We start from the raw sequence: 72089 nt of genomic DNA on the forward strand, positions 1-72089 counted from the left end.
GTTGTGCCATATTTTCTTTACTTGATGATGACTGTCTTCACTGCGTTCCATGGTATATCTAATGCTTTGGAAATGATTTTGTACCGTTCTCTTGACTGATCTCTTTCAACAGTGAGATCCCTCTGAGGTTTTGGAAGCTCTCTGCAGACCATGGCTTTTGCTCTGAGAGTTCTGACATTATTTATCTTTGTCTCATTCTTATATAATCACAAAAAACTGGCATTTTCACAGAGGTGTGTAAACTTCTTATATCCACTGGATCTTCAACATTTATGTATTCATTTTATATGTATTTGGTAATACATTTGTATTGGCCAATTTGTGTTATTTTTAAAGGTATCCCAAATATGTTTTTGGAATATGGGATTGGAATATGGGATTTCTTTCACTGGGGGGCCACATTACTCAACCGAAATGGTGCAACACATATTTGCCTTATAATTTAACTTTCAACTTAACAGTGTAGGCTATATTACATAAGGTATTTTGTTAACAACAGTTAGTAGGGCAGCCATAAGTCTATGAAATCCCTTTTGAATATTTTCACTAAAGGCAAATGTTGGTATAATTGCCGTTATCTAAGTTCATACAGTATATTTTTGGTACTACATGCTTTTAACGACAGCTATTCTGGCAGCCCAGACCCAAGAAATCAACTTTTTGGGCCACTCACTCGATATGAACAGGAGAGCCTCATGGGCGTTGACAAGTGAGGTGAAGTCAGGAGTCAGTGAGACTGCAAGATGTTCGTCGTCAGTGAAGATGTGTGCTTGGACTTGATGAAATTTAGTATGGGGTGAGTTTTTTGTATTTGTCCGCAGGCTTGCTCTGGAAGTGACTCTGCAATTTGTACTCTTTAACAACTGCGACATTAGCTTTACATATTAAGCAAGTTGCTTTACCTGCGACATCTGCAAATTAATATTTATTCTATCCATTCTTTTTTAAATACCCTGCTTTCGTTATCAACTTTTCTTAGACAGGCTCATTTTCAGACATCGCTTGCCAAAAATGATATCTTATATGCGTGGATTGTTTCTGGTCCATAGATCATAGCTACGCAAATAGACTGTTTCAACTTAAATATATTTTAAACAGACATGATGATTCTACTGTACTTATTCCTGGGAGTGCCATGGGACTTTTAATTTGAAATAAAGTAAATATGCAGCAGTAAATAAAGTAACGTAAACTGCAAGTATTTTCATTTTGTATTATTTTGTAAGTTTTGGATGTATTGCGGGCCGGATAGAATGATTCAACGGGCCGGATCCAGCCCGGGGGCCTTATCTTGCCCAGGTCTGGGGTATGGAGGAAAAGTTGGTGCTCATGCTGCTCTAATTGCTATGTACAAGGTTTTTCTTTTCACTTTTCCTCTTATTGGAATTAACAGTTTTTTTTCTTCACACTACCTATGAAGTTAATTCAATGATCCCTGTCTATTGTATACAAGTAATATTATGTTTCAGTTCTGAAAAGATAATTACACACCAGATTGGTGTAGAACTGTATTCAGAACAGGACAGAGTTAAACACTACGACTTCACCATAATAAACTCTTATCAATGATATCAACAATATATCAAATCAGCATCACAGTTACTGATGACGGAATACAAGCCTGCAAAAGAGGTCACTACAACATAATCAATGTGTGGATCTGGAAATCTCCTCTTCTTAGTAGACAGACTCCTGGATTTCTGATGTCCACACCTCCTGTTGTCTATGACAGTACATGTAGGTGGAGCTGCGGCATTTATCCAATCAGGAAGACTCAAATATTGCTGCCGAAAGATAATCAGCCAAGCTTGTTTAGTGTCAGTGTTTTTAATGTATGCATTAATTATTTATTTTCACCTTTACGGGGAGTTCTGTAGTTCATTTCCTAATCAAATCCAATCACCATCATCAATGACATTGACATCCAAAATGGATCCTCAATGTTCTTTAGACTTGAGTAGCTGTAAATTGAGTGATTATTATGCGAAGGGGAACATGCATTAATCTGTTGTTTTTCTATTTGGACATTTGAGAAGATGACATGATTAATCTATACATACTGTATACCCTTTGTTGGCAATGACAGAGGTCAAACGTTTTCTGTAAGTCTTCACAAGGTTTTCACACACTGTTGCTGGTATTTTGGCCCATTCCTCCATGCAGATCTCCTCTAGAGCAGTAATGTTGTAACACCTGTCACTGGGCAACACGGACTTCCAACTCCCTCCAAAGATTTTCTATGGGGTTGAGATCTGGTGACTGGCTAGGCCACTCCAGGACCTTCAAATGCTTCTTACGAAGCCACTCCTTCGTTGCCCGGGCGGTGTGTTTGGGGTCATTGTCATGCTGAAAGACCCAGCCACATTTCATCTTCAATGCCCTTGCTGATGGAAGGAGGTTTTCACTCAAAATATCACGATACATGGCCCCATTCATTCTTTCCTTTACACGGATCAGTCGTCCTGGTCCCTTTGCAGAAAAACAGCCCCAAAGCATGATGTTTCCACCCCCATGCTTCACAGTAGGTATGGTGTTCTTTGGATGCAACTCAGCATTCTTTCTCCTCCAAACAAGACAAGTTGAGTTTTTACCAAAAAGTTATATTTTGGTTTCATCTGACAATATGACATTCTCCCAATCCTCTTCTGGATCATCCAAATGCTCTCTAGCAAACCTCAGACGGGCCTGGACATGTACTGGCTTAAGCAGGGGGACACGTCTGGCACTGCAGGATTTGAGTCCCTGGCGGCGTAGTGGGTTACTGATGGTAGCCTTTGTTACTTTGGTCCCAGCTCTCTGTAGGTCATTCACTAGGTCCCCCCGTGTGGTTCTGGGATTTTTGCTCACCGTTCTTGAGGTTGAGGTTCTTGAGGTTCTTGATAGAGGTTGATTAGAGGCAATTGAAGAAGTTAACACCAAGTAATCACTTCTAACGGGTTAACATATCTTTGCAAACATGAAATCTGAATTTTTTTGCAAACAAGAAAATGCTTTTTGATATTAAAACACTTCACGAAACAAGAAACAAGGAATAGCAACTGTTGTTGCAGACTGCTACAGTTCTTTCTAGACCATTTAACTTTTAAACAAGATATACCTTATAACTAAGTCCATATATTCTCTACAAAGATTAACCACAGTATTATATAAAACTCTCATCCACTACAGATGATGAGCAGGTGTCTCTTCCTCAAAAAGGAGGCGGTAATTTCATTAAGGGAGCTGCCAAACAAAACATGTCCCACATTGTAGATACACAGCCTGAATATCACATATCAAAACCCACTGCATATCAGACCAATAAAACCTCTTTCCAGGCTGTATCTTGTCACATACATCATGATATTGATAACTTCACTCATACTGTTTTCAGCACTTGGTAAGAGAGGTTTATATACTGTATATTATATGTTCACATTTTCAGAACACCATGTAGTTCGAAAGGTTTGTCATTTTTACTGTTCTTTCTTTACAGGACTGACTTCTGGGGATAGTATTACACCTGTAAATAATGAAGTGATCAGTACAGAAGGAGAATCTGTAACTCTGAACTGCACATATGAAACAACAGACACACATATTTGGCTTTACTGGTTCCGTCATTATCCTAACCAGGCACCTCAGTATATATTGTTTAAAAGTGCCAGACAATCTAAAACTGAACACATTCCTGATGACAGATATCAATGTACAACATCTGATACATCAACTGAACTGGTCATCCAACGACTAACCCTGTCAGACACAGCTCTCTACTACTGTGCAATTGAATTGACACAGTGAAACAAAATGTATGAGAGGCTGTACAAAAACCTACAAGACAAAATGCTTTGCTGTGGTGTGGTTAAACTTTTTACATCAAACCATGATTTGAAATCATATGTCAGAGGTTTAGATCAGAGAATTGTGGTCACACCTGTACTGTGTTCACATCACATACCAGGAATTTTGGTATTTTTCCATCTTCCTTTATGTACTGTGAGAAAGATTCTCCAGTTCATGAAAAATGTCTCACAGTATGCTAGACTCATAGATGGGCATAGAAATATTGGTCTGCCTTTAAGTAAAGGGGTTATTAACATGCCAGAACAGCCACAACGTAGTTCAACAAGAACCCCTTGTTTCATGCAGATGTTTCTCCATTCATGGGTGACATCATTGACAAGGTTTGGTACATATCATATTTTGGTGTGTATCATCCAACAAAGAAGATCCAATTGGTATTCAATTGTGAGGCGTTATTCTAGTTTTTACCAATATGCTGATCAATGTGATCACTAGGTTCAGACAAGATTTAGCAGCTTCTGTGGTTAATGTGGAAACCATGTTGCACCAAGCCAAAGTGCTTTTTTCAAAGATTCTGACCTTCTCAGATTTCTCTGGTGGCCAGTTGGTGACATAAATTGACAGAAGTTACTGGTACACTTATATGGGTACTAAGAAGAGTGGCTGCAGTACCCGGATCACTCAGGAGATCTAGTCCCAGATTACCTTGAAGTCAAAAGGAAAGTTGTGGTAAATGTTGTTACAGCTGAAGAGTAGTGGATCCAGTCCAGGGGGTTATGGAACATTATTCTTCATGATTTAGTCTCAAGAAGGTAGTGGCATGGATCCTCACGTTGATAATTATTTTGCCATCTTGCTGCCAAAAGAGGAAGAGCTGGATGTTCCCACCAGTTGATCAAAAGTTCATAAGGGTTGACAAAAGCTGACTTTGGACAAAGAGATGCAAAACATTAAGTCAAAAACCTGCAATAATCCAATCACTGTGGTAGACCTCAGGGAAAGTGAGCCCAAGATCATTCACTACATCCAGATGAAGATGTTTCCAGAGAACCCTGTTCAACAAAGAAAATGTAAGGAATAGCAGTCACGTTTGAAAGATTAACCATGCGCCAAGATGGAATTATTAGAATCAGCAGAAGAGTAGAACAGCATATGCTTAGGGATGTTAGAAATCTAAACATTACAAGCATACACTCTGCAGGGAAATCCATCAGGAAATGGGTCACAGCAGTCAAATCCACATCAAAGCTGCAGAGGAAGGGTTGTATCGCTGGTGTTAGAAAGGCAATTAGAAGAGTCCTATCCAAGTGTTGTGCTGCAGGGTAGCAACAGATGTCTCCAGTCCTGCTTGATCACAAACACTGGCATTTCTAGCAGTGCTGTACTAAGATGTTAGGACTCCATTATTGTACCAGATGTCATCCATTAAAATCTAGACAGATTTAGAACAAAAGGCCCAGTAGAACTTATGAAACAGATTCTGCATACATTAAAAAAGGACCTCTGGCCAAATGACATATGTTTTCATGTGTATGGGGCTTGAGCCTTCATCTGTGTTTGGGGGGTTGACAGGGCACGTTACATGGCATGTTCCATATCTGTCTGGGACCACATGACCATGTATGTTGGAGCCAGGTACTGCCTAGCTGTGTCTACTGTTCAGTAGTCAACTAAACTCTTCAGGTCACCATACATGCGTGTCCAATACTGGTTTTCTGACAGAATTTTGTGATATAAGGGTATTTTGACTTGGTGTTTGTATGTTTGTATCCCTCTTGGACAACTATGTATCGGTCTGGTCCCTTGTGTGCAGTATGTTGTTGCTTATATTAGTAGATAGTTGTTGAGTCTATGTGCTGAGAATCTCCTGCTTTCACTGTGTTTCTTTTGGGCTATAGTACTTTCCCTACTGTGTGTTGTGTCATTTTATAGAATGTGTTTGCTCCTAGTTTGTGTTTTTTATTTAAGTAATGGATTAAATGCAGACAGTGTATATCTGGAAGGTAATATTATTTTATTTTGGAACAGGTGTAATTGACAATATTTACCAGAAGATGAGCCAGAAGTCATGAGCTGAAACTACCTACTTTCAGAATTAGAGCAAAATGTACAGTAGGTGTGGAAAGATCCTGATAATGACATGAAGTAACAAACCAGCTGAAAAAAATACAGCTGAAAAAGCCAACCAGATTTACTGTAGAGAGGTGGAGCTACAGTCAATGAGTGATCTGACATTACAGTCTAGAAGATGCATGAGGAAATGGCAGTGATATACTCTTACTTAACAACAGATTGATCCTAGTCAGTAAGGCCCCTTAAACATGTTTTATACAATTCTATTTGTCTCAATGTTCATTGGTAAGTAAAAGGGTTTGGCTTTGCAGTGCAGAAATATACAGTACCTCAATAAAGTATTACAGTACATTACTTTCTATAAATAAATCATATTGCATGTTTAATATCATTTCAGAAATTGTGACATTTTGGCATTGATTTTGAAAATATGACAGATCATGCAAAATTAATGTATTTTATTTAAGGCTCCTTTTTAAATCATAATGATAACAGAAATCCCAAATGGCACTGATCAAACAGCAGGCATGGAATGACTTTGCAAGATTGTAAACACAGGTAATATTTGTACTTGTTGCATTTGGCCAACTGCAGGCATGGACTTTGCAGGACAAGCATCGTTAGTATTAGTGTAGATGCACTTCTACAGTAGAACCTCGAAAGAAATGCAAGGTAAAACAGACAAGTCAAGTTTAAAGAGGCAATGAACATCGAGGCCGTCAGAACATGTTTCCGCGTAGACTGGGCTGTCCTGTGACTACTGGCTGAAGATTGTAAACACTGGTAATAAATTACTTATCTTGTTGCATTTGGCCAATAGCAGGCACGGACTTTGCAGGACAAGCATCATTAGTATTAGTGTAGCTGCACTTCCAATGTAGAGTATCGAAAGAAATGTAAGTCATGGTCAAATAGGTAATGAACATTGAGGCCGTCAGAACATGTTTCCGCGTAGAATGGGCTGTACTATGAATACTGGCTAAAGTTTGTAAACACAGGTATTTTTAGTACTTAACTTGTTGCATTTGGCCAACAGCAGACATGGACTTTGCAGGACAAGTATCGTCAGTTTAAACATAGCTGCACTCCCAATGTAGGACCTCCAAAGAAATGTGTGAGCAAAACATAGACAAGTCAAGCTCAAAAAGGCAATGAATATTCAGGCCGTCAGAACATGTTTCCACGTAGACTGGGCTGTACTATGACTACTGGCTAACGTTTATAAACACAGGTAATTTTAGTACTTAACTTGTTGCTTTGGGCCAACAGCAGGCATGGACTTTGCAGGATAAGTATCTTCAGTTTAAGCGTAGCTACACTTCCAATTTAGAACCTTGAAATAAATGTAAGGCAAAACAGACAAGTCAAGCTCAAAGATGCAATGAACATCAAGGTTGTCAGAAAAGTTTTCTGCGTAGACTAGTGCTGTACAATGACAACTGGCTCAAGATTGTAAACACAAGGAAAATGTTAAGAGCAAGCTAAATGTATTTTCCTTTCAATAGCTATCGTGTCAGAATGTATGGTTTTGACACCTGCTTGCAGTGAGGGTAGAGATGTCAGATCTGAAAGGAACCCAAACGCAGACCGGATGAGTGCGGTGAAAATCAATTTAATATGAGAGGGTAGTCGTGGGCAAGCAGAGGTTTGGTACACGGGCGGTCGGCAGAGGTACAGACAGGGAGTAAGCAGAGCTGTCTTGGACAGGCAGGAGGTCAATACACGGGCTGGTGAAGGTTGTCAGGAAGATTCGGATGTGGATCAAAGATCCGGCAAGGACGGGTCGTCAGGGCTCCTCAGATATACAGCCGGTGATGAGCCAAGCGGGAACAGGTGTGTGATTGGGGATAGGGAACAGCTGGTACCGGCTCTATTCAAAAGAGTGACGCCACGCCCCTTAATGCGTTGCCCTGACAACCTGGAGTAACCAAAACAGAGCACCTCAGGGGAGGGAGGACGTGACAAGAGATGAATGTTGGATTCCTCCCTACTATTAGTTTTCTTTTTCATGTCCGTCCTGTACTGGTTCTGCTTTCACGCATGGAGTCGTTTTCCGTTGACTCTGCCGTGAAAGCAGAGGGGGAATGTATGGAATGATTATCTATAATGAAAAAATACTTGAACTTAGAGTTCAAAGAGAATTAAATAGGTACTTAAAGAGTTACATAAAATAATTGGATTTTCCTGTTTGCATAGTTATAACAGGAAAATGTACATATGTTAAAATTGGCATCCCTTAGTGTCCATTCAAAGTGTTTGTCTACAAACCCGATTCCAAAAAAGTTGGGACACTGTACAAATTGAGTAAAAAAGGAATGGAATAATTTACATATCTCATAAATGTATATTTAATTAACAATAGAATATAGATATCGAAAGAGACATTTTGTAAAGTCATACCAAATATTGGCTCATTTTGGATTTCATGAGAGCTACACATTCCAAAAAAGTTGGGACAGGTAGCAATAAGAGGCCGGAAAAGTTAAATGTACAGATAAGGAACAGCTGGAGGACCAATTTGCAACTTATTATGTCAATTGGCAACATGATTGGGTATAAAAAGAGCCTCTCAGAGTGGCAGTGTCTCTCAGAAGTCAAGATGGGCAGAGGATCACCAATTCCCCCAATGCTGCGACGAAAAATAGGCACTGCATCACATACAGGAATGATACTGTAAAATCACAACATGGGCTCAGGAATACTTCCAGAAAACATTGTCGGTGAACACAATCCACTGTGCCATTCGCCATTGCCGGCTAAAACTCCATAGGTCAAAAAAGAAGCCATATCTAAATAGGATCCAGAAGCGCTGGCGTTTTCTCTGGGCCAAGGATCATTTAAAATGGACTGTGGCAAAGTGGAAAAGTGTTCTGTGGTCAGACTAATCAAAATTTGAAGTTCATTTTGGAAACCTGGTACGCCATGTCATTCGGACTAAAGAGGACAAGGACAACCCAAGTTGTTATCAGCACTCAGTTCAGAAGCCTGCATCTCTGGTGGTATGGGGTTGCATGAGTGCGTGTGGCATGGGCAGCCTACACATCTGGAAAGGCACCATCAATGCTGACAGTTATATCCAAGTTCTAGAACAACATATGCTCCCATCCAGATGTCGTCTCTGTCAGGGAAGACCTTGCATTTTCCAACATGACAATGCCAGACCACATACTGCATCAATTACAATGTTATGGCTGCATAGAAGAAGGATCCGGGTACTGAAATGTCCAGGCTGCAGTCCAGATCTTTCACCCATAGAAAACATTTGGCGCATCATAAAGAGGAAGGTGCGACAAAGAAGACCTAAGACAGTTGAGCAACTAGAAGCCTGTATTAGACAAGAATGGGACAACATCCCTATTCATAAACTTGAGCAACTTGTCTCCTCAGTCCCCAGACATTTGCAGTCTGTTATAAAAAGAAGAGGGGATGCCACACAGTGGTAAACATGGCCTTGTGTGTGGCATGTGTTGATGCCATGAAATTTTAAATCAACTTATTTTTCCCTTAAAGTGATACATTTTCTCAGTTTAAACATTTGATATTGCATATATGTTGTATTCTGAATAAAATATTGAAATTTGTTTGGACTCTTTAGAAGAGAAACAGACTTACTGGTGACATTATCAAAATTGGGTATTCTAATTCGGCCACATTGAATACTTGGTGTTCATTATTCAGGTTTTGACTCGAAGGAACCGGAAGTGTCAATTCCATGTTTTTTCAATGACTCTTCATTTTTCTTTATGGACATGTATACCTGTGTACTTAATTTCTGTCTTAGTAGGCAATCATTGGAATGTTAATGGGTAACAAATGTTTTTTTAAGGTGTGAATGATGACACAAAACGTTTTGCTTGCTATTGCCTAGCTGGTTTGTTTGTCAAGATAACACCAATTGTCCCTAATTGATAAGGGAACCATTTTTCAAGACTAGGGTCCGTTATCCTTAGGTTAGTAAACCATCCCCCACTCCAGGGTCATGATTTATGACAGGATAACAATGTCTTATGTGTCAGTGATTAGAAGAAACTGACACTATACAACATTTGGTGGAGTAATTAAAGGTTAAATAACAGTTACGTCATTTGAGCGTCCAGATGGTGTGACATGTTTTGATTTGCAATAAGGTATTTGATCATTTATGTGAAACAATGGTGAATTTGATGGTAATTCCGATACAACACAATCAGATGTAAATTATATAGCCACATGAACTACTCTTTGAGAGTGATACTTCAATGTAAGCAAACTGTCTTAACTGATGAGTAATTGGAACAGTAATGGGAAATTGTGTTCTTCTGTTCTTTGTGTTGGTTGTTAAACCACACTGTAAGAAATAAAAAGCTACAGCTGCCTAACATTGACCGTAAAATTTAAGTAAAATACCCTAATTCAAACAATGTGTAAAAACATTACATTTACAGAAAATGTCATTAAAATGTTTACAGAAAAATACAGGTATTTTACAGATTTTTCCGAAATAATTATGATCAATCACCTTCAATAAAGGGACAATCCTAAAAATTCTACAGAAAAATACCATTATTTTACAGATTTTTGCTAAATTATTACAATCAGACACCAAAATATGATCTTCAAAATTACTGTGAAATATCCATCCATCATCTTCCGCTTATCCGGGGCCGGGTCGTGGTGGCAGCAGTCTAAGCAAGGATGCCCAGACTTCCCTCTCCCCAGACACTTCCTCCAGCTCTTCCGGGGGGACACAGAGGTGTTCCCATGCCAGCCGGGAGACATAGTCCCTCCAGCGTGTCCTAGGTCTTCCCCGGGGTCTCCTCCCGGTGGGACGGGACCGGAACACCTTCCCAGGTAGGCGTCCTTTCGGTCATGACCCAAAGCTCAGTAGGAACGTAGATTGACCGGTAAATAGAGAGCTCAGTAGGAACGTAGATTGACCGGTAAATAGAGAGCTTCGCCTTGCGGCTCAGCTCTTTCTTCACCACGACAGACAGATACATCGACCGCATTACTGCAGAAGCTGCACCGATCCGTCTGTCAATCTCCCGTTCCATCCTTCTCTCATTCGTGAACAGGACCCCTAGATACTTAAACTCCTCCAAATGAGGCAGGCACTCTCCACCAACCTGAAGTGGGCAAGCCACCCTTTTCCGACTGAGGACCATGGCCTCGGATTTGGAGGTACTGATTTTCATCCCCACCGCTTCACACTCGGCTGCAAACCGTCCAAGTGCATGCTGAAGGTCCTGGCTTGAAGGGGCCAACACGTTTTACAGATGATGTGGTATGCTTCTGTATTTGCTCTTGTTAAGTCTTCTCTTCATGATAGACTTGGATAATGATATTCCTAACACTTTTGGAGAGTGTTCTTCAATTAGCTGGATGTTATGAAGGGGTTTCTTTACCATGGAAAGGATCCTAAGATCATCCACCACTGTTGTCTTCCGTGGACTTCCAAGCCTCCAAATGGAAATGCCACACCTGTAATCAATTCCAGACCTTTACCTGCTTAAGTGATGAAGAAAAAACAAAGGAATAGCCCACACCTGTCCATGAAACAGCTTTTAAGTGAACTGTCCAATTACCTTTGGTTCCTTAAAAAAGAGGGGGTTACATATTAAAGAGTTATAATTCCAAAAACCTTCCTGTCACGGGTGAGGATTAACACAGGCGCAGAGTTGAAATAAAGGGTGTAATCCAAGTTTTAATCAAAAAAGGGGAGACGCGACCAGCGACCAGCGACCAGCGACCAGCGACCAGCGACCAGCGACCAGCGACCAGCGACCAGCGACCAGCGACCAGCGGTATCCAAAACAGGGACAAAACCATAATGAACCACACCGGGTGTGGCCACACAGGGAACATAATTAGGGTCCCCAATTGGAGGCAACAATCTACACCTGCCTCCAATTGGGGAGACCAAAAGGAACAGAGGTGGCTAGAGGAGCCACCTTCCGTCCTGTCCTGACAATGGCCCTAGCCCAGTGCAGAGATGGCTAGGGACATAGCCAGGACGTGACACTTCCTCCAATTTTGATTTGAATACCTCAAATAAAACTGAGAGACTGCACTTTAAGTCCATATTCATTATTTAACTGTAACTTGAATATATTTTGGGAAACAACCAAAACAACAAAACATGTGTTAGTATCCAACTATTTCCTGTAATATGCACAAGTTCTGGAAAGAGGTAGTTTCAGCTCATAACTTCCATCTACTGGTTAATTCTGCCAATTACACCTGTTACAAAATACAACAATTTACTTTCCAAAAATATACTGTATGACTGTAAAACTATGAACTAGACTGAAAACCAACATTGAATTTAAAATGCCAAGATGGCAGTGCATAACTTTGGGGAAAAAACGAATTTGTTACTGTACTGTTCTGTACTCCTGAAGTCCTGATCTTTCTTGACAATATCCCTAGGATTTATATAAGAGAATTTTGTAACTACAGTGTTTAGGAACTCTGCAATTGTTGCACTGTAAAGGGTTAGCGATTAGCAAGGTCTTGTTATCCGTTAGCTGTCTTCGGTTGGTATTTTGCTGGCTTCATTTAGCTGTATGCTGGCTCCAGTCAAGTGTTTGTTAGTTTCGGTAAGCACATTACTAGCTCGCTCATCCATGTCCTACTCATGTAAACATTGAGGTAATTTGCAATTGTCTCATCCTTTTACTAGATTTTACTACATTAGTTGATCATGAATGTATTTTACACATAGGTAAAAATAACTGCTGTTTAAGCACTTAGTGAAAATCTCTGATGTATGAATGTCTTGACAAAAATGTATTTGATTGATGTGACTGTTCATTTCTTGCGTATTACTTTTTCCACTTCCTTTTCCAGCAAGATGTCCATGTGTCCAGAATGGTTTTCATACAAACAGTATGAAAACGTAATCAAATCAATGTCAAGAGGAGGTACTGTGCAATCTTAAATGCACATGAAACCTTGGAGAGGTGAATCATTCAGGAGGAAACTGGTCTGTCAGGTTTCAGTGCTTGAAGTCTGCCTGAAAACCTACAGGATGGTAGCTCTCCAGGAACAGGATTGAGCAGCCCTGTACTACACTGTTTGATAAACTGAGTAAGACCACAATCAGAGTGGATCTGGAGATGCTCTGCTTAAATGGCAGATCCTCAAGGTTACTTTAAATATAATTTTTACCTTTTACAGACCCACAAATATGGAAAATCAGATTCAATGAATAATATACTACAGTGTTTTGATGCGATAAAATTAAATACTGAAAGAAACTTATTAAGATCTGATGATGTAGTTTGAAATAAGATAACAATCATTATTCACAGATATAAACTGAAAGAATGGTTACACAATATTGAATAAATTAAAATCTCACAAAGGTTTATTTCATTTAATTTTGCTTCGCTGTTCATAGCTCTGTCCCTCTGGTGCTGTGATTTCAAATCCAGTAAATGTTCAATAACACACTTTTATCACATGTACAGTAGATGGGGACACATACAATCACAACTGATTGGAGGATGTGACATGGTTGTATTCAGCAGCAGGGAGAAGTCTGTGTCTGCTCATATGTCAACTCTTCTGTACATTTGGGGTGGGGCTTTAAAGGCTGGTGAGAAATTAGATTCTCTAAACTATTGGGTTGATGTTTAATTTTTGGTTGAAACAAATCTTGCTGCGAGCTCTCATTTCAGCTTCCAGTTTAGCCACAATGTCAGTCCCCAAATGTATTTTGCTTTTTATAATTGCAAGTAAGTAACCATTTCATTTGTAATTGTAGTATTTCAAATAAAAACTTTGAGTTTTGATGAGTAAAAAATAAGTCATGAAATAAATGTGATTTTGTTTCTTTTACAGGTGGCTGTAATGGTCAGACTATTGAACCAACAAGACATGAGGTTTATTCTCTGTCAGGTAGTAATGTTACACTTTCATGTACCTACTCATCTGCATTTTCTCTTCTATGGTATCGCCAGGACCCTGGATCAGCTCCTCAGTTCCTCTCACTTGTCATGAACAATGCTGGTACTGAGACACCGGACAAAAGTCTTGATCCTCGACTTTCTGCCAAACGGAATAATGAGAAGACCCGTGTGGATCTGGAGATCTCCTCTGTTGAAGTAGCAGACTCTGCTCTGTACTACTGTGCTCTGACGCCCACTGTGACAGGAAACCTACATACGCTGCACAAAAACCTAACCAGACATGACAGGACATGGTGCATCTGAAGGTTGTTCGTTTTGACAGGAAACGAGTTGGGTGGGAACATAAAGCCTTTGTACAGAGGCTGAGTGACATTATAGATGCTTACTTAATCAATTCAAAGTCAAGTCACCGATTTGGCATTGCTGTTTTCAATAACATGTTCGTGTTGATTTTTTACCATTATGTTGCTATGTTTAAATTTACTTGATTTCAGATCTTGTAACATATCAGAACAAAACCCTAACCATGAAGTCCAAGGAATTATTGTGCCTGGGCTGGTCCTACAGGTGGACCCTGGAAGGTTCTGGAACTTACCTTGTTTAGGGACATTGGTGCAATGCTGATCTAGCAGGCATGTACACATTTGCACCACAATACAGTAATACATCATTTGACATCATTGCTCCCAACATGAAGCCTATAGACTGACTGTGGGTGAGGTTTGGGGTCAATTCTATTCGACTTCCAATCCATTCACTAAACCAAACTCCAGTTTCAAATATTATATTGTGAAAACTAGTGTTTTTTTTTTTAATGGTATGACTGCATGTACTTCCTTAATTGACTGAAATTAATCCCAACCTTGGTATCAAAAAATGAACAGTAAATGTTTCACAAATTCAGTATTTCTTCTAAAATAATTTAGCAATTAATTTCATTTATTCACTTTTTGTCATTCACTACCTTTTATCTGAAACACATACCTCCAAGGTAGGCCATTTTGTGGCTTTGCCATGTATTGTACAAGTGTACTGTCTGCATAGCAGTTTTAAACGAGGAATGCTGTATATGGCCTAAAGGGGCTATACAATTTGAAATGACAAATTACCAAATAAAATAGAAATCAAACACATTTGTTAAATGACGCAAGGAGAAAAAAGGTACATTTTGGTAACTAAACCATTTAAAATTAATGAATTAAACTTTAGGAAAAAAGAAACACCAGAGGCCAAAGTTAGGATTAAGATGCTGGCTGATCATAAAAACTATAATAAAGGCCTATGTCAGGGTCTCAGGAGAAGTAAGATTACCCTTGAGGGAAGCATAGTGGGTTAAGTTCAGGCATGAAAGCCAAAGAGGTTACACTAAGTTTAGAACTAGGATATGGGTCAGAAATGCAAGTTCCATAAAGATTTAATGGTGACCAAACACAGCATATCTGGAGAATCAAATCAAACCAAAACATTTTAATTTTTAAGCAAAAAATCCAAAGAGGTTAAGTTCAGAAACATTATCTGGGTCAGACACAAGTTCCATTAAGATCAAAATTGGACTCTAAATATCATAGTCCCAATGGCAAGTTGACATATGCACTTCACCAGCAGTAAATGAATGAAACGCAACATAGGGGCAATTTAACACACTACTTGTTAAAAAATATATAAACCTAAAAGGTTATTTGTAAAAGAGTATTAGTGTGAATCAAAATACATCTCAACGATAAGTGCTTAAATCCCTAAAAAGTGGGAAACGAAAGAAATCATTAAATAAATCCAAAACAGAAAGAAGAGAAAGTAAAAATTAACAAAACAGAGGTGCTCTTCGCCGGAGCATTGTTGTTACTATGGTAACCAACGCCAACTCAGCCACTATAGCCGTCATGTGTACACCCCCGCATAGGGCTACACACCGTAGGAAGGTTTTTCTCGCGGTTCAGTTGTCGTTACCACGGCCCGTGTGCAGGCACCTTTGTGCTCCCTGAAATAAGTGTATAAAGCTGTCCTGAAATCAATTGTGTGTTTCTTCTACGTAACGTTTATGATAAATAAGACATTCAATTGAAAATAAATCACTTAAAAAAATGTTGGGGAGAAGTGCTGACTTTTTATTTGATTCCTTTTGATCCGACTGGCGTGAACTAGAATATCCTTCAAATTATTATTCTGCCTGTAGGCTGAAAAAACTTGGAAGTAATTAAGTTCCCCCATCCTACTCTGGTCCTGTTGAAAAAGGGATTGGATTTAAGAGCTGAACCCCATCACTGCCTGTGAATATGTTCCAAAAGATGGAATGCGATGGAACCTTTCCCTCTCCAATTCATACACACCAACATATTCCAGGCAGTGGATCTACATTAGTGTGGTGGACAAGTGTGGTAACTCTTCATTAAATTGGAGTGATGGTGTGGGTTAAACACCAGCAGCACAGGAAGCCTCAGCGCACCCAAATGGTTTAATCAGGGAGGGCTGTTTTGAGTAGTGATATACTGTACAGATGCTGATCATATGATATTAGAATATCATCAAAAAGTTGATTTATTTCAGTAATTCCATTCAAAAAGTGAAACTTGTATAATGTATACATTCATTCCACACAGATATTTCAAGTTTTTATGTCTTTTAATTTTGATGATTATAACTGACAACTAATGAAAACCCCAAATTCAGTATCTCAGAAAATGTGTATATTGTGAAAAGGTTAGATATTGAAGACACCTGGTGCCACACTCTAATCAGCTAATTAACTCAAAACACCTGCAAAGGCCTTTAAATGGTCTCTCAGTCTAGTTCTGTAGGCTACACAATCATGGGGAAGACTGCTGACTTGACAGCTGTCCAAAAGACGACCATTGACACCTTGCACAAGGAGGGCAAGACACAAAATGTCATAGCTAAAGAGGCTGGCTGTTCACAGAGCTCTGTGTCCAAGCACATTAAAAGAGAGGCGAAGGGAAGGAAAAGATGTGGTAGAAAAAAGTGTACAAGCAATAGAGATAACCGCACCCTGGAGAGGATTGTGAAACAAAACCCATTCAGAAATGTGGGGGAGTTTTAGAGCACTTCATTCTTCCTGCTGCTGACCAACTTTATGGAGATACACATTTCTTTTTCCAACAGGACTTGGCACCTGCACACAGTGCCAAAGCTACCAGTACCTGGTTTAAGGACCATGGTATCCTTGTTCTTAATTGGCCAGCAAACTCGCCTGACCTTAACCCTATAGAAAATCTATGGTGAAGAGGAAGATGCGATACGCCAGACCTAACAATGCAGAAGAGCTGAAGGCCACTATCAGAGCAACCTGGGCTCTCATAACACCTGAGCAGTGCCACAGACTGATCGACTCCATGCCACGCCGCATTGCTGCAGTAATTCAGGCAAAAGGAGCCCCAACTAAGTATTGAGTGCTGTACATGCTCATACTTTTCATGTTCATTCTTTTCAGTTGGCCAACATTTCAATTTTAAATTTTTTTGTATTGGTCTTAAGTAATATTCAAATTTTCAGAGAGAATGAATTTGGGATTTTCATTAGTTGTCAGTTATAATCATCACAACATTTGACATATATCAGTTTGTGTGTAATGAATGAATAAAAATAATATATAAAAAGTTTCACTTTTTGAATGGAATTACTGGCATTAAATCAACTTTTTGATGATATTAACATTTTATGACCAGCACCTGTATAATAGTTTGAGTATTTTGGGGTTGTATTTTAACTCATTGTTGACCAGTTATTGTTGGTTTTAATTAGAATTGTAATTATTTATTTGTAAACAAAAATATCTGTCTCTTGTATGTGATTTGGTACTCGGGATCTGAAAGTACAACATTGTTGAAAGGAACCTTGTGACATGTATTGTCAGTATAACAGCCGGACACGGCCTGTGCAGTGCCAGCTGTTACATTTCTATGTTCAGTGTCTTTTGGTTCTGTTCGTGTGACGTTCCTATCCGAGTCCTTGTTTATTACTGTAACGGTCCTGGTCAGACGGGACTGTTCCGGACCTTGTTTTCTGTGTGTTCTTGGTTTGTCATGTCCTTGTTTGATCTTTCCTGTTCTCATTTCAGTTCATCGGTTTATTTGTTTCACCTGCGTTTAGTCCCCACCTGTTTCAGTTTACCCTATAAGTCTGTATTTAGTTCAGGCATTTTCTCCCCATCCTTGTTGTATTGTGGCTTTCCATGGGTCTGTGTGTAGTTTATTTTGTATCTGCAATGCACAGCAATTTTGTTTTCCTTTAGTTCATATTAAAAGCTCCTTCTTCAACCCTGCATTTGCCGCCATCACTGTGAAAAGTTACAATTACGTTTTTTAATTAAAATTTTATCTGAACCAAGGGCGTAGGAGTGACTCTGATATTAAGGGGGACACATTTTACTACTACTAAATAGACATTAACCAAAATATCTATTTCATATGCAGTTCTATGTGTTTTTACAACCCCCTTCTAGTTCGATTCCCTTTGTTCTACGTTAGATATACACTCACCTAAAGGATTATTAGGAACACCATACTAGTACTGTGTTTGACCCTCTTTCGTCTTCAGAACTGCCTTAATTCTACGTGGCATTGATTCAACAAGGTGCTGAAAGCATTCTTTAGAAATGTTGGCCCATATTGATAGGATAGCATCTTGCAGTTGATGGAGATTTGTGGGATGCACATCCAGGGCACGAAGCTCCCGTTCCACCACATCCCAAAGATGCTCTATTGGGCTGAGATCTGGTGACTGTGGGGGCCATTTCAGTACAGTGAACTAATTGTCATGTTCAAGAAACCAATTTGAAATGATTCGAGCTTTGTGACATGGTGCATTATCCTGCTGGAAGTAGCCATCAGAGGATGGGTACATGGTGGTCATAAAGGGATGGACATGGTCAGAAACAATGCTCAGGTAGGCCGTGGCATTTAAACGATGCCCAATTGGCACTAAGGGGCCTAAAGTGTGCCAAGAAAACATCCCCCACACCATTACACCACCACCACCAGCCTGCACAGTGGTAACAAGGCATGATGGATCCATGTTCTCATTCTGTTTACGCCAAATTCTGACTCTACCACCTGAATGTCTCAACAGAAATCGAGACTCATCAGACCAGGCAACATTCTTCCAGTCTTCAACTGTCCAATTTTGGTGAGTTTGTGCAAATTGTAGACTCTTTTTCCTATTTGTAGTGGAGAAGAGTGGTACCCGGTGGGGTCTTCTGCTGTTGTAGCACATCCGCCTCAAGGTTGTGCGTGTTGTGGCTTCACAAATGCTTTGCTGCATATCTCGGTTGTAACAAGTGGTTATTTCAGTCGAAGTTGCTCTTCTATCAGCTTGAATCAGTCGGCCCATTCTCCTCTGACCTCTAGCATCAACAAGGCATTTTCACCCACAGGACTGGATGTTTTTCCCTTTTCACACCATTCTTTGTAAACCCTAGAAATGGTTATGCGTGAAAATCCCAGTAACTGAGCAGATTGTGAAATACTCAGACCAGCCCGCCTGGCACCAACAACCATGCCACGCTCAAAATTGCTTAAATCACCTTTCTTTCCCATTCTGACATTCAGTTTGGAGTTCAGGAGATTGTCTTGACCAGGACCACACCCCTAAATGCAATGAAGCAACTGCCATGTAGGGTGACCAAACGTCCCAAAAAATTCGGGACAGTCCCGAAATCCAAGCAGTTGTCCCGAATCCCGAATCCTGCCCTAATTGTCCCGAAAATTAGAACAAAGTCTCAACAGCAGACTCTCGAATAATATTTTTATTATTATTTTTTGACTCTCGATTAGTTCTAGGATGATAGAACATTAAAAACTATCCATGCATTGAGGCATCCTGCTGCCAACTCCCGTCGGCTGCTCATTGGCTGCAAGTTGCAATAGTATGTATAGGTGGCTACAGGTGCGAATTTTCATTCATTCATTTTTGAAATGGAGGCTCAGGCTGGTGTCCCGGGACCCGTAGCTAAAAAGCAAAAACACCTCTGCAGATACCGGGAGGACTGGGTAGGGAAATACCCCTGGATTACTGCAGTTTTACGCGATGCAAACAAAGCGTTCTGCAATGTATGTAGGAAGGAGTTTGGTGTTTCACACGGGGGGAGTCCGACGTCAGGCTGCATGCTAGCAGCAAACTGCATACAGCTAACAGCACAACTGTACAGACCAACACGTTGGTCTCCTCGTTCTTTAAGCGGGAGGATGACTCCATGTATAATAAAATAGCTGCTGCTGAGCTGACATCTGTGTTCCACTGTGTGACCCACCAACAGTCATACCGATCACTTGACTGTGCTATGAAGTTAACGCCCAAACTATACTCTGACTCGGCTATAGCTAAACATATCTGCTGCGGTCGCACAAAAGCAGAGGCACTCGTCACAAACATACTGGCACCCCTCGCGTCTGACTTCTACCAGAGCCTTGAGTCAAAAGACATGTATTTTTCTATTGCAACTGATGCCTCTAACAAAGGCAATGTGAAAACATTCCCCATCTCTGTAAGATTCTGGACCCCCGAACAAGGCATCCAAAACAGGGTTCTGGATTTCTTTGAACAGGCAGCCGAGAGCGCAGATGCTGTCACAGCAACCATACTGCAGAAGTTAGCAGAACACAAACTCAGCATCCATAACGTCTCGGCCTTCTCAGCTGACAATGCGGCTGTGAATTACGGCAGAAAACACTCCATTTACCAAAATCTAAAACAACACAACAGCAAGATCCTGCCTGCAAACTGCCCAGCTCACATAATACACAATGCAGTAAAACGTGCCAGCAATGCACTGAAAACAGATGTCGAGTCTATAGTGATTAAATCATTCAATCATTTCAGCTGTTCTGCCAAGAGAGTTGCCACCCTCAAAGAAATGTTTGAATTTGCAGACATGGAGTATCTTACCTTGTTGCGCCACGTCCCGACACGCTGGTTGAGCCTACTCCCTGCAATTGACAGACTTATCAACACCTGGCCAGCTGTGCAGAGCTACTTCTTGTCGCTGGGAGGCGAAGAGTGCCCCCGTGTCATCTGGGATGCGCTCCGGGGTAACGAGCATGGAGAGGAAAACGAGTGCAGCGAGCTGGAGGCCACTCTTCTCTTCTTGCAAAATATTCTAAAGATTTTCTCTGGTGCTGTGCTGAGTCTTGAGAGTGACAGTCTCACCTCAGTTGAAGTGTATGCGCTGATGAACGGCCTCCGAACCAAACTCCAGCAGCGCAAAAAAGATGCTTTCTTCGGAGCAAAAGTTGACCGTGTCTTCGCCTCCTCCGTTACTCTGAGGGTTGACAGGCTCCGTGGAGACTTCATCAGCTTCTATGATACCGCGGAGCAATACCTTGAGAAATGGTTCAACTTCTCCGAAACTGGGCACCTGTTCAACATCCAGTGTTTGAACCTCAAGGAAAAACAAGCCATCAGCTACCGGCAATTAACCACAGCTGTATCCGCCCTTCAGATGGATGAGGATCTCGACATGGATGAGCTCTACAACGAGAATTGTGCTCTGAAATATGTCTTGCCAAATCTGGCGACAGACAGTCACCCTGTAGGTGAGCTTTGGGCCCAAGCGCTGAACAGCAGGTCTGCGTTCCCTCAGTATTCCAAACTGCTGTCCTTCGTCCTGAGCATCCCTGTGAGCAACGCTTACTCAGAGCGGGTGTTTTCCATAATGAAAGGTGCCTGGTCTGATGTGAGAAACAGATGCTCATTTAACCTGGTCCGCAGCGAAATTAAAGTAAAAATTTATTTACAAATGAGCTGTGCAGAATTCCACAAAGACATCATGGGAAAGCCGAGAGTGCTGGCAGCAGTGAAATCCTCCGCGAAATATGCCAGCGCCGTGCATCCAGCGCAACCCAATCTTAGGAGGTATTATATAGCTTTAGTGTATTACACTTTTGTTGTTTTTGTTATTTTATACACACAAAGAAAATACAACCTATTTGTCCCCTTTTTATGTCATAGAGTAGATGAAGAGAGCGCAAGCTGCAGCCATGAGGCCAGGGAAAGTGCATGTGCAGGCAGCCACGAGAACGAGTGATTGGATAATTGGTTTGGATGTTGGCGCCACGAGAAGGAGTGATTGGATTGGATGTTGCCGCTCCCCCCCCCCCCCCCTTGTCCTGAATTTTACCCATTCTCATCTGGTCACCCTACTGCCATGTGATTGGTTGATTAGATAATTGCATTAATGAGAAATTGAACAGGTGTTCCTAAGAATCCTTTAGGTGAGTGTAAATAAGCTCTGGTTTTAAAAGGCCTTGGTTTTATTGACCAGTGAAATGTGAATAGAACCAGTGTGACCGACACAGTTTTGCTTGGAGGTAGTCTGGTTGAAAATACTGGGGGCGAAAATTGTTTCCACAATGCTGGCATGCAATACTCATAAAGTCTGGAAAGGTTGTTACAAATATATAGTTACCCCAAAGCAATGTTGTCTTTCTATACCGATGCCTTGGTTGGGGTGTTGATAGGACTCATGTGTTCAGTTTGACTTTAAGAAAGTAGCGATTTCTTGACAAGCAATAGTCCTAACTAGCATTGGTAAATTATACCGTGTGAGATTTTTTGCATGGTGGGACTTTTCAGCTGTTAAAGGCATTTCAGATAGATGATAATGTAACAAGAGTGCATTTTTAATGACTAATACTACAAAGATGTTGGTAACATCGCAGTCAGGCATGTTAGTCTTGGTGTCCGGATAACAACCTCCAGCTCAATATCAGCAAAACGAAGGAGATGATTGTTGATCACAGCAAGCAGTGACGGGGTGACCACGCCCCCATACACATCAATGGGTCTGTAGTAGTGACTATATTTACTCTATATAAACTGTAGATGTAGTGATTGTATGAGTTAGTGAACTGTTATAAGCTGTTGTAACCAATGAAACAAAATATTAAATGTTTGTAATATGAGCTGAAACTGAAGGAGCAAATAGGAGAATAGGAAACCCTGTTCAAGCGGTTGCCGGGGGAGAGAAAGATTTAGTATGTCTGTCTTTTGAGAAACAGGACACAGGTTAGAGACACACACACATAGTCTGACAGGCAAGACAGAAACCAGAAGGGGACAAGAAGATGTTTGCATTTATCCTTATAAGGAATAGAACTGGACCAATAGCACACTTGCTTTGTGAATTTAACGACTCTATCTTTTGGGCGTAGTGGAAGTATAAAATGATCTTTTGACTGTTGATCCTTAGACATTGTGCGGCGACACTTGTCTCCAGAAGCTTCTGTAATAAATGGATATACGATACGGTAATTGACCTGACTCCTGGTGTTTTATTCTCCTTTCCAACAAACCAACTCGGGGAAGTGTTAGACTTCAACAAAACTAATTGGTAAAATTCTAATTTAAGAGTTTACCAACGCCATATTTTTCATCTGTTGACCTCTTACCCAACTTTACTACACCGGGACTCTATTTGGACATAATTAACTACTCACCCAAGAACACCCAAGGCTAAGTATCATCACAATGCCTTATCACTGTAATTACTGTTATCACTGTTGTAGCTACAACATTGAGGAGAACTATCATCTTAAGTTTAAGATAGCAGAGTTAGGGGCTCGGCTTCAGGCGCAAATATCAGGCAAGGATTATGTTAGTGTAGAAATAGAAAAAACTGCGTCAGTGCCACCAGGAAGAAACTATAGTCTTGTTAGCCCCCCGGCACAGCTCCTGCAGCCGGGCAAGAACTTTCTCTTCGTCGCTGGGAAGAAATGCCGTCGACCAGTTAAACCTGAGTCGTTGCTAAATCCAACTGAGACTTTCAACAGGATTTCCCCACTGGAGTCAGAGTCAAGGACCGAGCCGTCTTCGGTGGGGAATGATCGGCAGGCATGGTCTACCGGTTTCCCTGAAAATCGAAAAACTTTAGACATCGGCGATTCCATTACCCGCAGTATTAGAATAAAGAATCAGCCGGCTATCATACACTGTTTACTGGGGGGCAGAGCCACCGACATAGCCGCAAAACAGGGGTTGGTGCTAGCGAAGTCTAAAACTGGCAAGTATAGAGAGTACAGAGATATTGTTATTCATGTTGGCACATACCTGTCAAGTTTTGGATTTGAAAATAAGGGACATTTTCCGACGCCCACCACGAGCATTCCCACCACCCCAACCAAGCTCCAGTATCCCTTACATTTTACAACAGGTGTACAAGAAAGCTAAAATCACCACTTGATGCAGAATGCTGAAAACATTTACAATTTATAACATTGCTTGTCTTTACATTTACATTTTATTTTCATTCCACACATTCTTTTCATTTTATATTGCTTTTCTTTTACAGTTTTTCTTTTCATTTCATATAACTTTTCTTTTCTCTTTTAGTGAGTTATTGTACAAATGTTTTGCAGACTTGGCATTCTTTAAGACTGTTTTGGAAGGAGTGTATTTGTGGGCGGGGCCAGAGTGGATAATTGTACAATGACAGTTGAGCGCAAACAGTTCTATTGTCTAACGTAATCCTATTCTCTGTAACAATCTTTTGTACCATGCTAAACACCCTTTCTGAACTTGCCTTGCTATAGGGAATGCATAGTAAAGCCTTCATAAGTTTTGGCAGCTCACTGAACCTCATGTCCTTTTCTACCAGGCCCCAGAATCTGTTGATTCTGTCTTCTTGGGGAAGTAGCTTACTATCTGTCACCTGATAGTCTGTGAATTCCTCTCTCATCTTATCCTCTTTCAGCCTCAACTGTAAAGTAAAACAAGTGTTTGACTGAACATTGCAGATCTAAACGATGAGGACCGGAGGGTGTGTTCCAACTATAGGGGGATCACACTTCTCATCCTCCCCGAGAAAGTCTATGCCAGTGTTCTGGAGAGGAGTAGTGTGGTTTTCGTCCGGGCCGTGGAACACTGGACCAGCTCTATACCCTCTACGATGTATTGGAGGGTTCATGGGAGTTTGCCCAACCAATCCACATGTGTTTTGTGGATTTGGAGAAGGACTGTGACTGCGTCCCTCGCGGCATCCTGTGGAGAGTGCTTCGGAAATGTGGGGTCCTGGGTCCTTTGCTAAGGGCTGTCAGGTCCCTATACGACCGAAGCAGGAGATTGGTCTGCATTGCCGGCAGTAAGGCAGACTTGTTCCCAGTGCATGTTGGACTCCGGCAGGGCTGCCCTTTGTCACCGGTTCTGTTCGTAATTTTTATGGACAGAATGTCTAGGCGCAGCCAGGGGCCGGAGGGTGTCAGGTTTGGGGACCATACGATTTCGTCTCAGCTCTTTGCGGATGATGTTGTCGTGTTGGACCTTCAAGCCAGGACCTTCAGCATGCACTTGGGACGGTTTGCAGCCGAGTGTGAAGCGGTGGGGATGAAAATCAGTACCTCCAAATCCGAGGCCATGGTCCTCAATTGGAAAAGGGAGGCTTGCCCACTTCAGGTTGGTGGAGAGTGCCTGCCTCAAGTGGAGGAGTTTAAGTATCTAGGGGTCTTGTTCACGAGTGAGGGAAGGATGGAACGGGAGATTGACAGACGGATCGGTGCAGCTTCTGCAGTAATGCGGTCGATGTATCGGTCTGTCATGGTGCAGTAAAGCTCTCGATTTACCGGTCAATCTACATTCCTACTCTCACCTAAGGTCATGAGCTATGTCTCCCGGCTGGCCTGGGAACGCCTCAGTGTCCCCCCGGAAGAGCTGGAGGAAGTGTCTAGGGAGAGGGAAGTCTGGGCATCTCTGCTTAGACTGCTGCCCCCACGACCAGGCCCCGGATAAGCGGAAGATGATGAATGAATGAATGAATGAATGCAGATCTAAACAAGTATCAAGTATACTGTGCCAATTATTTGTTTGGTTATCAATGGGGAACTGTCCCCAGAGGATGTTGTTATGATGCAATGTAAAGCCCTTTGAGACAAATTGTTTGTAAAAATGGGCTTTACAAATAAAATTGTCTTGCCTTGCCTAAAATCAATAGGCTTTATGCACAGCTGCTCTACTTCCTGAACTTAAGCCAGCTCCTTTATTTCCTGTCTTACATTATTGGACAAACTGATTAATCCAGGTGTGTCTGACCATTGGTAGGGTGGTTGCTAGGGTAAGTAGTGGAGCTGGGCATAAAGCCTATTGGAAACTGTTTCTATTATCTACCTGTCCCTGGATTTATGTTAAGACGAGCGGCAGGGTCCAGCACTTTTAGGTCCCTCAGGAGTGGATGGGCGAGGGGAAAGGAGGAGAACGTCTTTTTAAGCACTGCCTCATAGAAGCTTCTCACAGATCTACAACAGCATAAGAGTGAAAATGTTTTTATATACTCTCATACTGCCAAAAGATGATATAATATAAATACTGGGTAATATACTCACTGAAAGATTTTCTTCTAGGCTGACACAGGGAGCTACACACTTGTTGAAGTCGTCATGGAAGGAGAAAGCAATGTTGTTTTTGGCACACAACATTGCCATTTTTACCTCTGAACGTGTGACCTGGTCTGCCTCGGTGGCATTTCTCGTCACGAATGCTGACATCGCCTGGGCATGTTTTTGTGCCTCCAGCCCGCGCTTGTGCTTGGCGGATTTCTCGTGCTGACATAAATCATTCCTTCCCCTGTGTGAGATGCTAAAGTCGCAGTTACAAAACTTCCAAAACGGATGACTGTCCCCCACCCTGCTCCTCTTCAGAAAAGTAAATTCGCTGTCCCATTGATCGCGGTATTTACATGAGGGTTTTGGTTTTTTGGCAGGAGTGCCTTCCGTCTCTGTAGTAGCATCCGTCATCCATCTCTGTCAAAGCATCCATCATCCGTCTCTGTCGTTGTCATGGTACGGTGAGCAGCAGCGCCACCATGCCATACATCTTAAGTTTCCCATCACTCACGAACACATCCCGGACTGTCACATGTTTTCAATCTTTCACACCAGGGGCCTGTTGCACAAAAGTAGAATGAAGAAATCCAGGATAACTGAAAATGCGCAGCTTGACTTAGCGTGATCCGCTCATCGCGGCTTAATCGGTTGCACGTTTGCCGAGCCAGGATGAGAAGGTGAAGCTATGTCAAGCCAGGTGTAGATAGTCGGGATAAGTGCACGTCCACGGCGTTCTTAAATAGATCACGGTATCGATCACAGATTCACTGATTCAGAGATGGAGAAGACGCGTGCGGCATATTTTTCACCCGAGGAGCAGCAACTAATTATGGAAAGTTATGAGGAGGTAAAGCATATAATATGCAGAAAAGGAAATACGGCGGCTGTTATTAAACTGAGAGAAAAAGACCGACTGAGTGCGGAAGGATTTAAAAAGATCTACTTTCTAGAAAAGTTGTACACTGTTTTAATTGCTTTTAATATGCTTGTTTTATGTGTCGGTTTCAGTGCTGTATCTCGTTGTGTGCTAAATGTGCTGGTTGTACTGTAGGTGTCTTTGAGTAGCCTTACATGTAAAGCACAATATAAAACTCTCATGCGAGAATGTTTTACAACCATGTGCACAAATTTCTAGAAGCTATGTCTAAGTCTAAATATCTTCCTACAATTAATGTTCATACGTAACAAATGTGACTGGGCAAAAAATAACCTGGCAACAAGTAAAGATCAAATATAAAAACATTTTGCAAGCTGGTAAGTGCCTTAATTCTTAACGGTGTGCAAATGGTATGTAGAAACTACTTACAAGATGCCTGCTCACATTTTATCTAAACAGATTTTAGCCAGCTGCAGACTCTCCCCCCCCCCCCCCCCAGATGCAGGATCCAGAAGCAGTACCAAACTGACAAGTGACAGCACTAAAATAAAAAGCTTAAGAAGCATTGTGGTGTTCCCTGTGTGATGAATGTACACTACACTATGCAAAGTTATTAGTTCAGTGAGGTGAGATGAAAATTTAGGTTATGAAACCAAAGTAAGCTACTATAATATCGAATAAAATATTAGGCCTAATTAAGGAGTAACACAAGCAATCCTTTATTGGAGAAGGACAAGACAATGAAATCACTCATCTGAAATAATGTATTGGTCTCTGACCAGCCAGCCATTAATGTCATCTGGGAATATAGCTGCATTGTCCCACTCAATGCCACTGCTGGACCCCTTTCCTTTCTCAGACAGGCAATATTGTGTTGGACCGTGCAGGATACAGTAATGTCACAGGCCCTGTCTGGGGTGACCCTCAGGTGGTGGAGACACTGAAATTGTGACTTGAGAAGGCCAAATGCCATCTCAATTCGGGCCCTTGTTCTTGGATGGGCAAGATTGTATCCTTGCTGTGCTGCTGTCTGAGGGTCTGCAAGGGGAGTGAGGGTCTGCAAGGGGAGTGAGAAGTTATGTCTCACAGGCATAACCCTTGTCTCCCAGCAGAACGGCAGAGAATTCACCTGAGAATACAAAATGTAATCATTACAACTATACACAAGTAAAACCTTTGACGCAATTGTGTTTATCAGTGAAATGTGTGTGGCCTACCTTTTGATAGTCGCTGGGAAATGGTACTGGACCTCAAAACCTGGGAGTCATGGACGGACCCAGGCCACTTTGCCTCCACATTGGTAATGATTCAGGCAGCATCACAGATCTGAAACAATGCAATGTTTCCTATTCAATATACATGTCATGCACAGAATACATTTGGGCTAGTTGACAGTAACTGAATAATTTTTACCTGAACATTGATACTGTGGAAGGATTTTCTGTTGACACCATCTCCCTCGTGGGCCCCTGAGGGGCGTTTAATGCGGATCTGTGTGCAGTCCAGCGCACCAATGACATTAGGGAATGCTGTAACACAAAATAGTCTGAGTATATCCTGCGACTGTTGTAATATAACACGTTTTTGTAATCTATAAATCATGTTACCTGCAATCTTGTAGAAATCTCTTTGATGAAGCACATTCTTCTGTGGCCAGCGAATGTAATAAAGATGTGTACCAAGGATTTCAGTGCCAAACACACTTCTGACACAACGGCAAATAGTGCCTTTATTTAGAATTTCGGCATGTCCCACGGCATATAAAAACATGCCACTTCTAAAAAAACGCAGTGCCACACAATAACGGATTCCATCTCTAGTAAATCGATACCTCTCATGCGGGTACTCTAACGCTAAAGCGTCTGATCTGTCCCGAAACACCCTCTCACGTTTGAAAGCACGTCTAAATATCAGCGCTTCTTCATACAAAACGTCATTCAGAAATGGGCATGCCATGGTGCAGGGAGAAACACCGGTGAATGGGACTTCATATATTGCCCTCATAACTGACTTAATTGAAATCCCCGTTGCAAATTATCAAACATTTCAAACCATCTAAACTGCAATAGTATGATTTAAATCAAACTCGTCACAGCAATAGTGACAAGTAATGCGAGTTAATAACAATAAAGCAGAACACATTCCGAAGACAACGGAACGACTGTTAAAGACGTTTATTTCGGATAAGAGCGGCAGCTGATTTAACACATAAGACTCCAGGATTAATCTTAGCCTGGCTGTTAGCCTGCTCTGGAGAAGGGTGGCCCCAGGAGAAGGGTGACTTACATACACAAACATGCAACAAGGCACAGGTGACAACAATAAGACATAATGACAGAGACTGAGAACCAACAAGAGATACAATGGGGCCTCTAGTGGCCAAAGATATGTCCAAAACCCTGACAGTTGCAGGAGATATATTTGTAGAATATATATTTGTAGATAGCTGGCACTCTTTTTGGGACTCTCCCTGCTAGCATAGTGGAGTCTGTCAATAGCATAGCCAGAGTAGTTAGTACAGCTTTACCTCACTGTGACTCGTTCCAGGCTGAGAAAAGTTCAACAAGGTAGTGCCAACAAAAACAACCTTATTAAGATAAAGTCTTCCTCCATTTTTATGATACAGACATAAAAATGACTATATCACCTCACATCTCAAAATGGGACTCAAAATGGGACTAAATGTTAGATCCCTTGCTCCAAAGGCAGTTGCAGTAAATTAATCTCAGATTGTAAACTAGATGTTATTGGTTTATGTGAAACATGGCTTAAGCCTGATTAATTCCCTACCCTAAATCAGGCCTCTCCTCCTGGCTATTACTAGTGATCATATCCCTTGTGCATCCCGAAAAGGAGGGGGTTTTGCTAATATTTATGACAGTAAATATAAATTGACTCTCAAACACATTACTGATTTTCACTCTTTCGAAGTTTTACTCATGACAGTTAACCAAGCCTATAAATTGTTTTACATAGCTACTATTTACAGGCCCCCTGGGCCATACACTGATCCTCAATGAGTTTCCAGAATTCTTGTCTAACCTTGTAGTCATGGCAGATAGTATTCTTATATTTCAATATTCATATGGAAAATTCCAATGATCCTCTTCAAAAAGCCTTTGAAGCCATAATTGCCTCAATGGATTTTATCCAACATGCTTCAGGTCCAACACACTGCCACAATCACACCTTAGATTTAATCCTGTTACGAGAAATAGATATTGCAGATCTAATAGTTTCCCCCCTGGATTATCGGATCACTGTCTTATTACATTTACTGTTGTACACTACAATACCGAAAATCACTCACATCTGCTCGATCAGCTTATTTCTCCAACCTGATTGAGGTGAACATAAACAATTCAAACTGTATCTTCGATACAGCTGCAAAGTTTACAAAAAAGCAAAGCTCAACAATTGAAGTGGGTCTTCACTTTAGCTGTAATGAATACATGAACTACTGTGATGAAAAGATCATCACCATTAGAAAACAACTGACTTAAATAGTTATTGTCCTACAAAATCTCAGTTATCCTGAAAATGTCCTGAACCACCCTGACCAAGTGTTAATGGGGACACTTGAATTTTTTGATACCGTATCGCTCAACACATTCACAAAATCTGTAAAGAGTTCTAAACCCACAAACTGTCAGCTAGACCTGATTCCAACAAAATTACTTAAGGAGCTATTTCCTGTGCTAGGTCCTGCGCTAGGTACCAAAGTGACTAAAAATAGCGAAAATTTTGCATCTTCTAAAAAAAAATATAATCTGGATCCCGACATAGGCCAATATCGAACCTCCTGTTCCTCTCAAAAATCTTTGAAAAATGGGTTTCTCAACAACTGAATGCCTTCCTAAAGACAAATAACATTTATGGAATGCCCCAGTCTGGTTTAAGACCCCAACATAGTACTGAGACTGCACTCGTGAAGGTAACAAATGACCTTCTTATCGCCTCAGACAAAGGTTCTGCATCTGTCCTGTTGATTCTTGATCTTAGTGCTGCTTTTGACACTTTTGATCACTCCCTTCTATCAGAGAGACTGGAAACCCATATTGGGCTACGTGACATGTTCTAGCCTGGTTTAAATCTTATTTATCTGAAAGATATCATTTTGTTCCTCAAGGCTTGGTTTTGGGCCCATTATTGTTCTCACTATATGTATATGCTGCCTCTGGGCGATGTAATCCAAAATCACAATGTACATTCTCACTGTTATGCTGATGACACACAGTTATATATTTCAATGAAGCATAGAGAAGCCCCTAAATTAGCTACTTTGGAAGCATGTGTTTCAGATATTAGGAAGTGGATGACAGATAACCTCTTGCTCTAAAACTCAAGAAAAACAGAAACCCTTGTTTTAGGACCCAAGAAACAAAGAGCGTTGTTAGCAGATCTGCATGGTCGTATCCCAAACAACTGTAAGAATCCTCGGGATTACCCTTGACCCTGACCTCTCCTTTGATGAACATATAAAATATGTCTCAAGAGTTGCTTATTTTCATCTTCGAAACATTGCAAAAATCTGAAACTTTCTATCAAAAACTGATGCAGAGAAACAAATCCATGCTTTTGTTACTTCTAGACTAGATAACTGCAATGCTCTTCTTTCCGTTTACCCTGACAATCAATAAATAAACTTCAATTAGTGCTCCACACGGCTGCTAGAATCTTAACTAGAACAAAAACATTTGAACACATTACTCCTGGACTAGCATCCTTACACTGGCTGCCTGTTAGGGTTAGGGCTGATTTTAAGGTTTTATTTTTAACCTATAAATCAAACATGGACTTGTTCCTACTTACCTTGCTGTAATGATCCAGCCATACATACCTACACATAACCTACGAACTGTTGAAGTCTAACACTTCCCCAAATTGGTTTGATGGAAAGAAGAATAACACACCAGGCGTCAGGTCAATTACCAATTCTATGTATTCCGTTTATTACAGAAGCGTCTGGAGACAGAGTGTCGCCCCACAATGTCCGAATATCAGCAGTAACACAAATACTATTTATACCACGAATACGCCTAGAAAGCAGGGGGCGGAGGTAGCCAAGCATGTGTGCCATTCGTCCAGTTTATGTTCTTTACCTTATATGTTACTCTTGTGATTTCTGTCTTGTCTATTCTTGATTCACCCCCCCCCCAGACTATGTGTATGTGTTATGTATATGTCCCCATCTAGTTCCTGTTAGTCTGACACACAGGCTTAGTCTGCTCTTCGACCCCAGCAACAGCCTAAATAAGATTTCCTGTTTTCAGTTTCAGCTTATGCTACATACTTTCAATATCTTGCTTTAATGCTCACAACAGTTTGACAGCTTATACATTCAGTGTATCCACAGATCGCAAGATGCAGGCCTTTTAATTGTACCTAAAATTTCTAAACAAACAGCTAGAGGCAGGGCCTTTTCTCATAGAGGAATGATCTGCCAATTAAGGTTAGAAATGCAAACTCAGTGCATACTTTCAATTGTCTACTAAAAACTCATCTCTACAGCACGGTCTATGATTAACCCTTTGGCGCGTACGATCACACCAGTGTGATCAATCTAGAGTGGTCCCTGGAGCGTACGATCACACCGGTGTGATTAGAACGTCATGTTTAGAACGCACCATTAGCATACCTAGCTACAAGTAACGTAACAATGGCTGGTAAAACCGTGCTATTAATTACTCACATTTAGCTCAAACAGTGTTTATAACTTTATTTCCTGATTGTAATTGTTTCAAGACCATACTATGATATTAACCAGGTAGAAAGCATTCAAATCGGGACAAGAAGTGTTAGTTACGTACCAACAGACAGCCAACACTAATGCACAAAAACGAATTATATTAGCGACTACTACCGATCAAAACCATTGCAAAAACTTTCTAGAAGTTACGTTCCCCGTTGTATGCATTTTATATAGTTTATTCATTTTCACTGCATTGAATAACTGGTCACGATTTGTTAGCTAGCGGGCAGCTGACGTTTGCTAGCGGTTAGCTGACGTTTTCTAGCTAGCTACAGTAATAAATCAACCAACTTTTGTAGCTCTTAGAATTCGAGTCAACGAGAGAAGCTTGCAATGCAATGCATGTAGTGTTCCTTACCTAGCAAGGTGACTGTTCAAAGGCTGGCGTGAGTTCAAATGCTGCAGAGTACCGAAGTCACGTGCAAAAAAACTCACGCTGGGGGGTCGGTAAGGAATATTTGAAACTCACGCGTGAAAAGGTTAAGTGTAGTCTGGCCTGGGGGCGTGAAGGTGACCAGAAGGCTTGATACTGTCCACCCTTGCTGTTTTGCCTGGTGGGCTCTCGTCGCCACTGGGATGCCCTCCCTCCAATTCAATTCAGGGTCAGGGTCACTGGCTTGTTGTTGTCTCTCTGTTGCGCACTTTTGCAATTGGGCTGTACGCTGCTGGCAATACTCTGTCCTCATTCAGGGTGGTTGTGATTGGTGGGTGTCACTATGGTTGATGCTTGGCAATGTGGGTGGATTGATTTCCTGCCTGTTGGGCCCTGTCTAGGGCCTCCCCGGATAGGGCCACAGTGTCGCCGGACCCCCCCTGTCTCAGTCCCAAGGTCTTACACTGCTATATTATTGTGCTGGGGGAGTAGGGTCAATTCTCCTTCCCCACTAAGGCAACAACTGTTGGAGCAATTATTAGAAAATGGAAGAAGTTCAAGATGACAGTCAATCTCCCTCGGCCTGGGGCTCCATGCAAGATCTCACCTCGTGGGGCATCAATGATCATGAGGAAGGTGAGGGTTAAGCCCAGAACTACAGAACAGGACCTGGTCAATGACCTGAAGAGAGCTGGGACCACAGTCTCAAAGAAAACCATTAGTAACACACTACGCCATCAAGGATTAAAATCCTGAAACGCACGCAAGGTCCCCCTGCTCAAGCCAGTGCATGTCCAGGCCCGTCTGAAGTTTGCCAATGACCATCTGGATGATCCAGAGGAGGAATGGGAGAAGGTCATGTGGTCTGATGAGACAAAAATAGAGCTTTTTGGTCTAAACTCGCCATGTTTGGAGGAAGAAGGATGAGTACAACCCCCAGAACACCATCTCAACCGTGATGCATGGAGGTGGAAACATCATTCTTTTGGAATGCTTTTCTGCAAATGGGACAGGACAACTGCACCGTTTTGAGGGGAGGATGGATGGGGCCATGTATCGCAAGATATTGGCCAACAACCTCCTTCCCTCAGTAAGAGCATTGAAGATGGGTCTTGGCTGGGTCTTCCAGCATGACTACGACCCAAAACACACAGCCAGGGCATCTAAGGAGTGACGCCGTAAGAAGCATCTCAAGGTCCTGGAGTGGCCTAGCCAGTCTCCAGACCTGAACCCAATAGAAAATCTTTGGAAGGAGCAGAAAGTCTGTAATGCCCAGTGACAGCCCCGAAACATGAAGGATCTGTAGAAGGTCTGTATGGAGGAGTGGGCCAAAATCCCTGCTGCAGTATGTGCAAACTTGGTCAAGAGCTACAGGAAACATATGATCACTGTAATTGCAAACAAAGGTTTCTGTACCAAATATTAATTTCTGCTTTTCTGATGTATCAAATACTTATGTCATGCAATAAAATTCAAATAAGTTACTTAAAAATCATACAATGTGATTTTCTGGATTTTTGTTTTAGATTCCGTCACTCAGTTGAAGAGTACCTATGATACAAATAATAGACTTCTACATGCTTTGTAAGTGGGAAAACCTGCAAAATCAGCAGTGTATCAAATACTTGTTCTCCCCACTGTATATCATGCACACCTGTCACTTTTACATTGCACTACGGTTGTATAGTTGTATAGTCATTATTATTGATGTGTGTTTTTGTATAGTGTTATTCCTTATTGATTGTGTTATCTTATTTTTTTTTAATTATAATTACTGTTACTTTTTAACTTTTAGCTACACTGTCGGGAGTAGAAAAACCAACCATTTAATTGCCAAACTTGTTATTGCAAATGACAAATAAAACTTCAGTCCAGCTTTAAGTTTTCCAATCTGCTCCTATAGACCGCCTTGGATTAATACTTCTCACTATCTTACTTGTTGGTTTGAGGCCGCTCTTTCTCCCTGGCTCTGCCTTCCTTTTTGACCAGTGTTATGACAGCCTCTCTTTTGCATAAAGTAAACACATACATTACATCCTTAAATTCGGATGCTGTCCTTTTATCAGAGATCCTATTCAACGCCACTGATTGATTTACCTGATGACAGATCAACAGTCTATCTTGGTGTGGCACTAATCAATGATTTATTTGTTGGTTTGTGGCCACTTTCTCTCCCTCCTTGCCTGTTTGTCATGTCTATCACTTTCCTGCCATGATCATATATGGCATAAACCAAATTCTAAAAATATTTAACACACTTTAACTATACCTAGATGATTCAAAACACATAAACAGAAGAAAAAAATTCCCAGCTGTTGTATTGAGATTGTTACCAAGAACCTTAGCTACACTCAGTTCTTGACTGGCGGTGGCTTGTCCATTACTTAGCTAGCTACTTGCAGACCATATGGTGAAGACTAAAACAGAGATTGTGGATCTCATTTTAGCAGAAATTCTTTCAAATCATTCACTATACATTTTTCACACCGCCATAGGAACTCCTCAGTGTTATCTAGCAAGCAAGCTACTATCGTTTGTTGGATTAAAATAAAGATAGCTGGTTAACTACATCTTAACTATTTTTTTTGCCAGAAGAAAGCTTATATTTTATCACGTTCATTTGTTCTACAGCTATGAAAATGTATTGATGTTTATACACGTTGTACTTACTGTGAAAACAAAACTTACAGCTACAGTAACTTAGCCAGCCTACACACACTGCTCGTCATGAAAGAATGAATGAGAATGTTGGATTCGGTCATGACAGAGACGTGACAAGTTCCAAAGAGTATTGCGCAAAACAACATTATTGTGGGGAACACTTTAACCCGTTTCTAACAGCTCCTATGCCCTTGATCTGAACACCTCTGCACCTGTGTTCTGCAACCTCCTCCTGGGGAATGTTACAGTCAGTATATGCAATAACCCGGTTAATACAATGATCATTCTCCAGTGCAGACCTATAAAAAGCATCATAGTACAAAAGATCTAAGAGCATAAGTAGAAGAGAGGGGTAGAGATGTTTGTCCTCTAACTAACTATAAGAGTGGGATGTCTTCAGTTGTACCTCCTGAGAACACACTGTTACAGTCATCACTATGTTTCTCTACCCAGTGTTTCTTCTCTCTGTATTTGTAGGTGAGTTATATTAACACATTACAAACTAACTGGCATCACGACAGTAGAACTTCAAATAATTTTGATTGACTGATTGATGCAAATAGTAAGATACATTTTTTAAATACATGTTTTGATAAAGAACAGTTTCACCTGAAAAATCGTGAACTTTACATATTACTGGACAAATCTTTAAATTTACATATTTTTTGTAATTTATTAACATATTGCTCAATCTACAGTTTATATGTTTTTATTTTTTGTATACATTGTTTGCACTAATGGGCCAGAACAAACTTCTGGTTTGTTGTGAAACTTACTTGGAAACAAAACTCTTTCTGATTCTCAATTAATTATTGCAAAGGTAGAATCTCTTAAGAAAGACATCTGTGAAACTAGACATAACTGGTTCTGACTAGACTTTCTATGCTCTGAGTGATAACATTGTCTTCAAAATAAGGAGACAACCCTCCCTGTTTATAGCTACAGTATATCAACTGACTTTTCTATTATGTGCAACACAACTCTGTACGAAGACAAATCCTGAGAATGCCAACACGGACAACTGAATCTGAGACACAGAGAATGCAATGGTACACAAAAGAATGATAAACAACCCAAAAACCAACAACAATTAGAAGAAACAATTTCCTTTCTGATAAAGGAATTATCTAGTATTTCTATAGGTCACATGGAGAACTGTCTAATTCTGGTTCTTATTCTTGCCTCAGGTAAACAAACGTTAACTCAAGATGTCAGTGATGTGATAAACATCGAAATATTTTATATTAAGCAGTTGTTTCTTTTTCCTTATTCATTGGTGACTGATTGTTACAGTCAATGCTTTACACTTCTAAAACAGCATGTTGCTCTAACGGTTTATTTTTTACTTATAGGACTGACTGCTGGGGATCAGATTACTCCTAAACATTATGAAATGAGCAGCACAGAGGGAGAACTTGTGACACTCAGCTGTACATATGATACAAGCTACGTTCACACTGCGTTTTACTGGTACCAATATAATCCTGATGAGGCACCTAAATTACTTGTTTTTAAAAGTGCCAAATGGTCGTCTTATAGTGATTATATACCTGATGAGCGATATGAATCAACAATATACTGGAGCTCAAATGAACTGGTCATCAAACATGTAACCCTGGCAGACACAGGTCTCTACTACTGTGCTCTCTGGGTTATACCCAGTGATACAAAGTGTTTAAGAGGCTGTGCAAAAACCAACAGACCAAAATGCTCTGTTGTGGGCATCAAAATTAAACACCAAACCAGGATTTGATATCTCATGTTAGAGGTTAAGATCAGAGAATTGTGGTCACACCTGTGCCTTGATCTTATTACATACACTCCAGTATTTCTCAGTCACCCTTCATGCACTGTTACAAAACTTATTCTGTCAATAGTCTTTCATTTTAATATTGATTGGAAATTTCATTGCAAGCAAGCAATGAAGTTTATTTATATAGCACAATTCATACATAGAAGCAATTCAATGTGTTTTACAGTCAGATTGTTACAATTCTCTAGCTCAGCTGTCTCCAGGGGGACTGCATCAACACCCTGGTATCTCGATCCTCGCATTCCAATGCTAGGTAGAACCCGTCAGTCTCTATGTGAGATAATATTTGCATCAATGTCTTATTTGGCCCTCTCCAGGGGGACATTTATGCCATGTCTGTGCATGCATTTCATATTCATCCTCAATTAATTACAGTTACCATAACTGTTTACTGTACCACCCTGGTATGTCGTTCCTCGCGCTCCAGCACTTGGATAAACTTGTCAGTCCTTTTGTGAGATAATATCCCAAATCAATGTCTAAACAGCAGCACAAGAACTTGCATTATCCGTCATCCGCAGATTGTTACATTTACACAGAGGTTATTCCTCTGATAGCACCAGAACTTGCATTATGGTTGGTAAAAGATAGCAAAATATACATTTAATAACAAAATAAATCAAAAAGAGAAATATAAAATACAGCATAATAATAAAGCATAGAATAAGAAAATAGAAATAATAAAACAAATAAAAACATAGGAAGCTATAAAAGCTGTAAGACTAAACAGTGTGGATACATTTAAGCGAGTTTAAGAGTTCAGTCATAGGCACGTGAAAAGAGAAGTGTTTTTAAACTGACTTAAAAATGAATAAGTTTGGTGCACGTCTAAGATCTTCTGGTAGTTTATTCCAGTTGTGTACAGCATAACTGCTAAATGCAGCTTCTCCATGTTTAGTCTGGACTCTGGGCTATACTAGCTGACCTGTGTTCATGGATCTAACAGCCCTGCTCGGTTTATATTATTCAAACATATCCGAAATATATTTGGGTCCTAAACCATTCAGAGATTTATAAACTAAAAGCACCACTTTAAAATCTATTCTGTAACTGACTGGAAAAAAATGCAAAGATTTTAGAACCGGAGTGATGTTCTCTTGGTCCTGGTTAACATTCTAGCAGCTGTATTCGGAATGAGCTGCAGCAGTTTTATAGTCTTTTTGGTGTATAAGAGAACTGGGTTCAAGTCCCAAAAGTGTTGGGTCAGGGACCCGTTTATCATTTGTTAATCATTCTGAGTCTGGGACTCACAGTAACATAAGTCAGGGAGAAATGGACGGGGAGTTTGAGAGAGAAGTTGATGACGATGGGTGGGGTCCAGGTACGGGAAAGTGGAAACAATTGGGGATACAGGTGGCAAATGTAATGACGGTTGTAGGCAGGATGGACCCAATTCAGAAAGAAAAAGAGAAGAGGGATAGAAGAGAAATTGTGAGAAAAGTGGTGAGTGAGGCAGGATTAAGGTTGGAGGAAAGGAGACCATTACATGTTATTTTGTGGAATAAGGAGAAGGATTGTTCCAAAAATCGAGATAGAGTTAGAGACAAGAAGGAAACAGCAAATTTGGTCAAGAGAGGGAGATATAGAGAAAAGGAGAACGAATGGGAAAAGCACAGAAAAGAATGGTGTAAATTAGCAGTGTGGTGTCAGGGCGTAGACCATTTGAACAAAGAGAAAAAGGAACAGAAAATTAAGCAGGAGAAAAAGGGAGGAGAGATAGAACCCCCAGCATATGAAGATGACTTGGGGCTTGGTACGGACCGGGCACCATTATATCCAGTGTTACGTTTAGAGAAGGGGATATTGTCTTTAGACACACAGAACAGCAGGCCCATAACTCAATTCACAGGAAAGCAAGATAAGAGAAAGTTGAGTAGGAAGGCAGAGTCAGAGAGCGAGACAGACACTGAGGGGGAGGTGAAACCGTTCAAGGCAAGGGCAGAGAGAGAGTACGGGAGATACGAGGAGAGGAGTGAGAAGGGGAGACAACTAGGAGAGAATAAACAGGATGAGATTACAGGGGCCAGAAAGAAAAGGTCAGGCCGTACTAAAGGCAGGTTAGGTGAGGACTCAAAGTCGGGGTCAGACGATAGTGACACAGTGAGAAGGACCAGAACTAGGCAGAACAAAGGAAATTCACATAGAGGACGGGTGGTACTCACGGGGCAAGCAGTAGGGAGATGGACTGACTCAGACGAAGACCCTGACGCAGACATTAGCGGAGATGGGAGTAAGGGAGACGCAGACGTAAACTCTCTGCCGCGTACGCCCCCACCAGAACATAAACTACACCATGACACAGTAGAATCAATTCAAAAGACTCAAAATAAAATGTATACGCGGTCACAAGCAGGGGAAGCTGGTTGTGCTGGGTTTCAGCTGCCTCTCTTTAGAGTGGGAGGCGGCGAACCGCGATATAAACCATTGGGGCTGGGAGACGTACAGGCACTGGTAGATAAATTACCCCCGATGGGAGAGGGAGGTGGACTATGGTTGGCACAATTTGATAAACTCACATCCGGTCAAATGTTGGCACTGGGGGACTGGAGGGCAGTAGCCGCCCGAGCCATGCCCAGGATATGATTGAGATAGAAAAAGGGGCCGCCACTAGGCGGAAACCCGACGACACCCCTTTCGGTCAGGTGGTCGGACGCATAGACGCAGCCTTGATGGAACGATTCCCCTTGCTGGCAAGGGCCCCGGTACGTAAGTACCCTGGGAAAAAGATCAACAACCTAGACAGAATCTGGAAGAATGCAAAGAAACATGGGCCAAACACACAGGGCACCACCCGGGGAAGGGAGGTCTGCAGCAGGAGTGGTTTAGGAGGGCGGTCTTAGAGGGACTTCCAGAGAAAATAAAAGAGGCAATGATGGCAAATCCTGACTTGCCGGGTAGTGAATCACACGTATGGGAAAGACATGTAGTGCATCATTTACAGAGGGCTAAAGACGAGGAGACAGAGAAAGACAAACAGATGCAGGGACTGAAAGAGAAGTTGTTGCGCTTACAGCTGCGGGAGGCCAAAGTAAAGGCAAACGAGTGTAAAAAGAAACGTAAGCAGATGGCAGCCCTAGGCTCAGGAGAACCTGACACACCCGATGTATACCCTGTTCCCACATGGGCACCCCAACATCACAGTGGCCGGGGGGCATTCACCGCGCCCTATCGACCAGGGACTCCGAGGGGAGGTTATGGTAGGGGGAGGGGGCGGGGTAGAGGCAGAGGGGCTCCAGGAGCCCAAGTCCCATACGGAGCCTGCTTTACGTGTGGTGACCCGAACCACTGGTCCAGAGAGTGCCCACAGAACACTGCAAGGGGCAGAGGATACCCAAACCAAGGGGCAGCTCCAGTTCCCAACCCACACGCCGTCCCACCACCAAGTGCACCTGGACAATACCCACTCTCTTATGAGGGAGGGTGGGACTAGGAATGACGGTCTACAGGGAAGGGAGAGGACAGCGGGGGAAAGGCAGACCCTATGCTGTCCCTGAATATTGACGGGAAGGACTTAACTTGTTGGGGAGAGACTTGTTGATAAAACTGGGGGCTAATATCTTATGTTCTCCAGATGGACTAACTGTCACGTTACCAGACGGGACATCGACTTCAAGTGGAGGCCGTGGGTCTCCCTCCTCGAGCCGTACTTTCCTCCGCCAGACCCCCCACATGTAACCCTATTTTATGATCGGCAGGGCGATGAGGTGTATAGAGAGGGGTTTGGGGATGTAGTGTGTGGGGACACGTGGCAGGTCGGGTCTAAATTCATATATGTAGGCCCTGAAGGGGTAGCGGCAGATGTACAGTTGACAGAGGAGCAGGATCAGTGATACATGATGGCGGAGGAGTCCGTCCCGCATGTGTCACTGGCCCTGCATCCTAAACACCAAGCAAAAGACCTGGGGCCCATGGTTAAAGGGGCGGTCGAATGCACTGACTGGGCACTCCCTCAGGCGCCAAATGTATGGTACTCACACAGCTGTAATGGTTCACCTGCATTGACCTGGCTAACGCTTTTTTCTGTCTCCCACTAGCAGAGGAACTTCGTGATATTTTTTCTTTCACACATAGGGGCCGACCAGGCCTTCATTTTGCTGAAACAACAACTAGGCACCGCAGCTGATCTCACCATACCCAACAACACAAAACAGGACAAGGTATGAACGGGGTCCTGTTTCGGAAAAAAGGGGGAGATAGGAACATCCTTATGTACATAAGCGTAGGATTTGACAAAACCGAAAAAAGGCACCCGACCTGCAGCAATGTATGCAGCGGGGGTAGCGAGACTCATTCAAAAATGACCACACATAGTGATGGGGCATCACCTTCAGATACTCACAACACACAGTGTAGTGGCGTTGTGCCATTGGTGGCACCCGTTTATGGTAGACATGGTACGTAAATACACTAGGACATGCACCATCTGCACTCACCACAACCCAAAACCGAGGATCAAACCTGAGATGGGGGCATTCCCCATGACGACGAGACCTGGACAAGAGATAGTGATAGACTACACCATAGACTGTAAAAAAAAATGGACAACGCCCTTTCGCTCTTTTCCATCGGTGAAAACTGAAGCCGCCAGTGTCCTGATACGGCGCTGACATATTGGACTTGCGTCTGCGCAGATAGCGATCTTGGGACCAGTTCTGCGCAGTAGTTATGCGCAGTAGCGAGCAGGAAGTAAAGCCGTAAAGCCGCGAAATCAACGGCCCCACCCCTGTGCCCCGCCCTCACTCTCCCTCGCAGAATGCGCATACCGTAATCAATCGCAAGTCCAAGTCCAACCTTTGCTTGTTAAACCTAGACGATATGTTATAGCCTAACTTACATCATGTTTAACCTTAATTTAGAATAGGCCTAATACAAAAATTATTTGTAACTTCTAGCTAACGATCACCTGCTAGCTATTAACATGGCTATTAACGAGGCTTGTTGTCTTTTAGCTAACGTTAGCTAGTCCATTACATTTATTTACTAATTAAATAGCTTATAAATTTTCTTTACCGAAATAAATTCAAAGATCGATTGGAAATGCCAGATGTACTGCAGAACAACCCATTATGTCTGTGTGAAATTATATCAATTATAGAAATTTAGAGATTAAATGTAAAGCTCCAATCTCCTCAGTCCTCCGAAGGAGGATGGCGCTTCAGTGGCTCCTCGGCTCAGATAGCTGTCAATCACAGCTGTGAATCACGACGTCACACCACCGTTTTTAGAACATTAAATAACTAACTAAAAACCAACTTATTTTAAAAACAAACTCTTGAATTTACATTAGCGTGAGCTTATTGGGCCTAAAACATGCTTTTGGCACTGTGTACCACCCACAGTCCCAGGGAAAGGTAGAAAGGATTAACCAAAACTTAGAAAACAAGTTGGCTAAGATATGTGCACAGACTAAATTGAACTGGGTGGATGCACTGCCACTGGCACTCATGACGATTCGATGCTCGTTAAATCAGACCACTGGGTTCACCCCATACGAGCTACTGACGGGGAGACAGTTTCCAGGACCAACCGCGGGGCCTGCGGTCCCGGAAAGGGAAAAGTGGCCCAAAGACCATAAAGTGTATTTTGATGAATTGCGAGCTCTCGTTTCAGAATTCACCAACAGAGTCGGAGAACGGAGGGACCTGCACCCGCTGGACCAGAACCTGCCCCAGGCGGAGTGGGTGTTGTTGAAGGTCATCAAGCGAAAGTGGTCGGAGCCAAGGTGGACGGGTCCTCATCAGGTGGTGGAGAGAAAGAGTCATGCGGTCCGCCTGAGGGACAAAGGAGAGACCTGGTACCATTGGAGTCAGTGTACACCAGCGCAGGAGCCAGGAAGGTCGCTAACGGACCTCATCCAAGCCGGGAAGGAGGAGCTTTCCCCAGCGGGGACGGAAGAAGGACCAACACCAGCCGGACCGGTGCCAGGAGCGGACCCCAGGACACGGCGGGACTACGAGCGAGTGAAGGAGATAAAGGACGGCGTCAGGGGAATAGACTCTTAGGGGAAAGAACCGAAGAATACTGTAACAAAAGGGGGTATAGGACACCGAGTGGCTCCTACCACTCGTACCAAGATGACAGGGTCACAGAGAAAGGTCTGAGGAGATGAGAATAGAATGAAGTGGTACATGGACATTGGTGGAATAATGATGTGTGTTGTATGTTGTTACAGGTTTCCCAGGTCGGCATCGGGTCTTCATTCCCCCAGCGAAGAGGTTCGCGACCCCTCCTGAGGACACCTGTTTGAGGAAATTTGGGGGATTGAATTGGACTATGTCAAGGGGACACATACGAGCATTCTGGGATAGATAATCCGCTGGAGGAATGGCTGACCTCGATGTTCGGCCAGTGGAAAGGTTTGATAATGTCTGTTATTTTATCGCTTGCTACATTTGGTGCTATAATGGTCACTTGTGGGTCTTGTTGTATCCCATGCATAAGAGGGCTTGCCATGAGAGTGATCTCTACAGCCATTGAGAAGGCTCCAGGACCGCCACCAGGGATGCTGATGCCTCTACTGGAGCAGCATGACCCGGGAGAACTGGAGCTTGGCGAATAGGGGTGATCTCTCTGGGGAGAGATGAAAAGGGGGAATTGTAGATGTATTGATTGTATAAGTTAGTGAACTGTTATAAGCTGTTGTAACCAATGAAACAAAATATTAATTGTGTGTAATATGAGCTGAAACTGAAGGAGCACGTAGGAGAATAGGAAACCCTGTTCAAGCGGTTGCCGGGGAGAGAAAGATTTAGTATGTCTGTCTTGTGAGAAACAGGTCACAGGTCAGAGACACACACACATAGTCGGACAGACAACACAGAAACCACAAGGGGGGCAAGGGGATACTTGCAGTTATCCTATAAGGAATAGAACCGGGATTGGACCAATGGCACACTTGCTTTGTAAGTTAACGCCTCTATCTTTTGGGCGTAGTAGAAGTATAAAAATGATGTTTTGACTGTTGATCCTTAGACATTGTGCGGCGACACTTGTCTCCAAAAGCTTTTGTAATAAATGGAATATGCAGTATGATAATTGACCTGACTCCTGGTGTTTTATTCTCCTTTCCAACAAACCAACTCGGGAAAGTGTTAGACTTCAACATTGAGGAGTCCAGTTAAGAGGCCATTACAGTAGTCAACCCTACTAGAGATGAAAGCATGGATGAGCTTCTCTTGGTCTTTTTGGGACACCAGGCCTTTGATTCTGGCTATATTTATTGGATTATGGAATGCTGTTTTGGTGACCGATTTGATACAACTGTTAAATGTGAATTCTGAGTCTATCAGAACAACGAGATTACGCACTTGATCCCTGGTTTTAAGGGCCAGAGAATCCAGCTCTTTACTAATACGTGTTCTTTTATTTTGTTGCCAAACACAATAATCTCAGTTTTATCTTGTTTTAATTGTAGACAATTTTGGTTCATCCAGGTATTTATGTGCTCTATACAGTGACAGAGAGAGTCTATATATACAGTGGGGAGAACAAGTATTTGATACACTGCCAATTTTGCAGGTTTTTCCACTTACAAAGCATGTACAAGTCTGTAATTTTTATCTTAGGTACTCTTTAACTGTGAGTGATGGAATTTGTGACATTTTCACCGTTTCAATTCAGAAAAGGCACATTTTCTTATAAACGCTGTTGGGGAAAGATGTTATTTGAGACGGGCTACTAGCCGAGTAGTTTGTTATTATCCACGTCTTGCCGGCGATTTTCTCTTGTCCGGTGGTTTTCTAGTGTCCACAGAAGCAGCCAGATGAAGTGTGTAGTGACATATTGTCTGCTCAGATTCAGCCAAATTCAGCAAACTTGATTGGATGGCGCTTCACTTTACACATGGACAATGACCCAAAACATACTGCGAGAGCAAATGGAATATTCTGCAATGGCCGAGTCAATCACCTGATCTCAATCCGATGGAGCATGCTTTTCATTTGCTGAAGCCAAAACTGAAATCTAGAAAATCACATTGTATGAATTTTAAGTAATACGTTTGCATTTTATTGCATGACATAATAATTTGATACATCAGAATAGCAGAAATGAATATTTGGTACAGAAACCTTTGTTTGCAATTACAGAGATCATACGTTTCCTGTAGTTCTTGACCAGGTTTGCACACACTGCATCAGGGATTTTGGCCCACTCCTCCATACAGACCTTCTCCAGATCCTTCAGGTTTTGGGGCTGTCGCTGGGCAATTCGGACTTTCAGCTCCCTCCAAAGATTTTCTTTTGGGTTCAGGTATGGAGACTGGCTAGGCCACTCCAGGACCTTGAGATGCTTCTCACGGAGACACTCCTTAGTTGCTCTGGCTGTGTGTTTCAAGTCGTTGTCATGCTGGAAGACCCAGCCACGACCCATCTTCAATGCTTTTACTGAGGGAAGGAGGTTGTTGGCCAAAATCTCGCGATACATGGCCCCATCCATCCTCCCCTCAAAACGGTGCAGTCGTCCTGTCCCCTTTGCAGAAAAGAATGATGTTTCCACCTCCAAGCTTCACGGTTGGGATGGTGTCCTTGGGGTTGTACTCATCCATTTTCTTCCTTCAAACATGGCGAGTGGAGTTTATACCAAAAAGCTCTATCTAATAGAACATGACCTACTCCCATTCCTCCTCTGGATCATCCAGATGGTCATTGGCAAACTTCAGACGGGCCTGGACATGCGCTGGCTTGAACAGGGGAACTTTGCGTCCGCCGCGAGATTTTAATCCATGACGGCGTAGTGTGTTACTAATGGTTTTCTTTGAGACTGTGGTCCCAGCTCTCTTCAGGTCATTGACCAGGTCCTGCCGTGTAGTTCTGGGCTGATCCCTTATCTTCCTCATGATCATTGATGCCCCACGAGGTGAGATCTTGCATGTAGCCCCAGACTGAGGGAGATTGACTGTCATCTTGAACTTCTTCCATTTTCTAATAATTGCGCCAACAGTTGTTGCCTTCTCACCAAGCTGCTTGCCTATTGTCCTGTAGCCCATCCCAGCCATGTGCAGGTCTACAGTTATATCCCTGATGTCCTTACACAGCTCTCTGGTCTTGGCCATTGTGGAGAGTTTGGAGTCTGTTTGATTGACTGTGTGGACAGTTGTCTTTTATACAGGTAAAGAGTTCAAACAGGTGCAGTTAATACAGGTAATGAGTGGAGAGCAGGATGGCTTCTTAAAGAAAAACTAACAGATCTGTGAGAGCCGGAATTCTTACTGGTTGGCAGGTGATCATATACTAATGTCAAGCAATAAAACGCTAAATATTTATTTTAATATCATACAATGTAATTTTCTGGATTTTTGTTTTAGATTCTTTCTCTCACAGTTGAAGTGTACCTATGAAAACAATTACAGACCTCTACATGCTTTGTAAGTAGGAAAACCTGCAAAATCAGCAGTGTATCAAATACTTGTTCTCCCCACTGTATTTGAGTATCTTCGGCATATCTGTGGTAGTTAATGTTGTTGTTCTGTAGAATTAGGCCTAGAGGTAGGAACAGAAGCGGTCCGAGAACTGATCCCTGTGGAACTCCGCATGTCATAGCCACCCTATCAGATTCATGATTACCAAGGTTGACAAAGTAACTCCGGCCATCAAGATAAGATCTGAACCAATCAAGGACTGTCCCGGAAAGTTCTACCCAATTTTCCAGCCTATCTATAAGTGTTCTATGATCTATATTTAATCAGGGCCATTTCAGTATTGTGGTGAGGTCGGAATCCCGACGGGAATTTCTTAAGGTCACAAAATTGCTGAGTTGATTGAAGACAACCTTCTCAAAGATCTTGGCTATTAACCATCCATAGTTGACATCCGCGATACCGCGAATAGTGCTCATTTGCATAAATATTTCAAAAAATTGATTTGCCATAATCGTCCGATTCCAATGGTATATTTTTTGTAGCCACTTTCCTGAAGCGTTCCGTGTATAATTGGGGTTGTCCGTGTATAATATGGGTTGTATAGTTGTATAGTTTGGGTTGCTATGAGAACTTTTCAGGCAATGACATTGCCAATGCATCTTAGAAAGGCTCGTGTGTACACTAGAATAAATATTACAAGCGTGTACATCACTATATATGATGTTTTGAATCATACAACATTGTTTGCATTATATATAAGATATAAAAATAAATATTTAGTCAAAATAGTATGGGGATGTTCTTGAGTTTTTGGGAAGAAGTTGGTTATTTTTCTCAGTTTATAAAATATATAAGTCCAAACGTAACTAGCGATCTATTGCTGCCACCTGCTGGCCGTTTTGTGTCATTAAACCTAAAAGAACCGTTATATTGGGTTATAATCTTTCATTTTATAGTGTTTCATTTCTAGGTTGAAGAACCACATTTTTTGGGGGTGCCTATATTTTTTACCTTCTATTATATAATTATTTCATTCTTTTCAACCCAATTACAGTGTAATTTGATAGTAAAGGCATGAAAGTATGAGGAAATACCATTGACACAAAATCTCATAATGCTTTAAAAAAAAAATGTTGATGCTGAATGGCAGAAATGTTTTCAGAATTATTTTTTTTTGCCTTTCAAACAGATGAGTTTTATAAATAGTGACCCAGAAGTCTGTTTTTATGTGTTTTTATTGTAGCCAGGGGGGTTGGTATTACCAGGATACATCATAACAGGTTGTATCTGTTACAGAAATGAATCTTGGACCCAAAATGTCCCAGTAGTGAAATCCGTCCGAAAGCCCCATAGGCTACCAAGGGATAAAGGGAGATTTGATACAGGTCTATATTTGTTCATTATCGATGCATCAAGTGTTCTTTATTTTAATAGTGTCACGGTTGTGGTGGTAGGACACAGGCGCAGAGATGAAAGGGTGGTAGTAATCCATAGTTTAATGAAAAATAAACAAAACAAAGCAGCAACCAGTGACGTTGGGCAACATGTACAAACATAAACCAAAATGAACCACACCGGGTGTGGCCACACATAGAACATAAATAGGGTCCCCAATTGGAGGCAACGATCTACACCTGCCTCCAATTGGGGAGACCAAACTGGGTAGAGGTGCCTAGAGGCACCACCTTCTGTCCTGTCTATGACTATGGCCCCAGCCCAGGGCAGAAATGGATAGGGGCATAGCCAATACGTGACAAATAGGGGCTTAATGGCAGCTGCTTTTAGAGAGGTTGGGAAAATTGCACAGAGCTATTAACTGTTTGCTGCATGTCCATTGTTATAGAGTTAAAAAAAAAAGTTTTAAGTCTGATGGCATTGTGTCGAGACAACATGTAGAAGCTTTAAGATGTCGAACTGTTTCACTAAAGAAATTAAAAGAAACTAAAATTCATTACATTTCACAGTGGACATCTTGTAATCCTGTCGACCATGACAAATAGAGTCCGGGTATTATTGATATTCTTGTTGATCATTCCCGATAAATGTTGATGTCTGGCCCTACGTAACTCACTGTTGAAGCTACCAAGGCTTTGTTTATAGATGTCATAGTGAATCTGAAGTTTAGTTTTCCTCCACTTACATTCCACTTTCCTACATTCTTTTTTCAGGGCGCTTACCATCATGGTGGCTCTCCATGGTGTTTTCTGTTTGCTCATAGTTTTCTTTACCTCTACGCAACACAATCCATGACATTCAATATTTTGGCATTAAAATTATCCAGGAGTACATCAACTGACTCAGCACTTATTGTTGGAGAAATAGCTATGGCTTCCATGAACTGAGCATTGCTATGGCTTCCATGAACTGAGCATTGGTACCCTCATTAATTACCTTTTCTTAACAGAAACAGAGTATACTGGAACATTTGGGGTGATAAGTGATTTAAAAAACGATCAGACAGGCCCCTATCTTTAACCATGACAGAGGAAATATCGAGGCCTTTTGAAATAACCAGATCTAGAATGTGGCCTTGAGTGTGTGTACGCTCTTTCACATGTTGAGTGAGATCAAAAGTGTCAAGTAGTGCAAAAAGTTATTTGGCATTATTGTCTGTACGATTATCTATGTGGAGGTTAAAACCCCCTGTAATAATAAACAAGTTATAATCAACTGATATAACAGAGAGTAGTTAAGCAAAATCATCAATAAAATGTGCAGAATATCGTGGAGGTCTGTAAATGGTTAAAAACTAAATTTTGGGGGTACCCTTCAATACAAACAGAGGTATTAAAAATAAATAAAATTACCTAGTGTATTTTCTTTGCATTGGAATGTATCTTTGAATAGGGCAGTCCCTCCTCCTCCTTTCCTACCATTTCGACACGTAATCATATAGACAATCTTTTCAGGTTCTGACTCGTTAAGAATAGTAGCACTACAATCTTCAGTTAGCCACGTTTCAGTGAGAAACATAAAATCTAGGTTGTAGGATATTATAATGTAATTTACCAATAATGATTTTTTAGAGAGTTAGAGGAAATGAGCATGAGAAACTTAACACAAAGCAGATGTGCTGACTGACTCTGAACCCAGGACTATACATAGGACGTGATGCATGTTACTGATGGGCCCCACTCATCCTGTCCATACATTCTGTCCATACCTCCTGCTAGGAGTTGCCCATGTGACTGTCATAGGCTCTATGTATAGGTCCATTGACCATAGGTTGGAACATACCATACATGGGTCTTTTGTAGGAGAAACCTTTCTGATTGGAGGGTATTGGACTGTGTAATGGTTGGTTATTACCACTGCCCACCTCCCATGTATCCGGTAATTATTGGAGAGAGAAAAATGAAAGAACTCTGGAAGGTTATCATCGTAGCCTCATGTTGAATAAAGATGGATCTCCTCTGACTATTTTGTTCATGGATCAAAACTGGACAAAATCTTACAGCGAGAGATCTGATATTAGGTTAAGCCAGCTTAATAGATATAATAGGGGTTCCTGGACTAGTAGGTGTACGTGTTACAGTTAACAGATTAGACAAGTTTACTTTCTAAGTTGCATGGGCACGATTCCTTCTATTTCTAATCAACACAGGAATAGAGATACTGGGTCGTAGCTTGTACTCAAAACACTCAGCATTGTTATTTTCACTATAGCAGGGACCTAAACCACATCACCGAGTATATTCTGTGGAAATAAAAGACAAGGTTGTTGACGATGTGTCAGTTGTCTAAGCAATCGTTTTAAACGTGGGGGAGGAGTGGGACAAAGGGAAAGATTTGCTCTGCTCTCTTTGGTTAGAACTAGCTCTCTGATTGGTGAGTGTGGTGGAGGGGGGAGGGTGAGTGTGGTAGAGGGGGAAAGGGGGAGTGTGATTGAGGTAGAGAGGGTGAGTGTGGTGGAGGGGGGGGGTGGGAGTTGTTGTGCCCCCGTTTGGAACAAGGACAACTTCTCTTCGCATTGGGTGATTTTAGTTAGAGGGTCAGGGGAGGGAGGTGTATACTCTGCCTATGAGTACTCTCCTTCATGCTTATCTTGTTTGGACATGGAATGAGCGTGACGTATGTTGGCAACCGGCATCCCATGATGTTTGGATGAACCCCATCAGGTCTAAAGCAGTCTTTACAGATCCAAAAAATATTTAAATTGTCAATAAACCTTATCCCGTATTCAGCCCAAGGAGTCTGCAAAAAGATTCAATTCCTTTCCCCAAGGTTGGAATGGGGCCGGGGATGGAAACAAGTGGTTAAAAGTTGTTTATTTTCAGGATCTCAGAGCCAGTTTTCCTTTGTAGAATGTCAAAAGACCCAGTTTGGATAATAATCTGCATGTTGCTTGGATGTGTAGAGAAAATAACTGGCAACATTTCTGTTAGCTCTCTGACTGATTTGTCAGCCATGGTTAGGATTTCAGTCTTTGCCATTCTGATATGCTTGTTGTCCCAATCAAGGTTTATCAGATGTGGAGTTAGCTAAGTTTCTTCTTTACCTCGTCCTATCAGTGGTTTTAGGGCTATTTCTTTGTATTTTGGTTAGCCCAAATACTAGTGTTGTGGTTAGCTTCCCTAGGTTCATTTATACACATTCTGTTCCGAGTCAGTGGATCGTACCTGTTTTGCAGTGTGAGTTCAGGTGGTGGTTTGAGGGTTGGTGCTCTCCTATTTGATTTCTTGCTGGATTTGCCTCTGCACCAAGTCCCCGCTGGAGTTGATGCCTTCAGCCTAGCCCCGGTGCTGTGCCAGTAAGATGTGTCATTGGGGAAGGCTGGTTTGAAAGCCTCTGCGGTTAATCCAGTAGAATTTGCACATGTCCAGGGGAGAGTGTCGGCCAGGTCCGTGACAGAGTGGTCTAGATTTGAAGTAATCCCTTGTATACCAATCTGTGTCTGTCCGTTAGCGTATGTTAGCTCAAACCCTAGAGTAGCTGCTACAGAGTTAATGAATTGTTCACTCTCACATATTTCAAGCTGTGTTATCATCTCATTCAGTCACTTGCTCTGAACTTGCTCTGATCTATTCACCGGTTTTGACTGCATTCTGTCAAGTATAGGGAAATCTTTAGAGCCCTCTAGTCTTGGGTTAACCTGTTGTGCTATGTTAGCATTAGCATTTGTTGATTCACCTGCGGGACAAGACTGGAGGAGTGATCGGGTGACTAAATCTTCTAAGTGGTTGATCCTTTCCTCCAACAGCTGTCTCAGCTCCTCCATCAAAAAAATCACTCAAAAATACAAAATAACTATGCTGAGGTCCTCTTTTAAGAATTACATAAAATTGTAAAAATATGATTAAAAATGCAGGAAACAGGAGAGTTGCGTTATGTGACTAACAGGCATGAAAGCAGAAGATGAAATTACACATTTGACAAAAATCTGCAGATATTCACCTCATATTTCCCACTACCTGGTGGTGTGGTATGGAAGTCAACAGGAAGCAGTAGCGGATTAGCCACAGGGAGCACCAAAATAATTCCCAGTGGACCGGGTGTCCTTTGGGCCAGTGGGCCGCCTGCGTTGTACATTTTTTCTGCTTATAAAAAAGTTGACAGAAGGTTGAGCGACACGGGCCAAAGCCCCTTTGCCCCAGGCCTGTTGGTCTATTCCAAACGAATGTCTATGCAGCCCTTAGCCCCACCCCCTTTGTCTCTCTATTCGGTAGTAGTAGTACTGATACCAATGCCACCGAAGCTAACATTGAAGTACTAGACCGACAAGAGGAAGATGCCACATCCCGGTTTGTTGCCTTGAACCCCCAACATGCGATCAAAGGAGCTCTCAATGCAAGTGAAACAGGTCATTCTTAGTCTACAAAAACAAAATCAACAGTTTGGCCTGGACAACCATAGAAGACAACAGTGGTGGATAATCATAGGATCCTTTCAGTGGTAAAAAAAAACTACCTTCACAACATCCAGCCAAGTGAAGAACACTATCCTGGAGGTAGGCACATCATTATCCAAGTCTACCATAAAGACAAGACCTCATGAGAGCAAATACAGAAGGTTCACTACAAGGTGCAAACTATTCATAAGCCTCAAGAATAGAAAGGCCAGATTAGACTTTGCCAAAACATCTAAAAAAAACTGCCCAGTTATGGAACAGCATTCTTTGGACAGATGAAACTAAGATTTCAACCTGTACCAGAATGATGGGAAGAAAAAAAGTATAGAGAAGGCTTGGAATGGCTCACAATCTGAAGTGTACCTCATAATCTGTAAAACATGGTGGAGGCAGTGTGATGGCATGGGCATGCATGGCTTCCAATGGCACTATGTATTTATTGATGATGTCACAGAAGATATAAGCAACTGAATTCTGAAGTGTATAATGATATATTGTCTGCTCAGATTCAGCCAAATTCAGCTAAGTTGATTGGAAGACGCTTCACTTTACAGATAAACAATGGCCCAATACATACTGCGAAATCAACAAATGGTTGCAATTACTAAACGTTTTAAACGAAAAATAAATAAATCTGCACTTAGGATTAACCTTAGAAAGTCTGCACTTCAATTGCATCTATTTGTTTTCCATTTCAAATCCATTGTGGTGGTGTACAGAGCCAGAATTATGAAAATTGTATCAGTGTCCAAATACTTATGGACCTAACTACATGTGCCTAGTTACATCAACAACATATTATATTAGAATTTACGAGTGAAATGCAAATACTATTGGTCAGCTACTGCTGTGTAAATGTACCAAAAAGAAAGAATTGAGGTAAAGACGCAAACAACTGGGTGCTTAAACCAGCTAGTAAAAAACTCACATTTCACACTTAGCAATGCTTTGTTGTTATATATGCTTAATTGCATTCGACCTATACAAACGTTAATTAGAAATGTTATTTGATGTTTATTCAGCCATTGGTTGCAAATAGTTGATGTTGATAACAGGCCCAGTCCAGTTTTGTTGGAAGAAAGCATTGAGGTTGATGACAGGGCCAATCCAGTTTTAGTGGAAGTGAGCATTGAGGTTGATGACAAGCCCAGTCCAGTTTCAGTGGAATAAAGGACCTTTGGGGTTGATGACAGGCAGGGACACCGACAGGCATGACAGGGCCTGGAAAGGAATTTGATGTTTAGGACCCAAACCACAGGCCAAAAAGTAAATCAATATTATTTATATTACTGTCCAAAAAACATGTCATAAATGTATTATTGTTTAATGTATTAATTCATAACTAGGCCACATTCAAATCTATTTGTTTTCAACACAGGTAATTAATTATGTCATATCTTTTCAATTTCAGCCCCAACCAGCCATTACTTAACGGCTTAGCCCACCCCCCCGCCCGCCTGGGACAGAAAGTCCAGGGTTTTGAATGTACATGCTGAAAATTTTGATGTACACGCTAGCGGCCTACACATCTACATTGTTATAATACACAATTGGAATTACAGATTAATAGATCAGGGGTATTTACTATTATTATTTTTGGGCTATAGCCCCGGACGCCCAGGCCTAACGACGCCACTGCTGCTACACATATTTTGACGTTCTCTTTTAGATTTGTCCTTCCATTTCTATGCTCCTAGTTTTGGTAGTTTTAGCAAGTTAGCTACAGTACTGTAGTTAGACAAATGTATTGGATGAATTAGAATATTTTATAAGCTGCACCATGTAGGATTCTTTCGGTAAAAAAACCAATTACAGCATTTTGCAATTACTCACTCCTAAGAAAGCGGTTCCACACCAATGCCCGATAGAGAATCACGTTACGACAAAAATATGTCAAATGGAATTACCTGTTCCAAAATAAGCGCTAACTCAGAGTTAGAAGACTTAACCTTACTAACGTTAGCTTAGGGTTCCTGGTAGCTAGCTAAAGAAAGTTGGTCTAAGTCGTCTTTCGCCTAATTTGCTGTTTTCGTAGTGTATGCTGTAGTAGACAAGGGAGGAACTGATTGTTTGTTGTCCTGGTCTCTGGCTGCCATTATAGTTTCTTACTGTAAGAAAACTTCGCTCCTTTACGGCATACTTATGCTATATATAATATCATCCAGGTAAAATGCGCATTCATAAAATAAGCCAAGGAGGAAAGCCTGCCTTGCAGAAGGCGATTGGCTGGAACGGGATTGGCAGGGAAGTATCGCCATGCTCCAAAAATTGTAAAATAACATTCCACTGGCACATAACTTTAGTTTTTTTTACAGAATAAGTGCAGCTGAAACATAGTCATGTTGGTGATGGTGTTTAGGGTATCACTCCGATTGGCTGTTAGTAGAACAAACCATTTCTACAGAAAAAGGTTTAATCATAATGCTGTATAAAAAAAACTGCAAAGAGTAAAAAATCATGAATCCCTTCATCAATGCAATTATTCTGTTTAATAACTGTTAATTTTCTCTATAGTATCATCCATAGGGATGAGAGAGGCAGGAAATGTCAGGATGCCAGACGAACTTTTGATTATTTCAGAGACCCAAGTCAAAAGCACCTAAAACATTTTTTTGTTTCCTCCCTATGCAGGAATCAAGAAACTGTGGTAGACAGGGTTTTCGGTATTAAGGATGGCACCAATCGGAAATGGCTGTCATACAATGAAGTCAGGTGTCTGCCCACAGATAACAAGTACACAGGAGAAGGCAGGTGCAGGAACTTGTTGTAGACATAGTGAAAGTCATTGGCAAGAGGAGGCTCAGTTACAGGGGGATGCAGTCTGAGGCTACATATACATTAGAGGACACCAGTATCAATCACAGTAAATTCTTGGAGATGGTAATATTGCTGGAAAAGTATGACAAGCCGCTTGATAGAACATCTCACTGAATACAATGAGAAAAGCAATAACCGACATCAGTCTGGGGCAATAGGCAGAGGTTATCTAATCACACTTCTCTCAAAAAATACTGTCAACCCTGTCATTCACACAGTTCAGAGCATTATCAAAGAGACCATGTCAAATCTGATATAAACTTTGGGGGGGACAGTTACATGACTTTTTCTCAAGAGCAGTTCCTGAAGGGGACACCAAAAGTAGTGCTGAAATACTGTTATTTTGCGCCAACGGTTTGATCGCTACTATAGCTCTGCAAATCCAGCTATGTGTGTGTGAACCTATCAACATCAAACAAACTGACTGGATTAACCTCAGGTTAACTACGTACGCATTGAATGCCTTTCAGACGGAAGACAGGAACATGGACAACTTGCCAGCTATCGCATTGCAAGTTTCTCTCATTGACTCAAATTCTAACTGCTGTAAACACTTGTTGATGTTACTGTAGCTAACATTAGAGTGACCAGACATCTTTGTTTGCCCCAGTTTGTCCCGATTTCAAGCTGGGTGTCCCCAAAAATATCCAAACAAACAACTCGGGGTGAGGGCTGGGGGGCAGTGGATCAAACCATTGTGAGGCAAAGGGAAAGGGGGTTGGAATATTCTGTAACTTAAAAACATGCTATTAATTGTACATAATCAGCACAAGTGCTTTCATATCGTGTTATTACTATAAAATAAATTACATAGCTATATTTACAGTGATATATTGTGGGGGACAAATCATAGTTTTCCCAGCATGGGGGGGTCGTGTCCCCCCCGAAATGTCCGCCTGCGCTCATGCTGGACATACCTTCTCAAGACCAGTGCTCTGTCATTGTGAGATATATGATTGAGGTTGTACAAGAGTGGCTGTGGTGAAGAATAGAACAATAGAATGATATGCCACCCTTGAATTTCACCTTTCTGCCACCCCATGTAACATTTTCTGAAAATGCCTATAAAGTTCAAGTTCACAATCAAATTATGGATACAATCACAAAGCACTCTATATGCTGACCTAGCCCTTCTGGACCCTAGAAACTTGTCCCAAATAGCATCCAACGGTCTTCCAGAGACAGCCCTTGAAGAGCTCAGCAAATGTTTGCATTGATTTGATAGCCAAGAAACTGTGTAGTTTGAGCTGAGGAGCTCAGGATTGGAGGAATACATGACCTGTAGAATGGAGGATGTCCCTGATGGAAATGAAGACGAGGTAGAAATGAAGAAATAATGCTGCTCATCATGCAAAGAATGTCCAATGTGTTGTTACCAGATGTAAAGAATGTCCACTGTGTTCTTACCAGATATAAAGAATGTCCACTGTGTTGTTACCAGATGTAAAGGATGTCCACCCTTGTTTCTTGCACAGCATTCGGCATTTATGCATTACATCACTGACAAGGTTTGGTACATACCACATTATGGGGTGTATCATCCAAAAAATAAGATCAAGTTGGTATTTTACTGTGGGGCGTTATTCAAAGGTACCACATTGTCAGATACCACAATTACAGTTGATACTGGAGCCTACTCTCCAATTGGTACAGGGACAAGATCTAACCAATACCCTGATAAATGTGATCACAAGGTAGAGACAAGAACTAGTTACGTTCGTGGTTGATGTTGAAGCCATGTTGCACCAAGTCAAGGTCATCCATGACAAGCATCTTTCCAGAAGGGAGTCTTTTCAGTGGTCAGTTCAGTGTATGATTCATAGAGGATTGTGGTGCTTCTGTCAGTTTAGAAGCTCCTGCAAGAGCTGTGCAGACTGAATTTAGGCTGGGATGACATCATACCAGATCAGATAACTTATTTGTTAATTTAATTTATACATGGAAATCCACTGAGACTGAGGTCCAGTTTTAATGGAGCCCTGTATTATAACCGCAACAATAAAACACATACAAAAACACAGATTTGAAAGGTAAAAATACACACTGAGAAAAGCAAACTGAAATAACTGAAATAGTAACCGAACAACTGTTTAAAATGCTAAATGGATACTGTGGTCTTCAACTTCACCTCATCCTAAATAGAATTCCAAGACAGATAAAAATTTAGTTTTCCTAACACGCCCCCCGTCTTAGAGTGAACCTGATGCATTGGTACGGTCTCCATCTAATTTTCAGTGTGAGATAGATAGTTTTCAGAAGGACGGCTATATAAACAAACAGAAACCAATGCCTGGCCCTTTTGGAGGACAACGAATTCCAAGCTTGCCCAATGGTGGTAGGACTAGATGAAGGAGCTTAATCAGTTATGTCTTTGGAGTTGGTTGGTGAGGCTTGTTGTGGAAATTCTGAAACCTGATGCATTCTTAATGATTAAAGGACTGAGTCCCCTTGTTTAGATAAATAGATGAGTGTGGGAGAGGGGATCTGGTATATGTCTTAGGGGGCATTCTTGATTGGTAACAGTAGATTATAGGGTTAATCATCTGCCTATCTATAGGTTGTCCAGATGCTTTAAGTCCCCCTTAAGGGTTGAGAAAGTTACCCAGATGAGGGAAGACAACATGTCCCTTGTGTCAAGCCCAGGACATGTGATATAACAAAGGGCATGTGTTTGATTGACATGAGACCGATGGGCAACAACTTACCACACCCCTTTTCCTTATTTGCAAATAAATAATTAATAAACTGTTAATTGTGCCGAGAGTATTTCGTCTCTGTACTTCCTTCTTAAAGAGTTCTGATCGATAAAATTACCATCACAGGCAACATTCAATCAGCTGCATCACACCTTAAACAAAGCTTTATCAGAAAGAAGTCTACAGGATTCCATACCTCTGTGCCCAACAGTCACAACCATTTACAAGGTGTCCAAACCATCACAGTGGAGATATGTCAATACTGCCGACCCCACATTTCAAGAGGATTGAAGGTGGAACTTGGGGCTTATCTTCCTCATCAAGAAGAGTGGCTAGAGAACATGGATCGCACAGGGGATCTAGTCACAGGTGACCTTGAAGTTAAAAGGAAAGCTGTAGTAGATGTTGTTACAGCAGAAGAGGAGGTGGATCCAGTCCAGGGGGTTATGGAACATTGCTCTTCATGATTTAATCTCAAGAAGGCAGTGGCATGAATCCTCAAGTTGATAACCCATCAGAGGAAAGAGATGGATTTTGCCACCAGTTGGTCAAAAGTTGATAAGGGTCAACAAAAATAACATTAGAATAGAATTCTTTATCCATAAAGAATTTATGTTTGGTGTGCTTTTTAAAATATATTTCTGAGCATAATAAACTAATGGAAATACTAAAGTCTGTGTTCTTTGAAGCAATATTTTTTTCATATTCTAATAATAAGACCTTCAAAACAAAAACATTCTTGTAATCTTCAAATTCTTTAGACATTTAAAGGGATAGTTTGTCCAAAAATCATATTTGGTTAACAGTTTACTTACCCAGATTTGTTAACTTAATAGGGCCATTTTTTAACCACATTAATTACGCGTTAACCACACATTATATCATTAAAAGACTCAGAGAATCTGGAGAGTCTTTATATGGAATAGACAAGGCCGAAAACCAATGGCTGTGATTCTCCATGGTTTTTGGAGGATCCTCCACCCTCCAAAACCATTGTCTATCAACAGAGCATATCGCTGCATCCACAAATGCATGTTAAAACTCCATGTTAAAATACCATGCAAAGAAAAAAATCATATATAAATGAGATCCAGAAACGCTGTGATCCAGAAACGCAGAAATCTGTTATGGTATGGTGGTGCATTAGTGCACATGGCATGGGGGACTTGCACTTCTGTTAAGGCACCATTAATGCTGAACAATATACACAGGTTTCGGAGCAACATATGCTGCCATCCAGACAACGTATTATTCAGGGAAGGCCTTCCTTATTTCATCAAATCAGCATGGCTCCTTAGTAAAAGAGTCCAGGTGCTAAACTGGCCTGCCTGCAGTCCACACCTATCACCCACTGAAAACATTTGGCGCATTATGAAACAACAAATATGATGAAGGACACCCCAAAATTTTTCATCAGCTGAAATCGTATATCAATAAGAATGGGAATACATTTCACATTCTTCACTACAGCAATTGGTCTCCTCAGTTCCCAAACACTTACAGAGTATTGTTAAATGAAGAGGTGATGCAACACAATGGTAAACATGCCCATCTCAACTTTTTAGAAATTTGTTGCTGACAAAATGAGCATGTATCTTTTTCCAAAAACAATAAATGTCTCAGTTTAAAAATGTGATTTGTTGTCTTTGTGCTATTTTCAGTTAATGATTTGCACATCATTGCATTCTGTTTATATTTGCATTTTACACACCATCCCAAGTTTTTAGGTAACAGGTTTGTACAAACAAATTGTGTAATTCCCATTTTTATTACTATTCTGTTGGGTTTGATCAGGACACAGTAGATTAACTGATGCTGCGTAGGAGAATGTGCATAATAGGGATGATTAGTATGTTAATGACGCTAAACGACTAAGGTCTGAAAGGCTTGGCTGTTCTAGTGTTAAGGCAATGCAGAGGTACAAGTAGTCCAGAGCTGGAGTTAAAAGGAGTTTAGTATGTCCAAAGGCAGTAATGTGTATCAGCAAAATGATAAACGTTAAGGCACTTTGGTGACAACATTGTAGCCTACAAGAAAGCAGTGCTATAGTTTTTACGGTTTTATAAACTCGGCTTAGAATGTATAGGAAGTTCTTGCTCTATGCATTTTACTTAATTTGTCTGTTCCAATGGTAGATTAAAAGATAAAATTGTTTTTTAGGAGTGCCTTGTGCCCTATTCACACAAAATGTCAGCACTTCATTATTGCCCCAGACATCATCTTTAAATCAAAAGACCCTGGAGAAGTTGGGAAACAGACTTTGCATACATTAAAAAAGGACCTATGGCCTAATGAAAGGCTATAGTAATTTCCTTACTGTGTGTTGTGACGCTTTATACCATCTGTTTTCGCTTAGGATGTGTGCCTAGTATATTTCTGGAAAGTAAAGTTATTTTATTTTGGAAAAGTTGTAATTGGGAGATTTAACCAGTAGATGGAAGTCATGAGGTGATACCACCTCCTTTCAGAACTAGTGAAAAATGTACAGTAGGTGTGGAAAGATCATGATGATTACATGAAGTAAGAAACCAACTAAAAAGATACAGCTGAACTCAAATATACCTCCATATTACTCATATATGGTTGGGTACTCAAATACCCAGCCATATTTACTGAAGGGAGGTGGAGCTACAGGCAATGAGTGGTCTGATATTACAGTATAAAAGATGCCTGAGGAAATGTCAGTGATATACTCTTACTTAACACCAGACTAATCCAAGTCAGTCAGGCCCCTTAAAATGTTTTATACAATTCTATTTCTTTCAATGTTCATTGGTAAGTAAATGCGTTTGGCATTGCAGTGCAGAAATATACAGTATGTTAGAAAATAATTACAGTATATTAATTGCAATATGATTTATTTATAGCATATTTACCATTATTTCAGGTAGGAGTTATGAGGAGGACATTAATCCAGTCAGGACTGAAGAACATGTTTTTGAGGGGGATGTTGTTACTTTTTCCTGCAAATACACTGGATCTTATGCTACTGATACTTTAATGTGGTACCAACAATACCCTGGATCAAAACCAGAATTCTTGCTCCTTGTCATGGAAGGAATGGAGAAATCAACCCAAAATAGACTTTCTGTTAGAGTAAATGAAGAGAAGACCCATGTGGATCTGAAGATCTCCTCTGTTGAAGTGACAGACTCTGCTCTGTACTACTGTGCTCTTCAGCCCACAGTGACAGGAAACCCAGAAACACTGTACAACAACCAGACAACATAAGTTTCAAATCTGTGTCATGAGGAGGGGCTGTACAATCAAATATGCATGTGAATTCTAGGAAATGTTATTGTTCAGGAAGAAACTACTCAGTCAGGTTTAAGTGCTTGGTGCCGGTTTCTTTCAAATTCTTAGAAGATGTCGGTTCTCTCATTTGTTCTCTTTTCAAAATAAAGAAATGTAAATAAAATAAATGCAACATTTAAATAATCCATATACAGTTCTCAATGTAAATGACATAAATAAATTGTCAGATCTGAAAGGAACCCAAACGCAGACCGGATGAGTGCGGTAATAATCAATTTAATATGAGAGGGTAGTCGTGGGCAAGCAGAGGTTTGGTACACGGGCTGGCGGCAGAGGTACAGACAGGGAGTAGGCAGAGTAGTCTTGGACAGGCAGGAGGTCGATACACGGGCTGGTGAAGGTTGTCAGGAAGATTCCTATAAGCACAGGGAGACAAGGTTAATGGGATCGACAAGCAAAGCTATCTCAGGGATTGGGTTGTGAGCCGTGACACATACGGATGTGGATCAACGATCCGGCAGGGACAGGTCGTCAGGGCTCCTCAGTTATACAGCCGGTGATGAGCCAAGCGGGAACAGGTGTGTGATTGGGTATAGGGAACAGCTGGTACCGGCTCTATTCAAAAGAGTGACGCCACGCCCCTTAATGCGTTGCCCTGACAACCTGGAGCAACCAAGACAGAGCACCTCAGGGAAGGGAGGACATGACATAAATACAACATTTAAATCATCCATATACAGTTCGCAATGTAAATAACATAAATAAATGCAACATTTTTAATCATCCATATACAGTTCTCAATGTAAAATACATAAATAAATGCAACATTTGAATCATCCATATACAGTTCTCAACTCAAATGAGTACGCCCCCTTGCCCCAGACATCATCTTTAAATCAAGACTGACTGAAATCATACTCACCCCCTTTGAAAATGAAGATTTGTGTCTATTTCTCATTGAACACCAGAAAAATTTGCTGTAATTTGACAAAACTGAGTTTTATTAAACATTTGCTTTTATTAAGAACATAAAACGCTGGTCACCAACATCATTAGGATAAGAAAATAATACATTTTATTCAAATCAGGTGTTGTAAAAATGAGTACACCCTACAACGAATTCTACGAAATCAACGAAATCAAATATTTTGTATGGTCTCCATGATTTTTAAGGACAGCACCAACACTTCTGGACATTTAGTGAACAAGTTGGCAACGCCACTTCTATCTTTCTCCATTCTTGGAGAATTAGCTCTTTCAGGACTTGAACGCTGGACAGGGAATGATGCTTGACCTGTCTGTTCAGGACTCCCCACTGGTATTCTATTTGGTTGATGTCAGGTGATATACTTGGCCACTGAATCACTTTCACCGTGTTCTTCATCAGAAATGTAGCAGTGGCCTTGGATGTACAGTTGTGCAAAGAATTTTGCATACTGTACTCTTGGAGAATTGGTAATATATGTACCATTTGTAAAGAAATGAGTGAGCAGGCAAAACACGTTTATTTGATTTCTTATGGGATTCACATTCAACTGTAAGTTATAACAGAATGGCACAATCATAAAACAAAATATGTCAACAAAGAAAAAAATGTCAACAAAGGTCTGCATACCCTGAGTTCTTATTACTTTGTATTGCCCCCTTTAGCATTAATGACAGTGTGAAGTCTTTTTTAATAGTTGTCTATGATTCCCCAAATTCTTGCAGGTGGTATAGCTGCCCATTCGTCTTGGCAAAATACCTCCAGGTCATGCAAAGTCTTTGGTCATCTTGCATGAACCACACGTTTGAGAACATCCCAGAGTGGCTTGATGATATTAAAGTCAGGAGACTGTGATGGCCACTCAAGAACCTTCCCCTTTTTCTCCTGTAACCACTGGAGGGTCAACTTGACCTTGTGCTTAGGGTCTTTGTTGAGCAGGAAATCCAAGAACGTTCCATGTGCAGCTTTCGTGCAGAAGAATGCAAATTGTCTGCCAGTATTTTCTGATAACATGCTGCATTCATCTTGCTATACATTTTCACAAGATTCCCTGTGCTTTTAGAGCTCACACACCCCCAAAACATCAGTGAGCCACCACCATACTTCACAGTGGGGATGGTATTCTTGTCACTATAGGCCTTGTTGACCCCTCTCCAAACATAGCACTTATGGTTGTGACCATAAAGCTCTATTATGGTCTCGTCACAAATTACACTGTGCCAGAATCTATGAGGAGTGTCAAGGTGTTGTCGGGCATATTGTAACCAGGCTTTTTTGTGGCATTGGCACAGTAAAGGCTTCTTTCTGGCAATGACCATGCAGCTCGTTTTTGTTTAAGTATCGTCATATTGTGTTTCTTCAAACAAACACACCGTCTTTTTCCAGGGCAGCCTGTATTTTTCCTGAGGTTACCTGTGGGGTTTTCACGAACAATTCTTCTGGTAGTTTTGGCTGAAATCTATCTTGGTCACTAATTGCAATTTAAAAAGCCACAGGTGTGGGAAAGTTTTTAATGAAAGAAAGGAAGATCGGGTTAGTTTTTAATAGTATCATTACCAGGCTGTTTCTTTCCAATCCATCATATCTATTCTTATAGACATCTATGTCAATTGAATGATTGAACACATCATTTTGATGTACACACAACTGGCCCATCAGATATCACTAATGCGCTAAACTCAAACAAATTACATGGTAAGTATCTCTTTTGTACAATTTCCAGTAGATGAGGAAATAGGTTGTCATGGTTAACTGCTTTGATGTGTCGCAGTGTTGGATTTAGCAGCAATGAGAAACCCTACAGGGTGGTAGCTCTCCAGGAACAGGGTTGAGTAGCCCTGTTCTAGACTGTCTAATAAATTGAATAAGACGACAACCAGAGTGGATCTGGAGGTGCTCTGCTTTAATGGCAGACCCTCAAGCGTATTTAAACATAATCTTTACCTTTTATATACAAAATACATAAATACAGTATGGAAAATTAGTTTCAATGAACAATACAGTACAATGTCTTGATGCAACAAAAAAAAAATACGGAAAGAATCTTATTGTGATCTGATTATATTGTTTGAAATAAGATAACAATCATTGTTCACAGATATAAACTGTGAAAGAACGATTACACAACGTTGAATTAAAATCGCACGGATCTCGCCTTCAAGAAAGGTTTTTTTAGATTATGAATCGCTGTCCACGGATCTGTCCCTCTGGTGCTCTGAATTCAAATCCAGTATATGTTCAATAACACACTTTTATAACATGTACAGTAGATGGGGACACATACAATCACAACTGATTGGAGGATGTGACATGGTTGTATTCAGCAGCAGGGAGAAGTCTGTGTCTGCTCATATGCCAACTCTTCTGTACATTGGGGGTGGGGCTTTAAAGGCTGGTGAGAAATTAGATTCTCTAAACTATTGGGTTGATGTTTACATTTTGGTTTGAAGAAATCTAGCTGACTGCTCTCATTTCAGCTTCCAGTCTAGCCACAATGTCAGTCCCCAAATGTATTTTGCTTTTTATAATCGCATGTAAGTAACCATTTAATTTGTAATTGTAGTATTTCAAATCAAAACTAACAGTGTTGATGAGTTAAAAATAAGTCCTAAAATTAGTCTGATTTTGTATCTTTTACAGGTGGCTGTAATGGTCAGACTATTGAACCAACAAGACATGAGGTTTATTCTCTGTCAGGTAGTAATGTTACACTTTCATGTACCTACTCATCTGCAGTTTATCTTCTATGGTATCACCAGGACCCTGGATCAGCTCCTCAGTTCCTCTCACTTGTCATGAACAATGCTGGTACTGAGACACCAGACAAAAGTCTGGATCCTCGATTTTCTGCAAAACGGAATAATGAGAAGACCCGTGTGGATCTGGAGATCTCCTCTGTTGAAGTAGCAGACTCTGCTCTGTACTTCTGTGCTCTGCAGCCCACAGTGACAGGAAACCTACATACGCCGTACAAAAACCTAACCAGACATGACAGGACATGGTGCATCTCCAGGTTGTTCGTTTTGATAGGAAACGTGTTGGGTGGGAATATAAAGCCTTTGTAAAGAGGCTGAGTTACATTATAGATGCCTACTTAATTAATTCAAAGTCAAGTCACTGATTTGGCTTTGCTGTTTTCAATAACATGTTCATATAGATATTTTACCATTATGTTTCTCTGTTTATATTTACTTGATTTCAGATCTAACAGTACATGTTTCACAAATGTAGTATTTCTTTTAAAATAATTTAGTAGTTAATTATTTTGTCATTTACAGACAGGCCTCCAAGGTAGGCCATTTTGTGGCATGGCCATGTATTGTACCAGTTTATTGTCTGCATAGCTATTCAAAATGAGGAATGCTGTATGTGGCCTAAAGAGTTAATAATCCAAATTAAATATTTCAACAAATTTGTTAAATAAGGGCAGGAGGGAAGAGGTAAATGTTGGGAACTTAACCATTTAAAATGAATGAATCAAACTTAGAAAGCCAAAGAAAATTGGGGTTAAGGTTTAAATCATTTAGGAAAGAAGAAACACAAGAGACCAAAGTTAGGATCAAGATGCTGGCTGATGATAAAAACTATAATAAAGGCCTATGTCAGGGTCTCAGGAGAAGTAAGGCTACCCTCAAAGGAAGCATAGTGGGTTCAGGCCAAAGTGGTTACGCTAAGTTTAGAACTAGGATATGGGTCATAAATCAGAAAGAAATAATCCAAAAAATCCAAAACAAAACACAAAACAAAAAGAAGAGAAAGGAAAAATGAACAAAATGGAGGTGGGTTTGTCTCACATTTAATACAGTGGGGCAAAAAAGTATTTAGTCAGCCACCAATTGTGCAAGTTCACCCACTTAAAAAGATGAGAGAGGCCTGAAATTTTCATCACAGGTACACTTCAACTATGAGAAACAAAATGAGAAAAAGAAATCCAGAAAATCACATTGTAGGATTTTTTATGAAATTATTGGTAAATTCCTCTGTAAAATAAGTATTTGGTCACCTACAAAAAAGCAATATTTCTGGCTCTCACAGACCTGTAACTTATTCTTTAAGAGGCTCCTCTGTCCTCCACTCGTTACCTGTATTAATGGCACCTGTTTGAACTTGTTATCAGTATAAAAGACACCTGTCCACAACCTCAAACAATCACACTCCAAACTCCACTATGGCCAATACCAAAGTGCTGTCAAAGGACACCAGAAACAAAATTGTAGACCTGCACCAGACTGGGAAGACTGAATCTGCAATAGGTAAGCAGCTTGGTGTGAAGAAATCTGAAACTGTGGGAGCAATTATAAGAAAATGGAAGACATACATGACAATGATCCCAAACACACCGCCCGGGCAATGAAGGAGTGGCTTCGTAAGAAGCATGTGAAGGTCCTGGAGTAGTCTAGCCAGTCATCAGATCTCAACCCCATAGCAAATCTTTGGAGGGAGTTGAAAGTCTGTGTTGCCCATCAACAGCCCCAAAACATCACGTGGAGGAATGGGCCAAAATAGCAGCAACAGTGTGTGAAAACTTACAGAAAACGTTTGACTTCTGTCATTGCCAACAAAGGGTATATAACAAAGTATTGAGATTAACTTTTGTTATTGACCAAATACTTATTTTCCACCATAATCTACCAATACATTCATTAAAAATCCTACAATGTGATTTTCTGGATTTTTTTTACAGGCCTCTCTCATCTTTTTAAGTGGGAGAACTTGCACAATTGATGGCTGACTAAATACTTTTTTGCCCCACTGTAAGTAGGAGCAAGTCCATGTATTGCTTTATAGCTTCTCATTATGTCTCTCATAGTTGACGTGTACCTATGATGAAAATTACAGGCCTCTCTCATATTTTTAAGTGGGAGAACTTGCACAATTGGTGGCTGACTAAATACTTTTTTCCCCACTGTATATAAATGCCATTCCCAGTGTCATATCCCAAAGCCCCAGCAGATGGAGTCATACACATTTTAGGTTAAGACATTTCCATTGATCCCAACAGACCAATACAGGTGCTGGTCATATAATTAGAATATCATCAGAAAGTTGATTTATTTAAGTAATTCCATTCAAAACATGAAACCTGTGTAATCTATACATTCATTCCACACAGACTGACATATTTCAAGTGTTTATTTCTTTTAATTTTGATTATTATAACTGACAACTAATGAAAACCCCAAATTCAGTATCTCAGATAAAATGTATATTGTGAATAGGTTCAATATTGAAGACACCTGGTACCACACTCTAATCAGCAAATTAACTCAAAACACCTGCAAAGGCCTTTAAATGGTCTCTCAGTCTAGTTCTGTAGGCTACACAATCATGGGGAAGACTGCTGACTTGACAGCTGTCCAAAAGACAACCATTGACACCTTGTACAAGGAGTGCAAGACACAAAAGCTCATTGCTAAAGTGGCTGGCTGTTCACAGAGCTCTGTGTCCAAGCACATTAATAGAGAGGCGAAGGGAAGGAAAAGATGTGGTAGAAAAAAGTATACAAGCAGTAGGGATAACCGCACCCTGGAGAGGATTGTGAAACAAAACCCATTCAAAAATGTGGGGGAGATTCACAAAGAGTGGACTGCAGCTGGAGTCAGTGCTTCAAGAACCACCACGCACAGACGTATGCAAGACATGGGTTTCAGCTGTCGCATTCCTTGTGTCAAGCCACTCTTGAACAAGACACAGCGTCAGAAGCGTCTCGCCTGGGCTAAAGACAAAAAGGACTGGACTGCTGCTGAGTGGTCCAAAGTTATGTTCTCTGATGAAAGGGCTCTCATAACACCTGAGCAGTGCCACAGACTGATCAACTGCATGCCACATCGCATTGCTGCAGTAATTCTGGCAAAAGAAGCCCCAACTAAGTATTGAGTGCTGTACATACTTTTCAGTCGGCCAACATTTCTAAAAATCCTTTTTTTGAATTGGTCTTAAGTGATATTCAAATTTTCTGAGATACTGAATTTGGGATTTTCATTAGTTATCAGTTATAATCATCACAATTAAATTAAATAAACATTTGAAATATATCAGTCTGTGTGTAATGAATGAATATAATATACAAGTTTCACTTTTTGAATGGAATTACTGACATAAATCAACTTTTTGATGATATTCTAATTATATGACCAGCACCTGTAATTCTCAATGCGTGAATCAAGAGCCTTTCAACTTTGTCTTTGAACCATTTACCACCTAACATTACTCCACACCCAGGTGTATCAGATTATCCTAATTATGCTCCCCAAAATGAGTGTATAAATCTGTGAATTGTGATATTGTCTTGAAATCTAGTCAGTGTTTCTTCCACATAAAGTTCATGACAAACAAGACACTTAATTGTGGCCCGAAAGTACATTACTACAAGATGTGCTGAATCTGTACTTGATTCCTTTTGATCCGACTGGAGTGAACTAGAATATCCTTAAAAGGATTATTCTACCTGTAGGACGAAAAAACTGTGAAATTATTAAATTCCCCCATGTTATTCTGGTTCTGTTAAAAATAGAATTTCATTTTAGAGCTGATCCCCATCACTGCCTGTGAATTGGTTCCAAAAGATGGAATGATATGGAAACTTTACCTCTCCACTTCATACACACCATGATCCTGAATGATCTGCTTAATATAATAGATATTATAATATTGTTTTTACAAATAAACATCCTATCCAAATACATTATTTTAGTTCGACCTTCAGGTGCCTAATGCTTTTGCACAGCACTGTACTAGAAATAAAAAAGGGCATAAAAGACCAAGTATAAAAAATTATCCAGCAATGTTATTTGACTCATTTAATTAGATCTGCATTTTAATAATCGCGGTTGCAAAGTGCTTGCAAATGTATATAATGCTTGCAAATTTGTTATAGATGTGACAATTTTACTGGCAATGTGTCAGCCCGATAGCGCCATCGTCGGAGAACCGGATGTGATAGACCCAATGATGGAGACCAGAATGAACAACCCTAGAAGGCCAGCATCCAGGCGTTGCCTCTTTACTGTTGATGTTGAGTGTTGTTTTGCAGATACTATTTAATGAAGCTGTCAGTTGAGGATCTGTGAGGTGCCTTTTTCTCAACCTAGACACTAATGTCTTTGTCCTCTTGCTCATTTGTCTGCCTGGAAGTATGCAGTACTATTTTATAGCATGGGACATAGCTGTGCTGTGGAAAGTGTTCTTTACAGAATACCTCTGTGGAAACCAGTAAAGGAACCAGGCAAGCCTAGTTCAGCCAGCACGCAATTAAAGTGATGTATGTTGTTGCCCAGACTGGATTTGAACCAGGAACTGGCCACATGAGAGGCTATGTCTTAAGCCACTACAACACGGAACTGCACGTTTATCTTGTGTCGGTCTAGTGTCTCGACATTAGATCATTCTGTAAACCATTATCATCACGCAGTTTAAATATTTCGCTAGACACCATTAAGCATTGTGTTAAACTCACTTATTAGTTTCTTATTAAGTTTACATCCACCACAAATAGTATCAATTAACTGTATGGCTTTTGACACTGGTCGTTTTAACAGCTTATTAGCCATTCATGAATTACATTTATACAATAACTGACTTTTTCGTCAAGTGAAAAGATGAGAGAATCGTATAGCCAGCAAAATATTTGTCTATCCTGAACAAATCCTAATGCATAATTAGTAAATCCACCAGAAACAGTCAGAATATAACAGTAAACAGTTTTATTTCAGGCTTCCTATAATGTAGCTACTGAAGGTTGTAGCTAGCAAAGTTGTTGTCTATCCTCAACATATCCTAATGCGAAAATCCACCAGAACTATTTCATTTTAGGCTTCCTTTAAGCTCGCTACTGAAGGTTGTAGCCCAGGTTTTTTCCTGTCTTGAACAAATCCTATGGCATGGTGTGTTTTGACTGTGACGGGAGTCAAACGCGGGACCTTTTGTTCTGCATCTCTAACCACTACGCTATTTAACAAGAGGCAGTCAGTCAGTCAGTCAGTGACATTCGCTCTTCTAGGCCGGCTCCAATTACACGGTCCGGCAAAAACAATTAAAGCCAAATGCCATGAAAACTACATGCAATTACACCATCAATAAAATAAAAACAATTCTCCAATGAAGACCTAAAGTCAATAAACATAAAATATGGGCCCTTTTCCTGAATAGAAGGAAGTAATTAGATTAGGGGTGGAGGGATGAGTCTCTTCTGACTGAAACATCTTTAGTTGTTCCTCCTGAGAACACACTTACAGACATCACTATGTTTCTCTACACAGTGATTCTCCTCTCTGTAATTGTAGGTGAGTGAATGTAATGCATTACATCCGAACTGACAATTTGACAGTACTACTATCAAAAAGGAATGTATTTTTTCTATCTATATAATCTGAAATTATAGTATTTTTATTTAAATATTTGAACTAACAATGTTTATTTAAATAAAACTATATTGCAAGTGGCAGTTATGAAATTGACCTGGGGAATGTGGCCATTAGCAAAGCAACAGAAAATGGTCTCTAAAGGACAGTCTCTAAAGAAAGAAAGGTCAGACAAACTTTCCGTGTTCTGAGTTGTAACATTACAGTAAAACAAAAAGGAGTGAGCCCTTTTTGGATAGAGCAATATTAAGTAATGAGTCGATTCTGAGAATGTTCTCCCTTTCAAGAAAGTTTAGTATCTACTTACAGTTTTCTCTCCGGATGATTTCTACAACAGCATGTTGCTCTGACAGTTAATTTTTGTATAACTTTCTTTACGGGACTAACCACTGATGCTAAAACGACTCCTGTACAAGATGAAGTGATCCACACAGAGGGAGAATCTGGGACTTTGAGCTGCACATATGATACAAGCTATGGATATACTTGGTTTTACTGGTACCGATATTATCCTGATGAGGCACCTAAGTTACTACTTTTTAAAAGTGGCAAAATGGATGTTTATAGTGATTATATACCTGATGAGAGATTTGAATCAACAACATCCTGGAGCACAAATGAACTGGTCATCAAACATGTAACCCTGGCAGACACAGGTCTTTACTACTGTGCTAGTGATGATGGTACCCAGTGATACAAAGTGTATAAGAGACTGTACAAAAACCTACACATCAAAATGCTTTGCTGTTGTGAGGATCAAAAGCAAACATGAAACCTCAATTTGATATCAAATGACAGATGTTTTGATTAGAGAATTGTGGGCACACCTGTGCTTTCTTCACGTCATAACATGTGCACCCTGTTTAGCAAAAATAAAAAAGATGTTAATCGAATTTAATATTTCAAAATATAAATATGTCAAAGAATGCACATTTCTTTTCAAATTGAATCAGAAATTTCTGAAGAAATGCAACACCGCCACAATACAAACAGCGATAATGCTTTAATGCTGATCCAGGAAGAAGGACAGTGTCTAGAAACAGGGAGAAATGGAGGAAAGATACAGTACACTGACAGGGAAGAAGCCAGTAGGTGAACTCAATGACGAAGTGCAGTTTGCAAAAAGGAAGAATTGGGAGATTCAGAAAGGATACACAGAGCCATGGCCAAGGTGGTGCCCTGCTGCAGTCCCAAACAACGTCTGTAAATCAGCCTTTAAGGTT

The sequence above is a fragment of the Esox lucius genome, chromosome 3 (assembly GCF_011004845.1).
Source record: "Esox lucius isolate fEsoLuc1 chromosome 3, fEsoLuc1.pri, whole genome shotgun sequence".
NCBI lineage: Eukaryota > Metazoa > Chordata > Actinopteri > Esociformes > Esocidae > Esox > Esox lucius.